Genomic DNA, 72,089 nt, shown 5'->3' on the forward strand with positions numbered 1-72,089 from the left:
AGAATCAAAGTAGAAATAAAGATCTGAAAACTTTTAATAAAAAGGTCGTAGGAAAAGACAATCAAAAACAAGTGCGAAAAGAAAGAAAAACCTAAACCAAACACAGAGAAACCTTAAAGAAAAAGCAGTGTTCAACCAATCGTCACGACACAACAATAAACAGTTTCCAAAACAAGGATGAGACAAGAAAAGTGGAAGAGGGGAAAACTACCAAAGGGCTAATAGCTGGAAATAAAAAAGATCTGATGAAACAGGGAAAGTCGGGTATGTCTAAAGTTGCCAAAACGGAAACCCCATCGATCCTTGGAGAAATGGAATCCAAGAAAAGGAAGCGTGTTAAGCCGAAACATTTGCAAGACTATGAAACAAACTAGTGAAAGCCATAAAGTACATGTCCTGCATATCAAGGTTGTATTCTACTATTGATGAACATTAACTAGTCTCAACTATCCTATACATATGTTCCTATTTTAAAGAGAATTCACAGTTACCAGTATTAAAATTTGTTTAACGTTATTGTTATTTGTTCATAAAACCAAAGCTACGTGATAAAATAAATACTATGTGATAAAACTAGTTTCCAAACAATAAAAACATTTCACAGATTGTAGGCAAAATTCTGCTTTACATATAATGGTGCGTCTCTATATCCTTTGCCCGAATGATGGTGACCATGCACCTCGTAAAGCTTTTCTGGCATACGCAAAATTTAAACTGGTGATTTTCCCATTTGCGTTAAACTTGTATTGGGAGAAAAGGCGTTCCACAGCACTACCATTCAGTCTATTTGGCATAAGATAATACCTTGGATATTTCTTTGTGAAGTAATAGGCCAGGCCTTTAAATCCAAGGTTGGTCCCATGTCTAAAAATATGTACTTGCTTTTAAAAGTCTGGTACTAATCGATGAAGGTACGTAACGTTAGAAACCATTATCTTTATGGCCGTGTCTATTTTGGCCTGTTTTCGGGGCGGAAATAGTCCATGGGCTATTTATGCCTGTTTTTCGGGCCTAATTAGCCGGCCCCTAGCGGCCCACTATTTTGGCCCGAAAAACAGGCTTAAATAGTGTAGGAGGGCGACGGAGCTATTTAGGCCTGTTTTTCATGCTAGGCCTAAATAGCTCTCTGGGACTCACAGCCTATTTAAGCCTGTTTTTCGGGCGGCGAAATTACCAGGCCAAAATAGACACGGCCGCGCGGACCCTCCTATTTACGCCTGTTTTTCGGGCGTCAAAATTATCAGGCCAAAATAGTAAGTTAACAAACGGCCAGCTATTTTCGCCTGTTTTTTGAGCGTAAAATTCCCTCAGGCCAAAATAGACATGGCCGCGCGGACCCTACTATTTACGCCTGTTTTTCGGGCGTCAAAATTATCAGGCCAAAATAGTAAGTTAACAAACGGCCAGCTATTTTCGCCTGTTTTTTGAGCGTAAAATTCCCTCAGGCCAAAATAGACATGGCCGCGCGGACCCTACTATTTACGCCTGTTTTTCGGGCGTCAAAATTATCAGGCCAAAATAGTAAGTTAACAAACGGCCAGCTATTTTCGCCTGTTTTTTGAGCGTAAAATTCCCTCAGGCCAAAATAGACATGGCCGCGCGGACCCTACTATTTACGCCTGTTTTTCGGGCGTCAAAATTATCAGGCCAAAATAGTAAGTTAACAAACGGCCAGCTATTTTCGCCTGTTTTTTGAGCGTAAAATTCCCTCAGGCCAAAATAGACATGGCCGCGCGGACCCTACTATTTACGCCTGTTTTTCGGGCGTCAAAATTATCAGGCCAAAATAGTAAGTTAACAAACGGCCAGCTATTTTCGCCTGTTTTTTGAGCGTAAAATTCCCTCAGGCCAAAATAGACATGGCCGCGCGGACTTTACTATTTAGGCCTGTTTTTCAGGCGTCAAAATTATTAGACCAAAAGAGTAAGTTAACAAACGGCCAGCTGTTTTCGCCGGTTTTTGTGATGCAAATTCCTTCAGGCCAAAATAGACACGACCGCTCCGGGGGGGGGGCGGGGGTGCGCCGGCCTAGATATTTGCATCAAGATGCATTCACACGATAAGATTTAATTCGTAGTTTTTATTAAATCCGTGTTTCTGAAAGAGAAAGATTGAGTATCAAGGTGCGTTCACACGGTAACATTTTCTACATAAGTTTTTTTTTTAATAAAACTGAGTGTGTAAAGTTGATCAAGTAAGATTATTTCAACGAGGCATACATATTTGAATCTACAAATTATCTATGTAAATGTGTTTGTTTGTATACTTTCTCTGTAAGAACTTACTCATACGCAGAGTCCGAGTGGGAAATTGATTCCCTCCCTGGTGGGAAAAAGCTACGAAAAGACCTAAGTTATAAATAAACTTCTAATACCACAATAAAACTTTAATGAACTAAAATATATTTGTTAAGATGAACATAAGGTCAGTTTTCTTCAGAAAGATGTAAAAAGATAAAAAAAAAAGAAAAAAAATTCACATTAATTGTTTGTTATTTTACAAGGTATGAACGATAGAGGACATTATTTTTTCATTCAGATTTTTGTGAATTAGATATCAATCGTGTCGGGTTCACATCTAAATTCACAAAACCATTTGCATTCCTTTTTGGGTCGTCTTTTGGAGGTTTTCACACACGTTTCGTGAAACCACTCCGAGCACTTATCACACTGGATCATGCGAGCTCCTGTGTATTCTTTTCTGCAAACGCAGTACACGAGTTTGTGTGAACTTTCGTATAACACCTTTGAAGAGGTGGGATCGTGTACACGAACACTAAACGGAGTTAAATGGTTTTTTTCCATGCAACTGTGCAAATGCTTTCTCATGGCGTCATCGGCCTTATGATATTCTACTGTTCCTGGCTCTATATTTAAACAGGCGTTCAAGGCATTTGCAATGGCATGAGTGCCGCACTCTACTTCGACCTGTTCGGTCACCTTAACATATTTCAAGTTCAATTTTTCAACGTTCGTATTCTTGAACTGTCCACTTAAAAGCGATACCAACTGTGGTAACCTTTGAATTCTGTGCGCCAAAGATTGATAAGTGAGGGAATCGTAAATTGATATGTTAGCTTCTTCTTCCCCGTAAAATCCGGCTGCGCAAAACAAATGGCTTCTGATATTGTAAATTTGAACAAAAAAACCTTCATTCTCTACATTGTTTTGAATAAAAGGGATGTCTTGCTTCCCGATGCCTGTACTAATTCTAAACAAAGAGTTCAGTCCTGCTGTTATATTTTTGAACTGTGTCTTTAAAATAAGTTGAGCAGCGTCTATTACTTCGCAAAAGATATAGGCTCTCGTAATAACACTTAGTTCATGTTCCTTGGTTAAAACTCTAGGTTTTGTAAGCCAAATTTCCGTTTCTTCTATTCTTTCAGTACTTTCCGGGTACACTTCATCTCCCACCTTAACAGGCGTTAAAGAATGTCGGTTACTTCTCGCCCTAATAGGGCTTGACTCAGTACCGCATAAATTCTGTTTCTTCGGTAGGCGTTTTCTGCGGAGTCCGATTACCGTTTGGAAAATGCCCTTGGGCCTACCTACAACGCTTAGTTTTAAAGGTTCCCTAATTTCTGGCAAAGAGCTCAATTTTGCCATTTTGATTGATTTTTCCATCGGTTCCGTTTCGTCAAAATCATCTTTCAAGTTCCTTCGCATTTCACTGTTCTGTTCTTGAGTTTTATTCTTTCGCTTTAATTTATTTCGATATTTTTTCAGACTTTCCTTGCCCTTTTCCCGATTCTTCTTTTCATCTTTTGCATCTTCTCCATTATCACTTTCATTTATTAGACCTTCCTTATCACTATCATCATTTCCCTTATCATTATCATCATCTCCCTTATCATTATCATCATCTCCCTTATCACTATCATCACCTCCCTTATCACAATCATCATCTCCCTTATCACAATCATCATCTCCCTTATCACAATCATCATCTCCCTTATCACAATCATCATCTCCCTTATCACAATCATCATCTCCCTTATCACAATCATCATCTCCCTTATCACAATCATCATCTCCCTTATCACTATCATCATCTCCCTTATCACTATCATCATCTCCCTTATCACTATCATCATCTCCCTTGTCTTCGCCCACATCTTCGATGACCTCATCGGGATCATATTCTTTATGATCAATGAAGAGTTTGAAATCTTTTCTTTCAGACCAAGTTTCAGTCATCTTCGTGATAATCCTCATTCGTCTTTGAAAGGTTTCTTGACCGCAGGAAGACAAAATGTTGCCTAGAGTCTGAAGAATGGGCATGGCTTCACTGTATTTTTCTTGTGATGTTTTGCTTTTGTTTGGTTTCGATGGATATTGACATTTAAAAATGGAACGTTTTTGGGCAACACTCGTGAATTTCAAGCCTTCAACCCATCTTGTTTTGGAAATCCTATTCGACAAAATTTCCTCCGAGAAAATAGCCTTTCCCAGTTGAATACGGGCGATAAAAATGTGAAAGCAGGGTATTTCTTGAGTGAGGAAGGTTGAACAAGTGCAAGTAATACCGTTGGATATAACTTGGGTTAGGTTATCAATTTTGATGACAATGGAATCGCTATTATCGACTGAAGTACATGTACTTTTGCTGGATCCCGCTTTCATGAGGTTTTCGACCACTTTTCCCGAATATACCGGGACAACTTTATCGAAAATTTCACGAGCTGCATCTTGGAAATTAGAGTTTTCAAAAGTGTAGCGATGGAATTCCTTTTTCGTTTTGGCTTGGAACTTTTCGTGGTCATTGATGTTTTCTACGTAGGTGCAAAGAACCTTTATATCGCGATAAAAGTCATCCAGGGCAGCGTTGCGCCTGCAGATGCCTTTGATTTTTTGGTTGTAAGATTCCAACCGATTATTCGTGGCTTCGCCTAAGTTGAAATGTTGCCTCCGGTAAGCTTGTACCCACATTTCTTTTATAGAAACCCAGTTTTCTTGCATATATTTTGCAAACTCTGGGAAACTCTCTAACACTTCGTCACCTAGCAGAGCTTCAACGTTGGTTTTGAAATCTTCTTCTTTATACGAATACGCCAATTTTTGAGCGTGAGCTTTCGCTGCCATGCTTGCGGCTTTTGTCATCCTCAGAGAGGTAATTTTTGATTTAATGGCTTTTAGCACGTGAAAAAGGCATATTTCTACATGCGCTTTAGGAAAAAGTTCTCGCAAAACAGAGATTTCAGCCAAATCCTTATCTACCATGATTGACCTGGTGCTATTCCAATTCGGATTATGGTTCTGAAATTCCTCAAAGAGCTTTTGCACAAACTCTTTTTTCCCATTTTTGGTTAGACATAGTGCAACTATTTCGCTTTGTAAATTTCCATCGACAGCCATTATTATATATAATGGCATTCCGCATCGATTTAAACAAAAGGTAGCGTCACACAAAAAGTGCTCCGGATACTTTTCAAAAATTTGCCTCATCCGACTGGTCTGCCAAAATACAAACTCTAAACGGTTCGTCGAAGGTTCGACGGATGCAACGACTATCTATGAAAAAGAAGGAAGAGTAATTTAACTTGACGTATGGTCATGTGCCTAAATTGGAACACTTTCAACTTAAAACAGTCATAACTTAAATGAATAACAGACCCGTAAATTTTTATTGCCTCAAGGCGTAATTAGTATTTCAATAAAGTTAGTGGTATCGTTGAAATTAAATTATTAACAATACTTTTCATTTTATAATTAAAACCTTGGTAGTCAGGAGGATAGCTGCCCTCTCTCAAGAAAGCATGAAACTTGGTGCTTGGTGTAATGTTTGTTTGAAGTATACAGGGTGTTTCTGATAAGCATGTCATAAATGAAAGGGTGTGTTCTCGGAGTGCAAAGAACATGGGGTCTATAAGATGTAGTTTCGGGAGTACTCTTATGCTATGACACTTTGATGAGGGTTCACACACATGGCATTTATGTGTAAGGGATTTTGAAATTTGAAAGAGATTTTGGGATCTTAAAGCCATTTTTGGAGGGATTTTAAGATTTAAGAGTTAATTTCCCTTATAGAATATATTTCTAGATTTTGGCTAGTGTCATACCCCTCGCACTTTGAACTACCTTTAGATTAGGCACACTTCTACCGTTAAAAATACACTTCTGCTTAATAACTTTCTAAGATTGGAGGCTATTGAAATTGTGTAAACAAGATGAGCAGGCTGGTATGTCTTACTCTACATGTGTGGAAATATCCTAGTTTTAGGGGCCAATGTTGAGGGGCAAAACATGGATAGTCGTTTTCAAGAGTGCCTTCACCATGATGGTAGACCCATTGATGTGCGTACCGAACGGATTTAACGTTGCATTTTAACGCCTAACGTCAATTCAATTCAGTTTTTTCTTACTAATAAGCAGTGGCGCCGCCAGGGGGTAGGCTGGGTAGGCTACAACCTACCCGTAAATTTCAGAGGGGCCCCTAAATTTGGTTCCCATAATATATAAATACCATTATTACAATATTTTGATCTAGGCCCTACAAGGCAATTTACTTTAGACAAAGTTTCACAAGGATGATGAACCTTTTGGCATCTGATTTTTACAATATTCTAAAAAATGGGAAGTGGGTTAACACTTTCGTGTTAAAAGTTTTTGACTACCCAGAAAAGTTATCTCGCTTTTTGATTTTTAGCCACATCGTATGATGTACATCTACGATGAGGCTCTTAGTTTGACCTGCCCTGTTATCGTATGATGTACATCTACGATGAGGCTCTTAGTTTGACCTGCCCTGTTATCATTTTCGTAATAGTAGTAGTGTAAAATTTTTGGTTCGTCATTGAAGGGACAGTGGATGAAAGAGGATTGTGGTGAGGTGGTATTTTTCGTTCTTTTTTAACATGCATAGGGATTGTAATAGTAAGTTTAAGCATTTCACTTAATTGTACAAATGAGGTTAATGATAGTGAATTGTGTTTTACGTTTTCTCGATATATCTAAGCGAAAGAAACGATTATTGGATTGCCTTAATATAATGGAAGGTGTTAAACTCTCCCTTTAAAATTTCTGTCACCCGTCGATAATAAGGATTTCACGCATTCAATCCCGCTCTTCTATTTAAACATTCAAGCAGTGGCGTCGCTAGGCCTTTTTGGGGGGTGGGGGGGGGGCTATAGATAAGTATATAGTATCTTCATATATTTAATATAGTGTATCACAATTTTAACATAAGTAAATTTATGAACGTAAGGATTACGGCCCAGGTAATTGTTTTTTAGGTCAGGGAAACGAGGGGCTAATCACTTGGATTTTCTTTACTTCAATTAAGGTTTAGGTGTGCGTTATTGTGGTGCTACTCACTCAAGTTTTCTGTTTGTGTCGCACTATTACAATTATAAAAGAAGGTAAACTATTAAATTATTGATGTACAGATTACGGGCAATCATTTTAGCACAGTTAAAGGGTGCTCAAGTTTCCTTTTAGTGTCGCACTATTATAATTATAACAGAAGAAAATGAATTGAAGTTAGAATTACTAGTAATCATTACATCACACATAAAGGTAGCGGGTCGAGGGGCTATTCACTAAATTTTTCTATTCGTTACGATGTGGCTAAAATTATGAGCCCAGCCCTTGGGTCACCTTGTTTGTTTCGCGCTCTTTACCTAACCTTCTCTCCCGTTCCTTCTAGTCCCATAAAACTTCGGAGTCAGACTCCTTTTTGTAAACCTAGTTCCCTTTTCCTCACCACATCGAGTGCACTGTGACCTCATAGGCGGCTTAACTGAAAATCCCCCTCTCTGTTCGACTCCGTGCTTTATTATTTTCGCAAACTATAGTTTATATAATACCATGTCTATTGTCTGATAATACTGAACTTTAATCTATTAAACTTCTCTATATGAATAATATGATAAAAATAGTTGTTAATTTAATATTATCGACGCTGTGCAACTAAATTTTTCTCTTCAAATTTTATAAGGGGCCCCCAAATCTTCGTTAGCCATCCTGTAAAAAAATCCCGGCGGCGCCACTACTAATAAGGTTGTTAAATTAGGTATATAGGAGTTGTCACTAAGTGACTTCCGAGCCAAAGATCTGTGGTATTGTAATGTTTGTAGGCGTCAAGCTTTTCCATATTAAACCCTTTGAACCATATCAATTTCTTAAAGCGACAGGTAGTTATTTACGCCCTGTTTATGCAATATTTGGGGCTGTCCACAAAGACCGTACATCTTCATCGGCCTAAACAGGAACCCCTTGAAATAAGCGAATTTACAAAAGCTTACCATTTCTGGGTCGTCTTTCTGATCTTTCTGCAACTCGTTGATGAGTTTTTGCGCAGAGTCGGCACCTATGTCGGCCTTCATTAACTGCTTCGCTTTGAAGTTTTGAAGGGATTTAGGAATTTCGTATCGGCCTGTTCTATGTCGCAGTTCTTCGAGAATCAACTTATTGTCACCCCGGACTTTTACAAAATCACGCACTTTTTCTTTATCTTCCAAATTCGCTTGTCGCAGTGCACGATTCGCTGGGTACTTTTCGTAAAGTTCGGGTCCAATTTCATGATTATGATTTAAATCAATTGAAGAAACATATAGAAATTGAAATTTCGCGTTAGCCGAATAAGTTATGTGAGCTGGGCAAGAATTCCTAAAAGTTGACGATTTTCTCTGCCCCTGGGCTTTTGATAAGTACTGGCCGTAGTGAACGCACACCATTTTCACTTTCGCATACTTAAGTTTTTCGGACAACTGAGTAAAACTGCCTTTCGCTCTGCTTGACGCAGTTTTATTGTGACTTTGCACAGTAGTAGCGTGTTCATACTTGCTTAGAATTGGCGAAAAGGTCTTTCTACAAAAGTCAAAGTGGTTTTTTTCGCAAGATTCCCAGTCTTCGAATTGTTGCTTTAATTTGATATCCATAGTTTCACAGTAAATATATCTGTTTACATTAATAAGAAATTCATTAGAAAAGTAGGGAGAAAGGGCAATTTATTTGAGAACTATTTAAAATGTCTATGAAAATGTATGTTTAAATTTGATGGTTGTGAAAATTTAGATATGATCCACGCAGTGTACAGGGTGTAGAACCGAAGAACTGTGACTTTTTTTCCGGATTTTGAGCTGAAAATATTCTAGTACATTTTGTCGTCCGGGCCACCATTTTCAAGTTTGCATTTCAGTACTTAACGAATGAGTCAATGACCCCTTAAATTAATTAACATTTAGTTTTACTTTAGTACTTAAATTTCAGGGGTGACCCATTAAACACTCTAATCCAAACTTGAAAATGGTGACCCGGATGACAAAATATCATTGAACCTTTTCAGTTCTTCGCTTCTACCACCAATTATAAACATCTTGTATTGATTGAAAAGTAAGTACTTACATTTATTTCAGTTAGCCAAGCAATTGCTATACCGTCTTCTTCATTTCACTTTAGGAACAATGATTTCTTTGGAAGAACTTTAGTTTAGGACTTGGGTCAGTTGACGCGACGCACATTTGAGCGCTAGCCACACCGAGCGCGAAGAAAGTTGGTTCAGAAAAACTATATATGAACTATATTCTACCGGCCCTTCTAGAGAATAACCCATTCTCTCTATATTTTATTATAGATGGCAGCTCTTGTCAGAATAGCAAATACTTTTCAAGCCGTTAAATTGTGTTCCCATGTCATGAACCACTTTTTCAAAACTTTCTCATGGATATTCTTAGAACTGATTTTATCTTGGCTCTCATCAACTATATAGTCCGTTCTCTCTCTGTGTGGACCGCATAGGCGGCGCGACAGAGAGGAACCTTTCTAATAAATGTAAATGCTGGTAACCCCTTTAAGCTGGTACCCAAAAATGGGCGCCAGTAAACCTGGACGTCAGAGTGTCCCCATAAATAACATTTTGACAATTGTTGGGAGATAATTGCTCCGGCGTGTGTGTGTTCGGCCCTGTAGGGTCGAGACACCAAAATTTCAAGAAAAGCCCTCCATACCTATAGGATGGGAACGTCTGGCCGGTACCCGAAACAATTTTACGCAAAACAGTAGCGTCGCTAGGGCTTGAAATTTGGGGGGGCTAAGTCTGGGCAAACTAGTTATTATAAGAACTTAATTAAAAAATTGCATAATGGGTTCATTGGATAATGTGTAGACCTTTAAAACTACGTAATTTTTCGTCAACGTGAAATTATTAGTATTTTAAAGATATACAGCTTTTTATTGATAAAAACGGAACCAATTATGAAGGATTTTCACTCGTCTTAAGTTTATTTTTAGTTTTGGTTAGGTTTTAGTCCACACTATTGGGACTCCCTTTGAAAGAACATGAAACATTTTTCTTGTGTCCATCTGTTCTTTTCTTCAAAATTGTACTGTTTGATATTGAAATTCATCTCTGCAGAGATGAAACTTAACGAATCTTTCATTATAATTTTTTATATATTGCTAAAGAATTTTAGGATGCTAACAGCAATTTTTGGTAGGGTTTACGGATTTTATTAGGGGGGGGGCTATATATATCATAGCGACGCCACTGACGGAAAAATGCCACTGGCCCATTATCTGACATAAATCCCATAGGCTTTAAAAATTAAAATACCAGGATAAATGTAATACATCATAGAAAATTATCAATTAGAATAGGCTTATTACTGCTGCCAGATAATCCCGTTGGGTGTGAAAGGGTAATTTTTACTCGCTCTTAAGAGTGGAATCCTCGTCATTTCACTGGTTAACCGAATGGTCTGGCTAAAGTATAGGCTCTCATTTGGGCCTACCTTACAGAGTAGTTTCAGAAGAGAGGGGAGTGGACAGTGTAGGTACGCTTTTGTAAGAAGGAATACTATAAGCGCCTCTTAGGCGGGATGATACTGAGCTTAGAAATACATAGGTGTGACGTTGCTCTACTTAGCACTGACACTACTCTATAACTGGGAGGTAAAACGCGAGAAAACATATTCTTCTATGGTTCATTATTCATGTTGAACACAGACATTTATACAGTTTATGTCGAGAGGCCAGTCACAGCGCTGTCGGTGTACACGACTGTAATGAGAGGATTACATGTAAACTTTAGAAGCCCTGCCCTTGACAGCGCTAACATGATTACGCCTAATCAGTGTACAAGGAATGAGAGAGTGATTACCTCTTCGGTTTAACAAAATAGGCCAGGGAAAAATTAAGGAAATTAAATATCGGGTTATAAATTTATTATAAAATTATTTATAAAAATAAAATTTAGTTTTAGAATGTTTGTTGTACAATCAGTTACGCTTAAAACTTTATCGACGGGACAGGTTTACGCAAAAACAGGTTCGTAGAGCTTAACACTTCGAAACATTAACAAATAATTATTATACTACTAAGGTTTTCCTTATTCTGAATAAAACAATATATTTTAGTTCAGTAAAGTTTTATTGTGGTATTAGAAGTTTATTTATAACTTAGGTCTTTTCGTAGCTTTTCCCACCAGGGAGGGAATCAATTTCCCACTCGGACTCTGCGTATGAGTAAGTTCTTACAGAGAAAGTATACAAACAAACACATTTACATAGATAATTTGTAGATTCAAATATGTATGCCTCGTTGAAATAATCTTACTTGATCAACTTTACACACTCAGTTTTATTAAAAAAAAAACTTATGTAGAAAATGTTACCGTGTGAACGCACCTTGATACTCAATCTTTCTCTTTCAGAAACACGGATTTAATAAAAACTACGAATTAAATCTTATCGTGTGAATGCATCTTGATGCAAATATCTAGGCCGGCGCACCCCCGCCCCCCCCCCGGAGCGGTCGTGTCTATTTTGGCCTGAAGGAATTTGCATCACAAAAACCGGCGAAAACAGCTGGCCGTTTGTTAACTTACTCTTTTGGTCTAATAATTTTGACGCCTGAAAAACAGGCCTAAATAGTAAAGTCCGCGCGGCCATGTCTATTTTGGCCTGAGGGAATTTTACGCTCAAAAAACAGGCGAAAATAGCTGGCCGTTTGTTAACTTACTATTTTGGCCTGATAATTTTGACGCCCGAAAAACAGGCGTAAATAGTAGGGTCCGCGCGGCCATGTCTATTTTGGCCTGAGGGAATTTTACGCTCAAAAAACAGGCGAAAATAGCTGGCCGTTTGTTAACTTACTATTTTGGCCTGATAATTTTGACGCCCGAAAAACAGGCGTAAATAGTAGGGTCCGCGCGGCCATGTCTATTTTGGCCTGAGGGAATTTTACGCTCAAAAAACAGGCGAAAATAGCTGGCCGTTTGTTAACTTACTATTTTGGCCTGATAATTTTGACGCCCGAAAAACAGGCGTAAATAGTAGGGTCCGCGCGGCCATGTCTATTTTGGCCTGAGGGAATTTTACGCTCAAAAAACAGGCGAAAATAGCTGGCCGTTTGTTAACTTACTATTTTGGCCTGATAATTTTGACGCCCGAAAAACAGGCGTAAATAGTAGGGTCCGCGCGGCCATGTCTATTTTGGCCTGAGGGAATTTTACGCTCAAAAAACAGGCGAAAATAGCTGGCCGTTTGTTAACTTACTATTTTGGCCTGATAATTTTGACGCCCGAAAAACAGGCGTAAATAGGAGGGTCCGCGCGGCCATGTCTATTTTGGCCTGAGGGAATTTTACGCTCAAAAAACAGGCGAAAATAGCTGGCCGTTTGTTAACTTACTATTTTGGCCTGATAATTTTGACGCCCGAAAAACAGGCGTAAATAGGAGGGTCCGCGCGGCCATGTCTATTTTGGCCTGGTAATTTCGCCGCCCGAAAAACAGGCTTAAATAGGCTGTGAGTCCCAGAGAGCTATTTAGGCCTAGCATGAAAAACAGGCCTAAATAGCTCCGTCGCCCTCCTACACTATTTAAGCCTGTTTTTCGGGCCAGAATAGTGGGCCGCTTAGGGGCCGGCTAATTAAGCCCGAAAAACAGGCATAAATAGCCCATGGACTATTTCCGCCCCGAAAACAGGCCAAAATAGACACTACGTATCTTTATACCTGCCACGACAGAAATTCCTTCCCAGGATACATACAGTTGAACTTAGCGTCCCTACCTTAAAATAATATTTGTAATGAAGGTTATCCCAAGCACCTATCAATCCGTCGTCTGACACGACAAACAGGACATAATTCAGCTTTATTGTTTAAATATAATTCAGGACTTGAGGGTCGAATTATGATAATAGGTTCTAAAATGTGCTGAGACAATTGTTTAAGGGTCTGAACTTTATTTTGGGTTTTTACAAAAACCCTAAACCAAACCTATCAAATCCACCCGCCGCTGGAAGACGCTGCTTCGTCTCTATAGTAAGCTGATGATCTACAAGGTGTAATCAGACTCAGTAAACGGTTGCTGCTAGTTTTTATACGTCCTGAATTATTTTAAAAATCCAAGATTTATTTTTAAACAAGAAAGCTGAATTATGTCCTGTTTGACGTGCAACACGCTAGGGGTTTGCACACAGAAAGGCTATTCTACCTTTAAGATCTAGTAACCACTGTTTGAAAAAGTCCAAGCCATCTTCAATATTTTTCATAACTGGGTCAGTCATGGAATATACCTTTGATTTGGATAACATTCCATTTTCAAACAACAAGTTACAAGCTTTTAAATAAGCATCACAATCAATGGGGGATCATTATTGTCAGGATTCGCATGTTCAAATAATTCCGCCAGTACATCATCTTGCTATTTTAAGACATTACGATGTCCAACCTAATATACCATTATTCAAAATTTACCTGCATAATTTTAGCTGGCTTGACGTTCAATTTCGTCCATGAATCACGAATTATGTACGATTGCAGCAGTTTTGGAACATACTGGGGAACATCTTCATCTCGCCTTTTGTCTTCTCTTTTTTTCATTTCAATAATAACATCCCATCCAAATGTAGTACCGTTGTTTTTAAACGATCTGCTTCCATTTTGTTTAGATGCGAAAAGGGCGTTGATTAAATTTTTAAGCTGTCAACAACGGAAATTACGATATAAAACAGTTCTACTTGACCTATGTTTAAGACAAAATAAATACCTGATGTGAAGGACACATAATCCAATATATGTTGTTGTTCAAGCGAAACGGATTCTTAAACCATGGCGTTACTTCGATATTAATATCTTGATTCACAGGGTTAATTTTAACACCATATGCTCATGAGAGATTTTGCGTAAGTTTCATGAGACTCAAATTTGAGCTCGCACCATTACACAAGAGGGCAGACACTTTGAAACCGACAGCGTGGAGACCACTGAGAACATCAAATAGGCAAGCGGATATGAAGTGGCTCTTTGTTGAGCTTTCAGACGCAAAATAAGGGCAGATAATATCATAGTCTGATGTTAGATCGCTCCACAAAAACTGCAACATATATCCAGCTTTAGGTAGTGTTTCTTCATCCGTCAGTTGTTCATATATGTCATCCAAGGTTCCAAGTTGATGCGCTGACATCGCCAAGCCGGTTATTTTGTGGGACTGCTATTCCAGGCTACTTTTGGTGCTACGTTGACTTCGTTAAATATTAATATTCCATCACACATTGGTTTTTTAAATCCTCTCGCCACTTGTTCCTTGGCGTAATCGTCATAGCATTCTTTTTGACGTCTTAGTCTTTCCATATTTACTCCAGGTTCTTCATAATTATGTTTCATGCTTGATTCCACAGTTTTCCAACTTGGAAGCTTCAATATTTTAAAATTCTGTAATGCCAAGTGCGCCGCTTTGCTTCGACATGCAATTGCTTGAGCAATACGAAATGTTATCGCACTCCACTGCGTTTGGCATTGCGTTAGACAATGGAGGAGTTTAGTGGAAGTGATGTTTAAATGTCCGAAAATTTTGAAAGAGCATTATAAGATTAATGTAAACTTGTTTAAGTCGTTAATTAGCTTTAATTTTTTTTGTTTCGAAAAATGCCGAAAATAAACACACTACGGTACCGCCACTATTTCGCAGGCTTTTTTGTTGAGAGAAAACGTTTTAATTACTTTGACTTGTAATATTTAAACGTATTTAAATGGTCTTGCGTTATTCTACTCAAATGAAGTCGTTATTTAGCTTTATTAATGGATTTTTGGATTTTACCGCCTAGTCTTTTGATTTGCCGAATTACTAGTCTATTTTACCGCCTAAGTCGAAAGCCAAGTCAATCTAGTCAAAGGGTGTTTTCTAGCAGACGACGCATAGTTGGAAAAGTACTATTGTGGAGGCAAACACTATTTTACCCCGAAATTATTTTTGCCGAACTTTTGCCGAATTACCCCAAATTCTAAAATAGTAGAAATCTCCCATGCGTCGTCTGCTAAAACATCCTAAATGACTTCTGGCTTCGCCTTCGGCTTTTCGGGGTAAATTAGTGACCGTTTCGGCACTTTTCGGCACAAAAGAGTTTGGGGTAAAATAGGGTTTTTTCGGCAAGGATTGAATTTTCAATTAAACATTGATATTAATGTGAATTATTTATTGAGTATCAATTTATAAGCTAAATCTACTCTGCCGAACCACAATCCAACGTTAATTTCACTTAATTAAGTTTAATTAACGTAAAATTCGACCAAAAAGGTACATTTTTGCGACAAAAATTAAAATAACTATTAATTAAACTACATAATTAAGATTAAAACTAAGCTATAAGCTGGTAAATCCCCTTTTTTCCCATTTAACACTGAAATTAATTTATATTATCTTTATAATAAATTAATATTCAGGAAATTCCAAAGTTTGGGGTAAAATAGGGTTTGTTCGGCAAAATATTATGGGCGTGAAATGAAAAAATATGCCGAGTCTTTGAAGAAGCGCGAAATTCAAAAGTTTGGGGTAAAATAGGGTTTTTTCGGCAAGGATTGAATTTTCAATTAAACATTGATATTAATGTGAATTATTTATTGAATCTCAATTTATAAGCTAAATCTACTCTGCCGAACCACAATCCAACGTTAATTTCACTTAATTAAGTTTAATTAACGTAAAATTCGACCAAAAACGTACATTTTTGGGACAAAAATTAAAATAACTTTTAATTAAACTACATAATTAAGATTAAAACTAAGCTATAAGCTGGTAAATCCCATTTTTTCCCATTTAAAACTGAAATTAATTTACATTGTCTTTATAATTCATCGATATTCAGGAAATTCCAAAAGTTTGGGGTAAAATAGGGTTTGTTCGGCAAGGATTGAATTTTCAATTAAACATTGATATTAATGTGAATTATTTATTGAATCTCAATTTATAAGCTAAATCTACTCTGCCGAACCACAATCCAACGTTAATTTCACTTAATTAAGTTTAATTAACGTAAAATCCGACCAAAAATGTACATTTTTGGGACAAAAATTAAAATAACTTTTAATTAAACTACATAATTAAGATTAAAACTAAGCTATAAGCTGGTAAATCCCATTTTTTCCCATTTAAAACTGAAATTAATTTACATTGTCTTTATAATTCATCGATATTCAGGAAATTCCAAAAGTTTGGGGTAAAATAGGGTTTGTTCGGCAAGGATTGAATTTTCAATTAAACATTGATATTAATGTGAATTATTTATTGAATCTCAATTTATAAGCTAAATCTACTCTGCCGAACCACAATCCAACGTTAATTTCACTTAATTAAGTTTAATTAACGTAAAATTCGACCAAAAATGTACATTTTTGGGACAAAAATTAAAATAACTTTTAATTAAACTACATAATTAAGATTAAAACTAAGCTATAAGCTGGTAAATCCCCTTTTTTCCCATTTAACACTGAAATTAATTTACATTGTCTTTATAATTCATCGATATTCAGGAAATTCCAAAGTTTGGGGTAAAATAGGGTTTGTTCGGCAAGGATTGAATTTTCAATTAAACATTGATATTAATGTGAATTATTTATTGAATCTCAATTTATAAGCTAAATCTACTCTGCCGAACCACAATCCAACGTTAATTTCACTTAATTAAGTTTAATTAACGTAAAATCCGACCAAAAACGTACATTTTTGGGACAAAAATTAAAATAACTTTTAATTAAACTACATAATTAAGATTAAAACTAAGCTATAAGCTGGTAAATCCCCTTTTTTCCCATTTAACACTGAAATTAATTTACATTGTCTTTATAATTCATCGATATTCAGGAAATTCCAAAGTTTGGGGTAAAATAGGGTTTGTTCGGCAAGGATTGAATTTTCAATTAAACATTGATATTAATGTGAATTATTTATTGAATCTCAATTTATAAGCTAAATCTACTCTGCCGAACCACAATCCAACGTTAATTTCACTTAATTAAGTTTAATTAACGTAAAATCCGACCAAAAACGTACATTTTTGGGACAAAAATTAAAATAACTTTTAATTAAACTACATAATTAAGATTAAAACTAAGCTATAAGCTGGTAAATCCCCTTTTTTCCCATTTAAAACTGAAATTAATTTACATTGTCTTTATAATTCATCGATATTCAGGAAATTCCAAAAGTTTGGGGTAAAATAGGGTTTGTTCGGCAAAATATTATGGGCGTGAAATTAAAAAATATGCCGAGTCTTTGAAGAAGCGCGAAATTCAAAAGTTTGGGGTAAAATAGGGTTTTTTCGGCAAGGATTGAATTTTCAATTAAACATTGATATTAATGTGAATTATTTATTGAGTATCAATTTATAAGCTAAATCTACTCTGCCGAACCACAATACAACGTTAATTTCAACCTAATTAAGTATAATTACCGTGAAATTAGACCAAAAGTATTTAATTTTCGGACAATAATTAAAATAACTTTAAATTAAGCTATTTAAGATGAAAACTACTAAAGCGATTGGACAAGTCACATTTCCCTATTTGCCCCGCCCGTGTGTGTTGGTTTCTCTTTATGTAATTTAAGATATGGTCTGAAACTGTACCAATTTGCACTTTCTGGCCTTCTGTGGGTTTGAAGTATACTCTTTTTTTCTCGAAGGATTGTGTTTAAAATGCAGTTGTTTTTAAGGAATGCCAAGTTGCCAACAAAACTCTTTTCTGTATATTATGATTTATATTTACATAACTGACGTTTAACGGAGGGCACTTAAAGTAAATTACCATGTTTAACAGATGTTAGGGGCAAATTACCCTATATACTAATGGGGTTAAGTGGTCTGAGCTTTAGCAAACAAGGTGTCGCTCGCGTTAGGAGATGGTTTTTGAATTAGTGATACACTCCCTTTAATAATAATGATTCAAATGTTCAAAGAGGAAAATCATTTTTATACTTATCAAAATTACTAACTTAGAAGAGTAGTACCCTTTTGTGTCGTTCTTAAATGTCAGGGTTTTCTCGAGACATTAAAGCTATACTCGGCTGTGGTTTAGAATAAAGAAATACCGCTAAATGCTCCAATAAACGAGGGTTTGGAGTTTACTGGCCCTCGAAGCTTAGCAAAAGCTAGTTTTAGATCCTACCTCACGGAGTGATTGACTCCTGACTTTGGCTGGGTAAAATTTGTGTCTAGAAGATCAGGTAGGATGTTAGGGTTGCCACAACAGCCGACATTTGATTTAAATATTTTCAGGGAATTCATGAAAACATACTACATTCTAACAAAATTTACTCTCCTACGTGCCCCTGAATGCTTGTGTTGTTAGCAGTGGTCGAGTAGTTTCTTGAATGGTAGTGATGATCCACATGTTTTCCTAGAAAAACTGATTAGATATTTATTAAATTTGAATATGTTATTATCCGGTTTCGCCTTGCTTGAGGCTCATCAGTACTGGGTAGGACTATCTTCTTAAATGCAACTAACTTCTGAATGTGGGTTCTAGCCTAAACTTCATTCGCTTGATCGTGGCACAAGTATCCTTCACAATTAGCCGACTCGCATATAAAATATATGGGGAATTTGTCTATATGGTTTAGGAAGAGAGTCCACCAGTAGACCGGTTTAACCTTTTTAAACCCTAGTATTTTTTAATTTTTTATGAAATATTTTTAAAAACTGTATGAAAAGCGTATATTGTGTAATAAAGTTATATTTCTATAGCAAAATAAAAATTATATATAAACTTTATATAAATTAAAAAAAATAAGTTTGGCGTCGCATTTCAGCGACAAAATTAATAATCAATGGATGAAAGACAAATATTCGAATATAGAATAAAGAATGTTGTTATAAAATATGATGATATAGCCTTTAAATTAATCAAAGCAATATACTAATTTGGTTTACAAAGTATAGTAATTATATATAAACTTATGAACATAGTGTTGTATGAAAATATTTTAGCGTTGTTGAGAAATATTTGAAAATCAGTCTTTAGCTGTTCGACACTTTTTGCAAACATAATAGGTGTGAAAACTTTTGTATATTACGCCTTCGCATTTGAAATGAAACCAACCACGGCAAACAGTGCAGTGAATTTGTTGGTCAAGTCTGGATTTCTTACAAGTTCTCGAACCTTTACCACAAATTGTGTAATTTATTTTGGTATTTTTAAACCATGTACTGGTAATATTTTCAGTAGCTTTGAGTTTTGGTTTTATAGTGAAGCTGTTAAGTTTTTTAACGTCATCAAAAGAAAATTGTGGGAGCCGCGTGTTTTTTCTGAATTTCATTCCATCTTTATAAAGATAGGTTCGCTTATGAGCTTTTGAAAGAGCATACAACCATTTTCGCCCTTCGTTACTCCCGAATTCAGTTTTGCTTGATTTCTCCGCCTTAAGGATAGCATAAAGGTAATGGAGGGTATGTAGCCCACAATCAAAATTGTTAGGCTGTGTTTTACAATCGTTGCTTTTAAATATGCGCCATTGGTTTAGGTCAAATCTCAGCTTAGCTACTATATGAGCCATCCATGCAATTGCTAATAAGGCTCGGTAATGATTTATATCAACTTCGAAATCTAGTCTTTTGGAATCTAAAACATATATTGCTTTTTCTTTGAAATTGATAAGGCCCAAAAAGCAATGAACCTTTTCCATTCCTGGTTCTCTGATCATTGTAACGGATATAATATCTTTATTTGCAGCTTCATGCAACTGCAAAAATCCCATAACCCTCTCCAGGAGATAATTTTCATTATTAGCGTTGAACTGAAGAACACCTCTGTAGGTGTTTTCGTACATATGCGTTGGGAATGGTAAAACAAACTTTACCATATTAGGCTCGTAACTTTGTTTAATTCTATTAATCAAGACTTCGGCAATTCTATTTAAAAGATATGTGCAAATAAATTGTCCAGGCCGCAGAGTTTCATGGTTAGGGTCTTCTCTAAAGAGTTTTTCATTGATTTTGGCAAAAGGGAATGTCTCAATTTTGTAATTCCATTCTTTAAGCACTTCATCAATAATTAAATCGTTTTTATTTTGCAATCGACCTTTGCAGGCTGCATCATTCTTTAAGGTAGGCGGTGCTTCATTAATGGTTTCAACAATATTTTCCTTAAATTCTAAATTTTCATCTTCTTGTCTACTCTTTTTGGAACTAGGCCCATCGCTTTGTGGCGATTCAGTTTTGCTTCGAAATAGCTCAGTGGTAGACGTTCTTTTTAGGTTTATATCGGAGTTAAATTCTTTACAAGTTTTGATTTCATCAATTGCGGATAAAAATTCGGAGTTCTTGGGAGGACCTGAAGTGTATGGTTTGACATACGCGTGGTCTTGGAGTGGCAGGTAATGGTTTTCAGGAGTCCTCTGATCAAAATTTATCCAACCTACCATTTGATTTTGTGTATTTTTCCGAGTAAGTCTAATTATGGATTTATTAATTACGGCTTCAATTTTGGGAATTATATCAGGTTTAACTGTTTTCTCGTCAGCAATACTTTCCTCGGTGTCTTGTGCAGATGATCCATTTACAATCTTATAGAGCCATTTTCTACCAAGTTCGCTTTCTATTATTTTAGCTTTTTCTCCTTTTAGAAAGAAGTACAACGATAACTGAGTTAGCAATCCGCAATCGTAGCCATTTGTTTGCTTAATGTTATCATCCGGAATAATAAATTGCCAATCTGTTAGACAAATATTTGGATCTTCACTAGCTCCCAGACTGTACGATGCAATCAACATTAAGGTTTGGAAAGGTTTTAGCAGTTCCTTGCTTGATGTGTTTAACGAATCCAAAATATGTATTTCTTTAGCTTTTATGAAAATCAGACCGAGCATCCAATGGTCATCTACACCAGGGTTTCGTGGAATCAAAACAGCTAAAACCTCTTTCTTTGCAGCTTCACTACCAATCAGAAATTGAAGGAGATATTGCAAATTATAATCATCATTTCTGTAGAAAGCTCGAATATAATGATCGCTGCTAATACCTAGTACAAGATCTTTCATATCCAACTTACAAATTAATGTAAGCATAGAATCGTTCAATATATAATTCGAGATATATTCCTCAGGCAACAAAGTGGAATATTTTGCATTTCTTCCTATTTCTACCAAATTTATTTCTCTGGAAACAACTTTGTCTATGTTATAAAAATCCTTTTCTTGAAGTGCAACGGATTTAGGTTCTCTATCAATTTCCTCCATACATTTTAGCACTTCTGATTTTAGGGGAGTGGAAGTCAAAATTTTCCCACTATTTAAATGTGTTAAGACTAGAGAGTCTGAAGCCAAGTGAATTGGATCGTCATTTGTTTCTTGGAAAGAAAGGTTTTTAGTTTCGAAACCTGATATTTTACTTACAGAAGTAAACGTATCTTCATTCTTGTCTTCCACCCGGGAAGTCTGCATATCTTTTTGGAATGATGGAATCAACTGTACTTTATGAGAGGTGTCTTGAACAGATTGAGCAACCCAGCTTCCTTTTTTTCTTTTTTTGCTTAGATCACTGAGTTGAAGGACTCTATGTTGTTTAAATATTTTCGGAGGATCTTCTTTACATAGCATTTCCGCTGCAGAAATGTGAAAACAACGGGTCTTTCGTTTTCGATAACTGCCGCAACTGCAAGGCTGATCTTTGTCTTGCAAGTTTACTATATTTATCCTTTCAGGGTCATATGGGTCTGCCACGTAGTAGGCGTTGGTACTTTGACACCAATGAACCATGTCATTTTTCAAGCATTGTCGAGCAATAGTTTTGAATGAAGCAGCAACTCTAGGCCTCTTAACTGCCTTTGCTTTATAACAAGGATATATTCCCTGAATTACACAACTGATAATGTCTTTTTCAGAATTTAATTTTTTCAATTTGAAAATTTCAAGTATTTTGGGATTAACGTTTTTTTTTAACAAATAGCGACCGTCTTCCTTAGAATAAGCCAGGTTAAATTCTTGTAAAGTCTTAAGCTGTTTTAAACTAAAAATCAAGATGACCTGGTCATAATCTAGTTTTCCTTTCTCAATCTCATGTTTCAAATTGTCATTGAATCTTTCAGATGTTTTGTTATATGGCTTTTCGTATTGAAATGCATTGTATTTCTTAAATTGAGCAGCGATAGCGTGATTTCTCAATGCATCGTCGATTACAGAATAAGGAAATGTGCTGCCATCAAATGTCCAACCTGATCTAAATTGATCACGCATTTGATCAAATCTTTCTAGCGTTTCGCAGGCAATAAGTTCGTCTATTTGGCGAATAATTGATCGGTCAGTTAATCCTTTTCCTATTAGATTATGAGTTAAGTCATCACGAATTTGATCCGGAGAATATAAGAACCAATTTCCCTTGTTGCTATTCTCTTCAACGATTGCCTCAAAATAATTATCTCTATAATCACCAACAACAGGTACTTCTCCCAAATATTTGTCAAGTTGTAAATCTCTACAAACAAACTCTTGCCAGAAATATTTAATAGTTTTAAGCGACCTGTTTTGATGTAGTAAATAATACACATCAAAATAAGGGTCATTCTCTAATTCAGTGTTTCTCATAGATACCACAGTAACATACATTGCACTGATGTTAATTGTTTCTAATGTAAGGCACTGATTGGTCGTGCTTTTGGGGCCCGCAGCTTTAAGGAGTCTTTTACCCAGTTCAACGGATTGATGAAGGCTAAATATTATTTGAAGTTCTTTTTCAAATTTAATTTTTTTAATGTCTTTAGTAAAGACTGTATTTTTGAAAGCCATAGCGGCGTAGAGTGAGCTTTGACAAATTCTGAGTTTTAGATGGTCTTTTTGAGTGTTCTCAGATACATGGTCCGTAATAGAAGACTGCTTCGAGTTACTCGTTTCTTCATGGCCTATCTTTTCAGCCGTGATAAATTGTTCATTTTCTGAGCTATCAATTGTTCCCTCTTTTGGGTCAGAATTAATTTTGTTAAGTTCCTTACAATCTCCTTTTTGTGTGCTCTCTTGTTTTTGCGCCTTGGGTTTTATCTTTTTCTTTAAATTGTCAAACCATAATTTTTCATTTCCTCTATAGAAAAATAGATAAAGGTCCTGGCCACTACTTGTAACTAAAGTGAGAACTAGTCTCTGAAAATCTTTGGAATATGCAGATTTTCCAGTTTTCACATAGAAATAACGCTTATGTATAGAAAACGTTTCATTCTGCCCTTTCTTTTTACTCTTATTTGTTTTATTTCTCCAATTTATTTCATCATCTTTCAAAACCATTACATCGCTTCTCTTTTCCTCATTATAGACTAAATAAATGTCACCACCTTTAATACCTTCATTAGGTAGCCGTTTAATAACCCTTCCTTTAAATGTGCCATCTCCAACAGAAGTCAAAATTTTAAGGGCATAAATCACATTAACATTGGAAACTCCAGTTTGAAAGGGCAATGGATTATCTCTGGTTATCTGTGTTTCCTCACTAGGGAGATCACTATCCGTGTGTGATAACATATTCTCATCACTCGAATCCATTTGGAGATGTATTTTGAGATAAAAGGGTAAATATTTAATCCCTTAACTGACAATATAATCAAGAGAGATGCAATCAAAAACGTTACTCTTGAAGCAAGAATAGTAAATATATATGGACATTTTTCCAAGAAAAGCAAATATATACACACAATGTCGGCAAAGTACCGAAAGATAATATATTATTTCTAAAAGGTATTGATAGATACCATATAATTTCAAAAAGGTATTGATAGGTACCATATTATTTCTAAAAGGCATTAATAACGTACCATATTATTTCCCCTAATTAGCAACAGATATAGCATGTTATTTCGCAAAATGTAGCGATTGGCATATTGTTTTGCCAAGTGGCGACAGGTACCATATTGTTTTGCCAAGTGGCGCCAGGTACCATATATTATAGTGCCAAAGTGGCGAGAGGTACCATATATTATAGTGCCAAAGTGGCGACAGGTACCATATATTATAGTGCCAAAGTGGCGACCGGTACCATATATTATAGTGCCAAAGTGGCGACAGGTACCGTATATTATAGTGCCAAAGTGGCGCCAGGTACCATATATTATAGTGCCAAAGTGGCGCCAGGTACCATATATTATAGTGCCAAAGTGGCGACAGGTACCATATATTATAGTGCCAAAGTGGCGACAGGTACCATATATTATAGTGCCAAAGTGGCGACAGGTACCATATATTATAGTGCCAAAGTGGCGACAGATACCGTATATTATAGTGCCAAAGTGGCGACAGATACCATATATTATTTCACGAAAGTAGCGACAGGTATCATATATAAATTCAGAAATATTGCGATAATATATTTAAGAAATATAGCAATAATATCATAAAAATTCGCCAAACAGCGATAATTTGGAAAATTTGCGAGGGAAAATACTGTATTCACTTGGCTGAGCTCTTAGTAAAATCCTCCCGTAACAAACAAATGGGCACCAAACAAATAGCAAGCTATTTTTTACAGCTATCTGCGTAGGCCTTGGCAATAAATAGTACTCGTAAATACTTCACAAAACTTTATTTTAATGTCAAACGCAATTTACCAGTAATAAAAACTATCTTACGTTCTTTATTGAAAGATCCTTAAATATTGTATTGGATAGCATTCGATAACTGTTAAGTCAAATTATCAAATATTGTGCAAGGAGAGTCAGGAGCCCGAAATTCAGAACTAAAGAACAGGGATGCCAGATTGAAAACCTTCAACCCGCCAAAATCAAATTGAATACAAGCCCAAAAGACCGGCAATCTATATTACGAAAAGAAGCCCAAAAACTGACTAAGATCTAAACAATCCACCCCAAAAACAAGCCAAAAATTGATCGTGAAAATTGGAATTAGTTTTTCTTTTACAAATTTCAATGAATATTACATACTTACACCGTTTTTAAAACCCAAAACAAAATGAAACCACTTAACCATAAATTGACGAATTATAAGCTGCTCAAATGGTTTGACAGTACCATTTGTCAGTTTTTTGGGCATTTTATGATTTTCACCTTTTGGCGGTATTTTAAGTACAGAAAGCCAAATAAAAAAGCAGACAAGCCCTTTATTTACCGCCAATATTTTAGAGAAGAAGCCCAATTGGCGGCTTTCCAGCCCAATATGGCATCCCTGCTAAAGAAAAAACACAGTTAGTACATGGATTTAGTATAGAAGCTTACGCTTCATGGATATATCACTAACCTTAAAACACGCACTACATTTATTTATTTCTTTGAATGCAATAGTCCACTAAGTCTACAATATGACGTATACGTGAACACCGTAAGTCTGTACATAAGTCAATTGACAGAATGACAATGTAGTAATAAAGTGAAGCGAGAACGATATTATTAATAAAGTCATATTAAAAAATAACAATAATAATACAAAACAAAACAAAAAAATTAAGAGAGAAACTAGTATCAGTTTATTAGGAATGCCCTGCACATTAATGCAATATTTTAAAAATCATTAAAGGATGAAGGTTTACAGAAATTTAAGCCTTATAATTTACAACGAAAATTGTCTAATAGTTTATAACGAAATTGGGATTTATTAGATAAAATGACGACATCATTGGGCAAGGAATTCCAGTCATCGATGACAGCACACGCAGTGTGTTTGTCGGAAAGTAGTGAGCACCCTAGGTTTGACTAATTTTTGTGAGTGACCACGGGTTCTTCTATTGTTATGGCGGGTGAAAATAAAGAAAAGTCTAAATCTAGGTTGTTATGAATAATATCAAAAACTAAGCGTTGGTTGTTAATTTTGTGTCGTCTAGTGAGTAGTGATAGGGTCAATATTGAGTAAGGAGACGTCGGGGAGGGAGTCTTGATTAGGCGTTTGCCTGCAGCAGATCAGTTGAGAAGTGGGGGGACCAAATGAGCGAGCAATAATCAATTATAGGAAGGACCAACATTCAGAGAAGAAGAGGGCGGTAAGTAGCTCGCACGCCGAAAAAAATAAAACCTTTACCTCAATTTCTTCGTCATCAGCGAGCTAATACCACCACGCACGGGAATTTTAAGACATAAACGGGGTTAAAATTGAATTGCCTTACCGTAGGCTACAGTGATATATCCATGAAGCGTAAGCTTCTATACTAAATCCATGCATGTACATGGCAGTGATACATATATTTAGTACCGACTTTAGCTAGAATGAGAATATCCTTCAACCATCTTGGCGGTTACATATTGAAATAATCATTCATAACCTCGAAAATCTTTCATAATAAATATGAAAATACAGTCTGATTGCTTAAATTTGCTTTCTATTTTTTTAAAAAAAGCCACATCTATTGTTAAAAAAATCCTCCCATAACCCCCCCCCCGGCAAACGAACCCCAGCTCCAGATTAGCAGGCGCGGACCTAAAAATAATAGGAAAATGATTGGTCATTCATTTTGTAATCAGGGCCGTCGAGAGAGAGAGGGGCAATTCTGTCAGTTTTCCCGGGGCTGTCTTGATGGGGCCCCGCGATTTCGTCATTTTCCACGGGGCCCGCAAACTCTCTCGACGGCTCTGAACATAATATTAAAGAAGTACTAACAAATATTTGTCAAAAAAAGTCTTTATTATTAAATTCAAGGATAGGCAAAATTAATTAATAAATTTTTAAGTTAAATTGTGATTAAGCGTAAACTTAGATAATATGAAAACCAGAACCTTCAGAATGCACATGGAATGCGCAGCGAATATCAATAGAATAAATTCGTTAATTGTTTGTTATCAATGCTATTTTTACCCGAACCTATGCAAAGGACGACCTAAATTTATTGCTTTTATTCCTTTAAGAACTAAAAGAAAATGATATGGACTCATTATTTTTGTTAGAGTAAGTTAATTTGAATGTTCCAAACAATAAAACTCGCCAAAGAAATGACGCAACATTGGAACGTAAAGTGACCTCAAAGGCGGTCAGGAGCAGAATGATGAAAAGTTACAAGAAATTTGGCTCTTATGTAGATATTTTTTACAAGGTACCCTCGCATTTAAATTTTCCCCCCCACCCCAACCCATAGTAAAAATAGACTTGCAGGTCACATTCATGTATTGTGACATAACAAACATCATTATTTATAAAACACCACTATTTACCTGTTTACGATTAGTCCCTTAGGCTTAGATTGGAAAACCATAGCGATCAAAGGAAAGAAGTCTCATGACATTGCATTTAAAAATTTAAAATACATTCTTCGACTTTTTCAGTCCATACAGATCAAAAAAATTCGTTTTAAAGGTTTCCTAAAGTTGCTTTCCGTGAATGCGTACCACGTTGCATATCCTCCCTGCGGACAAAAGTTTACTTTCTCCTAGCAAAACGACTGAGCTTTGGCAATAGTATCAGTTTCGAGGCAAATAAAACGACGTTTCCCTCAGCAACAGTCTCTAGGACAAATTTGTAAGTTCTTCATAAGAAAAACTCTCTTGTTCAAACTTGTTAGCTAAATGGTATAGCCATTGACGACCTTGGAAGCTATCTAAATTCATATGCCAGTCACATATGTTCTTATTTTTCAAAAAATGAAATGCATATGCGACTGTAAACAAACCACAGTCATAATAGTTTGACGAAGGTTGACGTGGGATTCCATGGTTGATATAATCAATTTTAAAATTATCTTCAGATACTTTTGTGTTGAAGTGTGAATTCGCTAATGCTATTAGCTTTGGCGTGGGATTTTTTAACACATTCGATGATGTTTCCATAGAATAAAAAATCGTTATTTGACCATTACTTCGTATGACACCTAGAAGCCAATGGTCCGAAGAGCCAACATTACGTGGAATAGCCAGGATCAAATGGCGGTCACTTCCACCTAAAAATGCACAGTTACTTTTTTGAAAAAAGCCTTTTACTTGCCGTTGGATTTGCCCTTCGTCTTCAATAAACATATACTGGTAAATGGTAATGGGTACTACCAAAAACACGGCGTTCATTTCTAAGTGCTTGACAAGAGTAATCAGTGCTTTGTCCAAAATGCAAAATTCAATAAGCTCTCTGGGTCTAAGGCTTCTATAACGAAGGTCACTTTGAATTTCTCTCTCACAAGATTCATCACATTTGAAATTATCAAAATCTAACTCTTCTTCTAAGGTACCTCCTGAACGTGAAAGGTCTTGTTTTTTGGTCTCATTCATTTTACTTGCTATACGTCTACTTTTGACTGTATTATCTTGATTTTTTTCTCTGTTCCTTAACTCCCTAGTTTGAATTTCTGAAGGGCTTATTAAAAATAATAGCCATTTTCGATGCAGAGTCAAATTAAGGGCTCCGCCTTCTTCTGGGACTATACAACATATGCAATAATACACATACAATACGCAATACAATCCAAAATCTGACGACTTTTTGGTTTTGGGGAAACCGCAATAACATTTTTCAATCCATTTTCTACGCTTGAAATTAAAAGCAGCATTTGAAAGGAAACTAAGAATTTTAAACTCCTCCTTGAAGTCACGAACCGTGAATTTATCCTGTGAAGGATCCAAAATTGTTATAGATCTTGATTTGCAGCCTGCTACACCAAGCATTATGTGATTTTCCAATTTCATAGAGGGAATTAAAAAAAACAGGAAACCGTTTTTGGGCTTTATATTCTCTCGAACCGTGAGAGATACGATACGCATTAATGTAGGGTCACTTTCTACAAGAGTATAATCATGAGTTTTTGAAAGACTGTATAATTCAGTTGAGTTCGCCTCATAAATTACTGATTCAATGGCTTTCTCTAATAGAGGTATAGAAATGGGTATTTCTGGACTTAGAGATTCAAAGGTTTTTTCCTTGATCTTTTTTTCATACCCTTCGTCATCACGAGGGAATGTACTGGGCCCCCAATGAGGTTCCACCTCTTCATCAACTTCTTCGTCATTCCTCAAATCAGTATCGGCCTCGTTTTCGTATTTATTGCTGTCTTTATCACCTTCTCTAGCATTTCTCGAATCAGAATTGGCCTCGTTTTCGGATATGTCACAGTTTGAAACAATCCTTTTTCTTGCTGGTTCTCTCGTTTTATTTATGGCTGGTGAGATTTCATTAACTGCATCTGCCTCATCTGATATCATTCGAGACACTTCATTAAGATCTTCATCATCTTCAACAAAAGCCTTGTTATTGGTATCTAGTTCATTTTCGGATGAATCAAAGTCTAATGAAAGTCTTTTTTGCGCGGACTTCAAACCTATTTCAATATCTTTATCACCATCTATACTTTCGCTTGTCACTACCTTCTTGGTGGGGTGAATGTCAAATTTAGAAGTTTCCAACGTTCCTGTAGTGACTTTAGCATCATATGATAAACTAACTTTATCTTCATCAGACGTAAGTAGAGTCTCATTTTTGCTTTTGGCATTTATGGAATCAGGGGCATCTAAAATCGTATAATCTACTAGGTTTGAAAAGTTTCCTTTGAGGCCTCTCTTTCCTGTTGATGATACCTTGTAGCTATCAAAGAGTGAAAACGCCGGTTTTTTGGCACTTGGAGTACTTCTCTCACATAACATTTTTACAGCTAAAAGGTGAGAACACTGTCCTTTGGCATATCTACAAGAGCATTCTCTTTTAGAGTCTCTCGCGTTTACAACATAGACACGGCTTTTGTGAAAAGGGTTTCTGACTTTATAAACTTGTAAGTGAGGGCAGAGCTCAATTAGTCCATTTTCAATAATCATTTCGGCTAATGTTGTAAATGATAGTCTGTATTCATATTTGGAATGCAAGAGACGATTATTCGGTTCTTGAACAGAATATAATCCAGACTTGACTGCTTGGACTATATCAATAATTGGAACTAAATCAACTTCTAAATGCAGGTCTAGAACTTCAGCCTCTAAATTTTCTTTTAAATAATAATTTCCATGATTTTTATAGGCTCGATTAAATTCAAACAAATAATGTTGCTGGAAAAGGGTGAAAATTAATACAGCTTCGTCAAAATCAACTTCGGTATTGTTAGTTTTGTCTTTCAACTGCTTATGAAAGGATTCACTGAGATTATTAGTTGGAGTTTTTTCGTGAAATGCAGAAAAACGCAGGTATTTTGCCGCAATAGCATGATTTATGAGATCTTCCTTCAAATGTTTATCAAAATACTCTAGAAATTTCCCTGACCATTTTCTATGAAATTCATCATATAGTTCATCAAATAAATCTCGAGTTTCGCACTTGAGTAACTCCTGTAAGTGGAAATTACAAGCTGGTATATCATCATCCACATCCTTAAAACGGCGAAACCAATAGATAATGTTATCCTTAATATGATTGTGGCAATACAATAAATTTTGACCAGCTGTAGGGCAACTTCTTTTTATAGCCTCAACGATTCCCCTCTCACGATCTGTTACTATTGGAGCATTTCCTCCAAGGTCATCGAAGTTGAGTTCTAAAACTAATTCTGCCCAAAATTTGTTGTGAACAGACCCAAATTTGTTTTGATGTAGTAAATACAACACTGGAAAAAGGGGGTCATTTTCTATTTCTGTGTTTCTCATGACGACGGTAGTGATGTAAAAATTCCCAAGGTTAAATGTAGTATCACAAGTGATGCATTGCTCAATAGTTTCATCATTAAAACACTGCCTTAAAAGACGCCGTGCCAATTTTATCGCTTCAGGGTCACCAAAAACTATGGAGAGATCAATTTCTAAATCAATTTCTCTAATAATATTTTCATATTTTCCTTCTTTCAACATTATTACACCATGAACAGAATCCATGCTTATTTTTTGTTTCTTTTTTATCAAATACTTTGCATTTTCAGCTTGTTTGGTATTTCTTGGCATTGCTCGCGGCTCTACTTCAAGAATATTGGGTTGATTTTCATCTAATTCACATTCTTTTAACTGCTTATTAACATCTGTTACTATTTCATGATACACATCCTTAGGAGCAGTAGCCTTCGTTGTTAAAGTTTTCACACAAGTTAACGTTGAACGATTTGTTGGAAACCAATGGCGTTTTGTGTTTTTCTTTGTATTTCCATGGGGTCTATCAACCCACAATTTTTCATTCCCTTTGTAATGTACCAAAACAGGATATGGACCCTTATCCACATCAAGGGTATAGACGTGCTTTTGGAATTTATTACAGCCTTTAGCAGAATTATTAGTCCTTACATAGAAAGTCCGTTTAATAATAGATGGTTGCTTTTTGTTTGATGCAGTTGCCTTTAACTGCCAACGCATCCCATCATTGAAAAGGTCTTTCACTTTCATTACATCACTTGTCGATAAAATAAAAATATCACCTCCTTTTATCCCCTTCTTTGGACAGAATTTTAGAACATTTTGATCAAAAGTGCTATCTTCCACAGAATTTAAAACCTTAATCACGTGTTTCATGTTCAGAGTTTGGTGAACATTACTTTTAAAAGCCAAAGACTTCTTGCATTCAGCTTCAACAAATTCGTTACATTTCATTTCATTGCAAGGTATGTCACATTTGTCAGTGCCTTTTGGAGGCTCTTTGTTGGCCCGATACTTATGAAATTGCAAATGATGGACACGCTTATCCCTATCACAATCATCAGTACAATCACTACTGCCAACATTATCTGATGGGACATAATTGTCTTCGCTATCTTCAACAGACAAATCCTCGATAGTACTCATTGTTAAACGTTTGCCAAAATTTTATCAACTATCACTATTCATATTTTTAGAGTTTTGTATTAATACAAGAGGATTACAATCATCTCTCTCAAATTGTCGTTGAAACAGTGGTGTCTTATTTTTACATTATAAGCCAACAAAGTGGCTTCTAGCTCTCTAAAAATGTCACCGAAATAGTCGCATCCTATTCTGAGCCAAGTGGCTTTTCTCAAACTATCACTGAAATAGTGGACTCTTTTAATGTTATGAGCCAAGTGGCTTTGAGCTCTTAGAAATTGTCATTGAAACAGTGGCCTCTTAGAGTAATATTATAAGCCAAGTGCCTTTGAACTCTGTGAAATTATCACTGAAATAAGTGGCCTCTTAGATTAATGTTATGAGCCAAGTGGCTTTGAGCTCTTAGAAATTGTCACTAAAACAGTGGCCTCTTAGAGTAATGTTATGAGCCAAGTGGCTTTGAGCTCTTAGAAATTGTCACTAAAACAGTGGCCTCTTAGAGTAATATTTAAAGTCAAGTGGCTTTGAACTCTGTGAAATTGTCACTGAAATAAGTGGCCTCTTTGATTAATGTTATGAGCCAAGTGGCTTTGAGCTCTGTGAAATTGTCACTAAAAGTAGCATCCTATTAAAATCCAAGTGCCTTTTAACTACATGAAATGTAGAAATGTCACTAAAAGAGTGGCACTCTATTATAAGCCAAGTGGCTTTCAGCTCTATATTTAAGTCACTACTGTGGCTATTATTATATGGCAAGTGCATGGGTTCAGGCCAAATGGCCTGATTTTTTCTTATATTAGTAATACTAACAAAACTAACTTAACTACATTACTACACACAAAAGGGCAAAGGCTTAAAGTTGCCAATCTGCCATAAGTACTATTAGATTTAGATTTATGCTTTTAGCAATTAATATATTTCAGAACCTCATATTAATTTCACAAAATGATGCAAATCGAAAAGTAATATAGATAAAATGTGATATTACCATTAACTTTAAAAGTTACAATGCACTATAAAGCGGTACAGTACTATACGAACCAAACACGTTCTTTCTATGATACCATGGATAAAGAATGCGCGTGAGGAAAATCTTTTCACTCTACAGGATAGGCAACTCCCTATCTCGGACGACAACTTATTCTGTATATACTTTGTTACAACATTGGTTGTCAGCACGCGTAAAGCTAAGTCTCTATGTAACGTAGGTTTGTACGTGCTGTCAAGAGACGAAAAACTTCAGGATCTTCAGGATTTAAAATTTCCACGAGTTTTTTAGCTCGAGTGCACGGACCTCTAGGCCTTAAGTGTAGTAGGATGTAGGAAATTTCACATGTATTTGAAAACAGCCTTTTTGTTAACAGAATTCTCGTTGCACGTTCCGTGTCTCGCGCCACGTCGCGCGCCTAATAGGCGATTTTAAAAATGACGTTTCACAGGTGCGCGCGCAGAAATTAGGGAGGGAAAAATGCCTTCCATCTCTGCTTTTTCCCCCGGCTACATATTTTGTATAGGGGACTTTTTGAAAAGGCCTATTTTATCAAATCTTGTGATAAATTTCATTCAACACGGAACGTGCCACGAGAATTTTGTTAACAGAAAGGCAGGGCGTTACGCGATTGGTCGGCAGTCCTTGTTTAAAATTATCCTTAAAATCTGAACCTAATTTGAATTTTAAAATCATTCGGAAGTATTTCCTGAATGCTTCACTATGAAGGCTGGTCTTATAATTTGTAGAAAAATCGATAAAAAATCACTTCATTTTCCACTTCACCCTCCCTTTAAGATTGGTAAATGAAATATTTAAACGATCCTTTGAGAAAAAATTTATTTTGACACTAAACATATTTAAAAAAAACACTAAAAAAAAGGTAAATGGATTTAATAATTTTTAAATAGTTTTAAAAGAAAAGGTTTTAAGGGTTTAATATATATTTTTTTTTAATTTAATTTTTTTATTTTTATTATTATTATTTTTTTTTATTTATTTATAAGATTATGTGTAGTAATATCCACGTCCTCCTCTTCGACCCCGGCCGTACGGCCTAGGCCAGCTCTCTCCCCGCCAGTATGGGCCTTTGTTTCCATAGCGCCGCCCACGCCCCCGGGTTCGGCTGGGTCCAGCGGAGCCTGCGTCCTCCGCATGTTCCTAATGGATAAAGTAAAAAGGTTATATAAAAATTAGTAATGATTTTGTGCCCATTTCATTCTACCTTTTAAATGAAGTCAACGACAGAGTAAATTCAAAAATTACAGTGGAACTTACATATTTGTCGGGCCCTTCGATTTTCTCTAGCGCTTCTAAGCCTTTCGAAGCTTTATCCTGCTCATCCAGCAATTGCTGGCCAAAGAGATTATTTGTGCGTAATATTGTTTTATTTTTCATCAGTTCTTTGGTTCTTGGGAACCCGTCAAATATATTGTCTCTTCGCCGTTCCTCCAAACCTTCCATTTGAGCCAAAACCTTTTCTTGACAATCCTCTATCGAGGCCTTTATTCTCTCCTGAAAATAAAAAAAATTTTAATAATAATTAATGACATTTTAAGAAAATGACTTATAAACGTATAGCGCCTTAGACGTTTCGAAATTGCAATTTTAATTTAAAGGGATAGTTGCAGCTTATTGCTAGGACCGTTTATTTAGATTTTAGTTACAGTTAACATTACCAAATCATTCTGCTTCTTGGCATCGTTTAGTTCCGTGAGAACATTACACAGAACATGTTCTGTTTGGAAGTATATCGCTTCCTTCTGTTTAATTCCGGAAGAGTACCGCTTGGATTGCTTTATGAAGTCATCGACTTCCGGGACGAACGTGTTTTCCTCAAAATGGGTCTATTGAAATAAAATTGCGAGTTTTACTATCCGAATATCGTATACCCAGATGAAATAAAGAAATTTTGAAGAATAGCTTTTCATGAAGATTAAAGCTATTCTTCACTATATTAGAAAGAGTACTGGAGTTAAGGGTCCGTCGAGTTTTAGAGTTATCTTTAATCGATCTGATAGACTACTCACAAGTTGATTCATTATAAATTTGGAAATTTACTAGATTGAAGAAAAGACACCACAACTAAACTATATCAAAAACGAAGTGAGCTCTAGCCTGCTCTTGAGAAAAGGATCATTCTGAGAGAGGGAATCAGTATAGCCCGAGGGATTGACTATAACCCAAGGGATTGAGCATAGCACGAGGGGTCGGTCATTCGAAGAAAAAGAAGTTAATCTTGAAATCAATGCAATTTTTATAAATTTCTCTATATTTTGTAATTTATTCGTGGATTTCCATAAACTTTTATATATTTTTGATTTTCTTGTTGTATTTCTTTATTTATGCGGTAATTACGAAATAAATTTGGATTTCGATAAAAATCCTTTTTTATTTTTTAACAGTAACATCTTTTCCCCAATAGATACGTAATTCAATATGCAATTTCGCATTTAACAAGTTACTTTCGATCTTCAACAAATTATAATTTTTTTATGGGATTATTAAACATAAGATGGTTTTTGTATTTTGCCAAAAATACGATGTAATTTTTTACTTCTCACAGGATGTTTAGAAATGACCGACCCCTTGGTATAAAACCCTTCATCCCTGCATGATGAGAAATGGGGGAAGGAAGTTTAAATTATACAGGGTGTTCCGAAAAGGATGGTAAGTACAGTGAGTTCTTCCGCCATTTCGAGTCGAAAATGTTCTATGACATTTTGCACAAAGGAACACCTTTTACAAGTTATGAACGCAGTGTTTTATTGATGAGCCGTTAAATTTAAGTAAGAAACGGCAAGACAACGCAAATTCAATTGTATAGGTTTTGAATTACGCTTGATTTATATAAAATCAATCCTAAAACCCGCGCGCTCTTAAAACAAAGTGAACATTTTTTAAACACGGACTGTTCAAAATCTATACAGTTTCGTTCAATAAGCATTATTTTTGGATTTCCTACATAAATGTAATGTAACTTCAAAAAGGTGTAACTTGTGAGAAAATTTCATGGAACAGTTTCAGCTTAATATCGACCAAAGAACCCAATGCACTTCGCTAATAGATAATTGAGTCCAGTCTGTAGTAGCGCTTAAAATAAGCGACCCTCTCCCAGTAAATGCTTACGGCTATTTCTGTTTTATATCATGTACCAGCGGACGGCTACATAGTGTTAACCTACTCTCATGCCTATAAGCGCAGCATTCAATGGGTACACAATGATTCCTATTAGCCATATGCATTCTTGGTAATAAATTTATAGGGATCGAAGGAGAGATATGGTTTGAAATATCCTCTAGCTCTGTCTAGTAATAAACTTAGGGTTGGTGACTTTAGGATCGCTTGGAAACCCCTTTGTGCTAAAAGTAGAAAAAAAAAACAATTAGCATGGCACCGAAAGACCTGGGAACGTATCTTAGAATTGAATTCTTGTCGCAACATAAAAGAGCGCTTATCAGCCCTAGACAATATACAGTGTGTAAAAATCAGAGACCCCAGATTTTGGAAAAACAAGGTGAACCCCATATTGAAATTAGTCTTATTTATTTTTCAACACTCTTGGACATTCAAGTAAAAAAATTTTCGAGCATTTATTCCAAAAATCCAGACTACTTCTGGGCAGTCTGATCATTAAAACACAAAAGAACGTAAACGGACCAGGACAGTGCGAAATAATGATGATCATCTACGATGTGGGTCTTAGTTTGACCTGCCCTGTTGTTGTTGGCATTGGCGTAATGTAAGAAGTAGTCTGGATTTTTGGAATAAATGCTCGAAAAAATGCCAAAATTAATCGTGATTCTTTTTCAAATTTTTACTTGAATGTCCAAGAGTGTTGAAAAATAAATAAGACTAATTTCAATATGGTGTTCACCTTGTTTTTCCCAAAATATGGGGTCTCTGATTTTTACGCACTGTATATTGTCTAGGGCTGATAAGCGCTCTTTTATGTTGCGGCAAGAATTCAATTCTAAGATACGTTCCCAGGTCTTTCGGTGCCATGCTAATTGTTTTTTTTTTCTACTTTTAGCACAAAGGGGTTTCCAAGCGATCCTAAAGTCACCAACCCTAAGTTTATTACTAGACAGAGCTAGAGGATATTTCAAACCATATCTCTCCTTCGATCCCTATAAATTTATTACCAAGAATGCATATGGCTAATAGGAATCATTGTGTACCCATTGAATGCTGCGCTTATAGGCATGAGAGTAGGTTAACACTATGTAGCCGTCCGCTGGTACATGATATAAAACAGAAATAGCCGTAAGCATTTACTGGGAGAGGGTCGCTTATTTTAAGCGCTACTACAGACTGGACTCAATTATCTATTAGCGAAGTGCATTGGGTTCTTTGGTCGATATTAAGCTGAAACTGTTCCATGAAATTTTCTCACAAGTTACACCTTTTTGAAGTTACATTACATTTATGTAGGAAATCCAAAAATAATGCTTATTGAACGAAACTGTATAGATTTTGAACAGTCCGTGTTTAAAAAATGTTCACTTTGTTTTAAGAGCGCGCGGGTTTTAGGATTGATTTTATATAAATCAAGCGTAATTCAAAACCTATACAATTGAATTTGCGTTGTCTTGCCGTTTCTTACTTAAATTTAACGGCTCATCAATAAAACACTGCGTTCATAACTTGTAAAAGGTGTTCCTTTGTGCAAAATGTCATAGAACATTTTCGACTCGAAATGGCGGAAGAACTCACTGTACTTACCATCCTTTTCGGAACACCCTGTATAATTTAAACTTCCTTCCCCCATTTCTCATCATGCAGGGATGAAGGGTTTTATACCAAGGGGTCGGTCATTTCTAAACATCCTGTGAGAAGTAAAAAATTACATCGTATTTTTGGCAAAATACAAAAACCATCTTATGTTTAATAATCCCATAAAAAAATTATAATTTGTTGAAGATCGAAAGTAACTTGTTAAATGCGAAATTGCATATTGAATTACGTATCTATTGGGGAAAAGATGTTACTGTTAAAAAATAAAAAAGGATTTTTATCGAAATCCAAATTTATTTCGTAATTACCGCATAAATAAAGAAATACAACAAGAAAATCAAAAATATATAAAAGTTTATGGAAATCCACGAATAAATTACAAAATATAGAGAAATTTATAAAAATTGCATTGATTTCAAGATTAACTTCTTTTTCTTCGAATGACCGACCCCTCGTGCTATGCTCAATCCCTTGGGTTATAGTCAATCCCTCGGGCTATACTGATTCCCTCTCTCAGAATGATCCTTTTCTCAAGAGCAGGCTAGAGCTCACTTCGTTTTTGATATAGTTTAGTTGTGGTGTCTTTTCTTCAATCTAGTAAATTTCCAAATTTATAATGAATCAACTTGTGAGTAGTCTATCAGATCGATTAAAGATAACTCTAAAACTCGACGGACCCTTAACTCCAGTACTCTTTCTAATATAGTGAAGAATAGCTTTAATCTTCATGAAAAGCTATTCTTCAAAATTTCTTTATTTCATCTGGGTATACGATATTCGGATAGTAAAACTCGCAATTTTATTTCAATAGACCCATTTTGAGGAAAACACGTTCGTCCCGGAAGTCGATGACTTCATAAAGCAATCCAAGCGGTACTCTTCCGGAATTAAACAGAAGGAAGCGATATACTTCCAAACAGAACATGTTCTGTGTAATGTTCTCACGGAACTAAACGATGCCAAGAAGCAGAATGATTTGGTAATGTTAACTGTAACTAAAATCTAAATAAACGGTCCTAGCAATAAGCTGCAACTATCCCTTTAAATTAAAATTGCAATTTCGAAACGTCTAAGGCGCTATACGTTTATAAGTCATTTTCTTAAAATGTCATTAATTATTATTAAAATTTTTTTTATTTTCAGGAGAGAATAAAGGCCTCGATAGAGGATTGTCAAGAAAAGGTTTTGGCTCAAATGGAAGGTTTGGAGGAACGGCGAAGAGACAATATATTTGACGGGTTCCCAAGAACCAAAGAACTGATGAAAAATAAAACAATATTACGCACAAATAATCTCTTTGGCCAGCAATTGCTGGATGAGCAGGATAAAGCTTCGAAAGGCTTAGAAGCGCTAGAGAAAATCGAAGGGCCCGACAAATATGTAAGTTCCACTGTAATTTTTGAATTTACTCTGTCGTTGACTTCATTTAAAAGGTAGAATGAAATGGGCACAAAATCATTACTAATTTTTATATAACCTTTTTACTTTATCCATTAGGAACATGCGGAGGACGCAGGCTCCGCTGGACCCAGCCGAACCCGGGGGCGTGGGCGGCGCTATGGAAACAAAGGCCCATACTGGCGGGGAGAGAGCTGGCCTAGGCCGTACGGCCGGGGTCGAAGAGGAGGACGTGGATATTACTACACATAATCTTATAAATAAATAAAAAAAAATAATAATAATAAAAATAAAAAAATTAAATTAAAAAAAAATATATATTAAACCCTTAAAACCTTTTCTTTTAAAACTATTTAAAAATTATTAAATCCATTTACCTTTTTTTTAGTGTTTTTTTTAAATATGTTTAGTGTCAAAATAAATTTTTTCTCAAAGGATCGTTTAAATATTTCATTTACCAATCTTAAATGACGCGACTAATGAAGTCTTCGGTCCAAATTAGTGAAAATCCCGAAAAATTAATAACTAATATAGTAAAGTAAAGCTTTGGAGCCATACTTCGATATGGATTTAAATTATTTACACTTAAGGAAAGGCTGTCGAAGGTTGTACTGTAGTTAAAATAATTATATAAAAGTTTAGTCATAGGCTTATATGAAAGACTAGCAGTAAAAAGCCCCGGTGTTGCAAGTTGGGAAATTTTTTAGCACGCTATTTCAAAAGATGGCGGGAAGGTAAGCCTCAGAGTCCATAAAGCTCGTTGGTATGACATAGCTAAGAAAACTCGCTAATATTTTTAATCCTGAAAATCTTTATTTTTTTGGTTCTTTTGTCAGCACGCACAAAGGTACGTTACATAGAGACATAGCTTTGCGCGTGCTGACAACCGATGCTGTAACAGAGTATATACAGAATAAGCTGTCCTCGGAAATAGGGAGTTGCCTATCCTGTACCGTGAAAACTACTATAAACAAAATTAATTCTTTATCCATGGACGTAATGTATAATTTTTTTTTTTTTGGTGAAATTGGTTGAAAAGCAGGAACGTTTTTTTCACATTTTTCGGTCGCCATTTTAAATTATGGCGGGAAATCGAATACGAAAAGCCATAAAACTTATTTGACGTCCAGTTGGAAAGTGCTTTTTTCGTTCAAGTGAAAACCTTGGTCGAAATTTACGTTAATTATACTTAATTAAGTTGAAATCAACGTTGGATTGTGGTTCGGCAGAGTAGATTTAGCTTATAAATTGAGATTCAATAAATAATTTCCATAAATGTCCAAGTTTAACTGAATGTTCAATTCTTGCCGAACAATCCCCACTTTACCCCCAAACTTTCGAATTTCGCGCTTCTTCAAAGGCTCGGCATATTTTTTCATTATAATATTCTGCCGAACCATCCCTATTTTACCCAAACTTTTGAATTTCCTGAATATTAATGTATTATAGAGATAATATAATTTAATTTCAGTGTTAAATGGGTAAAAAGGGGATTGAGCAGCTTAAAGCTTAGTTTTAATCTTAAATATGTAGTTTAATTAAAAGTTATTTTAATTTTTGTCTCAAAAATGTACATTTTTGGTCGAATTTTACGTTAATTAAACTTAATTAAGTGAAATTAACGTTGGATTGTGGTTCGGCAGAGTAGATTTAGCTTATAAATTGAGATTCAATAAATAATTCACATTAATATCAATGTTTAATTGAAAATTCAATCCTTGCCGAAAAAACCCTATTTTACCCCAAACTTTTGGAATTTCCTGAATATCGATGAATTATAAAGACAATGTAAATTAATTTCAGTGTTAAATGGGAAAAAAGGGGATTTACCAGCTTATAGCTTAGTTTTAATCTTAATTATGTAGTTTCATTAAAAGTTATTTTAATTTTTGTCCCAAAAATGTACGTTTTTGGTCGAATTTTACGTTAATTAAACTTAATTAAGTGAAATTAACGTTGGATTGTGGTTCGGCAGAGTAGATTTAGCTTATAAATTGAGATTCAATAAATAATTCACATTAATATCAATGTTTAATTGAAAATTCAATCCTTGCCGAAAAAACCCTATTTTACCCCAAACTTTTGAATTTCGCGCTTCTTCAAAGACTCGGCATATTTTTTCATTTCACGCCCATAATATTTTGCCGAACAAACCCTATTTTACCCCAAACTTTGGAATTTCCTGAATATTAATTTATTATAAAGATAATATAAATTAATTTCAGTGTTAAATGGGAAAAAAGGGGATTTACCAGCTTATAGCTTAGTTTTAATCTTAATTATGTAGTTTAATTAATAGTTATTTTAATTTTTGTCGCAAAAATGTACGTTTTTGGTCGAATTTTACGTTAATTAAACTTAATTAAGTGAAATTAACGTTGGATTGTGGTTCGGCAGAGTAGATTTAGCTTATAAATTGACATTCAATAAACAGTTCACATTAATGTCAATGTTTAGTTGAGTTTTTGATCTTTGCCGAAACATTTATTATTTTAATAGTCGTTGGGGCGAGAGAGGGTAGATTAGTTAAGCTTATTTAGTTTCTGAAATGGATTTGAATTTTTGCTTGATTTAATTGCGACTTTTAGTGTGGGGGCCGTATTTTATATTTTACCCCACTCTTTTGTGCCGAAAAGTGCCGAAACGGTCACTAATTTACCCCGAAAAGCCGAAGGCGAAGCCAGAAGTCATTTAGGATGTTTTAGCAGACGACGCATGGGAGATTGCTACTATTTTAGAATTCGGGGTAATTCGGCAAAAGTTCGGCAAAAATAATTTCGGGGTAAAATAGTGTTCCCCTATTGTGGATTCGGCAATTTTCGGCAGATTCCAAGTTGGCGGTAATTTAGGGATTGCGGACGGCGGGAACCCCCAGCTTCAGAGCCTCCAACGTCTAGTTTGGCTTAAGCTCTCATTTCTTTAACTGAAGGTTCACAGTTTAGAATAATGTTAAAAATAGTGATGCTTGTTGATCCTTAGGATAGCGAAGCGAAGGTATGTTTTAGAAAAAGAACTGCTACTTGAAGAACTTATCTTTAATTTATTTTAAAATATTTCAAAATTTCAGAAGCTCCGCAGCCGTTGCTATGTCTTTTATAATGGTATTCAGGATAGTGTTGCTATGTTTGTGCGAGTAATAAAACGTAAAGCGTACCTACAGAATAGAGATGGGCCGATACCTATACTTGACTAAACTGCTATATTTGAATTGGTTTAAACTAGTATTGGCCCATCTGTACCGATATTTGGCTAAACCAATATATTGGTATTGGTTTAAATTAAACTAACAGATTAAGGTTCAAGCTACACTTATCTTTCACCCAGACTTCATTTTCCAATTTAATATTTAAAATTATTTAAATTATCAATAGAAAGCATTTTTTCCCAAAAAGAAAAGGCGGAAAATTTAAAAGTTTGTGGCAATAAATGTTCCGCTAGGATCAAACGCACAGAAGAATTTCTTGTTCAACTTATGTAATAAACTAAACTAACTCTAGTAAGAGAGCTTAATAACTATAATTAACGTGAAATTAATCCAAAATAATATTTTTTTGGGTGAACCTTGACAAGAACGACGGAAAAATCGTCATGGAATTTAAACATTCGCTAAAACATTTCCAAATCTCATACCAGGATACAATTAAATTTAATATTTTATTGCAACTCGTATTATAAAGTAAATCAACACTAGATGAACAGTTAAATTAAACTTTATGAAGTATAGTTAGGGTAAAATTAACTTTGGAAAAGGTGTAATATTATATCGGAACTAAATAAAGGTAAATATAAATATTTTTGGAAAAAGGTTATATTATTGTTTGGGAAGTAAATAAAGATAAAAATCATCATTCGCTCTTCTGATTCTGGAAGCCTCTAGTGTTTCAGATTATTTTGATATTGTATTTATTACAAACTTTTTATTTCCTCTATGACCTGGGCTTGTGACAATGCAGTAGGGGTTTTTGTATTCTTTCCTAGGATGAGCCAATAAAGGCTGGGAGATTTTGTCTCGAGAGAGAGAGGGGGGATTTTGACCGGGCCAGGCTCCTTGTCTTGGGGGTACTTAGTACAAATATACCCTGGCTTATACCCCTGTGAAAACCTGCCGCACAGGAACTCCGTTTGCTTCGTAAAAAACCTGCATTGGGGACCGTCCATAAACTACGTCACGCAAAAAATGGCATTTTCTAACGCCCCCGTCCCCCCAGATCACGCTTTGTCACGTTTTCTAAGACCCCTCCCCTGAAAACCACGTCACATTTCTTTAACCCCCCCCAACCGACTATGATTTGTCTTAATTTACCAATTTAATTTGATAAATTTAAAAAGAGATTCTTTCTTCTTTTCCACACAGAACTTTTTTTCTCGACTTGAAAGTCAAAGTTCATTTCCGTTTTAAGCTTTTACAAATATCGTTTGCCTCTGATTGAGCTTCAGAACTTTATTGTTTGGATGTGCTTTTTTATAACCTTCCAAAATATTTCCATAAAGCTTAGTTAAAGGGGCACACTTAACAGTCCTTATGCGTACGTGTAGCTAGTTCTGCTATGAACAGGTCTTTTTATTTTGAATGCGCTTTTTAAATTGGCTACACGTACGAGTAAGTATGTGAAATGCTTACAGTTTCTACTATTTAAGCGATGATGGAATAAAAATTTTGTTAAATTATTGTAGAGGTCGATCTCACGGTGGATTTTGAAACGTTGTGTTTTTTCTTTTATAACAAAAGGGTCAATCGACCTCTTACTGACTTCGTAATAAAATTAATTTTAAATGTGACGTCACGCATCGAAGGACCCCTCCCTCCCCCCTCGTCACGGACCGTCACAAACTTACAAACCCCTTCCCCCCTATAAGAGTGTGACGTAGTTTATGGACGGTCCCTATCACATATTTTACAAAAACAAAGAATTAAGCATAGATAAATCATGATTAAGAAACTGAAAAAGGTTGGGCAAAAGTATTATTATACCAGTTGCAATTGCTAAAAAACAAAGATTTAGTGGAGAGATAGTTTTAAACTATAATTAATTGTCATGGAGGTCCAAGAAGAAAAACAAAACTTCCTCAAAGTGATCCTCTTCTTTTTCAATGATATTCTGTAGCTTCTTAGTTTTGAAGCTATGTTTTAACATTTGTCAACTTTTCTTGAAGATCCTATCATTTCTTATTTTGAGGATAGACTTCATATTTTAATCGATTAATCTTTTAAATGCCTCGCCCAACAAGTAAGGATAACATTTAAAAATGGCCAATGGCTCGAAAATGATATTTTCAGCTGGGCATCACTCCAAGGGTTTTCGTGACATCTGCCCCTCTGCACGTTTACAAAACTTAGAAAATTCAAGAGGTCTAGGATTTATAACCTATTACTCCCTAAAAGGCAAGTTAATTAAAGTTTCAGGACACTTGGGCCATTAGATCCAAAGATATTGCGCATTAAGTACTTAATTTACAATTATGACATTGTAAATTAGTTTTTATTAAAATAATTATCCACTCTAAAAGCTTAAATCCTTTTTAATATATTAGAATACATTGTAACACACCTCTAGTTAAAATTTCACGACATTTGGGCCAGTAGATCCGAAGATCAATTCAGTCTTAGCACTGAACCCATCATTTTGATTTTGAAAATAATTTTTTTTTTAAAAAACTATCCGCTCTAGAAGCTTGAATCTTTTTTAAAATAATAAAACTCGTTGAACCACACGTCTCAGAAAAATTTCAGGTCATTTCGACCAATAGAAGAGAGGATATGGCCAAACAACTGACCTCCTCCCATAGAACTTAATGTTAATTTTTCGGCGAGTTCAATTTTTTTTAAAAAGTCGCGCTTATACATGTAAACTGAATTCTTTGAACGGGCTTCTATAGCGCGAGCAGCTTGCGTCGTGACGCGCGTGATCGAGTGGGCTATAACCCCAGACCCCTTCCGTGACCTACCAAGTAAACCTCTTTTCCTTCCCTGCTTAAACACATCCTTGCCGCGGACCTATAGAACCAATTTTTTTATTGAAACTAAGTAATCTATATCTATATAAATCAAAGTCCTGACTGACTGACAGACTGACTGATAATCAACGCCCAGCCCAAACCGCTTGCCCTAGAAGGCTGAAAATTTGCAGGAACGTCACTCATAAGTAGTAGGCGCGTACTAAGAAAGATTTTTCCAATCCGCCGCCATCTTGAAAAATGGCGCCCAGAAATGTAAAACATATTACGCAATTAAGTACGCGCGTTTCAACCGATTTCACAAATATTTAGTACACTGGTTTGCTTTAGCCTTAAGACGGGCTGAATGGTCTTTCGGGTTCGATTTTCCGCCATCTTTTAAAATGGCGCCCAGAAATGTAAGAAAATATTCTCTATGCAATAAAGTCCGCGCGTTTCAACCGATTTCACAAATATTTGGTACAATGGTTTCCTTTAACCTACAGACTGGCTGAATGGTATTTTGGGTTCGATTTGTTGCCATCTTTTTAAATGGCGGCCAAAAACTTAAAAACCCTTCTTTATGGAATAATGTCCGCGTGAAAAGTAATAAAAAATATCCCGACGGGCTGACGGACTGTGCCGAGTGCCTTCGCTCCTTGGGTGCTACAAAAATATTAGTCATCAGTAAAATCTACACATTCTTTATATCATTTTAGATGGAAGTTCTTATTACACGCGAGCGACACCGCGGGTAACGGCTAGTAGCAAAATAAAATTCCGCACCCTCATGGAGCCTCCGTTCCCCACTAATAGAATATACTTATTTACAGCTCTGCTAACGTCCTTTGGTTTTTAAGCTACTGTTGAACCCCCGTAGATGCATTCTGTTGCGCAACTTTGTGAAACTTGACTCGAATCTCGAGACGGCAGTTCATTTCATTCCTTTGTTTCTTTGTTCGCTTTGTTCTAACGACGCTCGTTAAGCTGGTTTTCATTTGGTGGAAATTTTTAAAATTTAACGAAAATGCCGTCAAGATATCGAAAGAGGAGGCGCTCTAATCCTAGAGAAAGGAGGCGATTTAATTCTAGAGAGATGAGGCGAGAACATTCTAGAGATAGGAGACGTGATAATTCCAGAGATAGGAGACGTGATAATTCCAGAGAAAGGAGTACTCGGAGAGCCGGGAGAGGTGATGATGATGGAAATACATACAATAGTGAGGAATACAATAGTGAGTTCATTGAAAATTTCGTTGGGCCTTTGCATTGAGATCGTGTGACTGTTGGGGTTGGGCTTGGGCCGCATGCACGTGGGTCGCCAAACCTACAAAAGTGATTATCCGTAGGATTAAGCTTATTTATTTTAATTAAAGTTATCTTTCGAATGCCCTACTTCGCATTAATTGATACCGACTTATTCTAAAATATTTTTTATGTAAATCCAGATCTCTGGGGTATACTGCCACGTATTTTCTCTAACGATAGATAGTTTTCACACGTGGAGGACTCATACCATTTACAGCAGGAAGCCGGGCTATCTGTAGGAAAAAAGCAGACGGGTTGTTGTCCGCCAGATAGCCCGGCCTCCCGATGTAAATGGTATGAATCCTCCACGTGCGAAAACTACCTATAGTATTTGTTTGCTTCAGTGTCAGTAATATCCGTTGTGGTTTGCTTTAAACTGGGGTTTAGACCCATAAAAATACCGTATCGCTAGCGACAAAGAATGAGTGGCCAACTTTTACGCTAAAATGAAAATAAAAGGGCGCTAATAGTGTAAATATGACAATGAACAAGATAATAATCGATTATTTGTTTCGCTAATAAGCAAGAGGGTTTCAGATTCGATCCCCTTACGCCATTTGTTAAATTAGTGATTCTCTTTGGTCTTACCTGGTTAATCCTTTTTATACAATTCTATTTGAGTTTTACATCCCTGCAGTGCTATGATGCATTTGGTTACGTATGGCAGAGGGGCAACACATCACTAATACATCTACTTAATAAATGAGCCACAGTATTAGTACGTATATCCCTTAGTAGAAAAATTGGAGACTTAGGGCATATGTTAGTTTTAACTGACACTACAACAATATTGGTTAAAACGAAGTTTCACAGAACCACATGACATTTTGGAGTTGAATTTATGATGCAGAGAAGGTGCTTTGTTATTTTAAAGTTCGTCATGTAATCTGTTTGTGGAAGAAGAGTGACGTTTAGACTAAATAAGTTTGAACTTTAACGCCTAAGTTCGTCTCAAAATGTTTAGTTACGTAATTCTGCTTAGTGATGTATCGGTTTAAAAGGGCTCAAGTTTGTTATATTTTAAATGTATCACTTAAAATAAGCCTGTGACCACTTAATAAGAGAGTAAGGCCTACTGTCGGCTTTTGTGTCACTATTTTCAAAAATAGTCATACATTGATTTAAAAATATGGGCCTAAAAAGTTACAAGGAGTAATGATTATGGAAATAAATAGTAGGAACTAGGCCTGTGCGAGTCCAGTTTTTTGGGGTTCGAGTCGAGTCTCGAGTCCTTAAAAAAGTCCTTATAGAATCTCGAGTCGAGTCTTTTAATTGGTATCGAGTCCTCGAGTCCTTAAGTCAGCTTAAGAACTAGGTTTCAAGTCCAGTGTCGAGTCCTGATAAATTATATCAAGTCCCACTCGAGTCCAATTAAATTAATTCTATTAATACTAACTTTAATTTAATTTATTTAGTTTAATTTTCCATAATTTTACAAGAATTAAAATAAATTAATATCTAATAAGGATAAATTTTACCAGGAATATTCCTGATTTTGCTCGCAAAGCATAAATCTCACGACGAAAATGACGAGCAGTAACAATAATTTTAACTTTTGGTTCTAGTTTGCTTAACTCCTTTATCTGAAGTCAAATTTTTTTCCAATCACCTGTCTATTCTAAACTTTAAATCGATTAAACTCCACTAGATGCGGCGCTCTACTTAAAATTCCGGGTCAGAGTAAATATTTCTGGACTTGATTAGGCGTCAAGTCTCGGTTCGAGTCCTCCTCGGGCCCAATAGTGAAGATTTTTAAGGACTCGAAATAATTTTCAAGTCCTAAAATTTTGATTTTCGAGTCTCGAGTCGAGTACTCGACTCGGGACTCGATCGAGTACTCGCCTTCATTCGAGTACTCGCACAGGCCTGGTAGGAACTGTGAACATGTTCATTTAAAGCTATTCCAATTTTGTTTTTGAAACTTTTAATTACTACATAGTTTACACGCAAGGAGGATTCATACCATTTGCACAAGGAGACCAGGCAACTTAAGTGTGTAAAATCGTCTGCCTTGTGTTAATGTCAGGAATCCTACATGCCTGTAAACTATGTATATACTTTCAAGGAGTAACGTTGGATATATTTTTGAAAAGATGGTTTGCTCGCATGGAGTATTCATATGATTTGCACAGTGAAGCCTGGCTAACTAGAGGACAAAAGCCGGTCTGCTATTGTCCTCCAGGGAGCCCGACCTTCAAGTTTAAAATGTTTTAAATCCTCCATGTCTGTAAACGACCTATACTAATAATTTAATTTCTATGAATTTTTGTAGGAAATGTTTCCAAAAAAAATGAACAAAATTAAATGGAAAGCGCAAGTAAGAATTATTGTCTCTTTTTCTTCATATAGCAGCATGTATAAAATTTAATATAACGAAGCGTAATTTGCCTTTGCAAGCTTCTTAGTTTGATGGGCATGGGACCATGAAACATTGAAATTATTTACTCTCATTGAAAAATGTCAGATTTTGTGTAGATATTGGAGATGTCAGAGTCGTGGGTTTTAAACACATGGTTAGTAAGAAATCTACTGTTATCATTGAATCTAATTTTTAGTATTTAGAGATGAAGGGCTGATACCGTGTGACTTTTTCACTAAAAAGTAAAACCCCACGACCCCGATCCCAACCTTGATTTTTATGTTTTTTTTCCGTGAAAGTCACTTATACGGAAAGTACTTACTATTTATCGCTATTGATTTTTCATTTTTTTGGTATTATTTGTTTTCTCAACAACAACGTAATATATTTCTATCACTAAGCTGAAGGACGGTTTTAACGCAAAAATAGTGACATCACATTTGATCAAACCCTAAAAATAGTGAACCCAACTATGCTCTATAATTCTTTTTTTTTTAAGTTTTCATTTCGTAATAATTAGATTGAAACGAATTGTTTGTTTTTCCATTCGGATTCGAGATTCTAAAAGAACTTTATTCATGTAAAGAACAATTATGAAAACCTGTTTCATGTCTGAAAAAAATTGTATTCGTCAAGGACATTTCTTTTTTTTGTCACTTTAGGCTTGCTTTTTTATAAATTATAAATTTGAGCGTTTGAGTTGACGTGAGCCCTGCATACCATTTGGCTTATCTGGGGACTGTTACTAAAATAGGGTGTGTCAGAGAATTCGCCTTAGACAAGCATGGTAAATAGTTGGGTGTGTGAAAGTAAATAGTGTTAACAACTAATTTTTATGCGTTACCATGAAAATGTTATGAAACAACAGAGAAATTGTACATATTTGAGCAAGAGCTAAACAATGATATTGACTTGCTTGCATTCATTTTTGATTATTTAGGTGACATTCCAAATTTCCTTGGGTTTGTGGTGGTGGGAGACTACGTATCCCTTGGATTGCTCAAGTGTCTGGGCTATAAAGAAAGTAAATAGTTTTGAGTAGAAAACCATTTCATTATTTGAAAATGCATGAGTAAGCTGTAGTTCAAGGGGGTAATACCGTAACAATCGTCCGTTAGCATTCTGGAAATAAATAAAAAAAAATAAAAGTAACATTTTGCATAATGTTTGCCTATATGCTGAAGGAAACGACACAGTTATGATGTCTCGTTGTTGCTTTAGTAATAGCATTGCATGATAAGCACGATATTGGGCCTTGAAGCACAGCCTCTTGCTATCGCGGTATTTTTTTCCCCTTCAGAACACCTTTCGTTTTTCTGAAATGTTCAATGGCATTCCAAATGTTAGAAAGTGGTATAAGTGCGGGTTACCACGAACTTATAAACAAAATGAAGTCGATATTCTTGTTCTGCAACTTCAAATTAATGTTTTAGCTATTTAAAAATTATGAAAACGTTAACCCTGGGCTTACTTTACATTCCTTTTTTTTTAATTGTCTTGAACACGAATATATACTTATTTGAACTTTTACAAGCGCCGGGTAATCTGAACTTGTTCCTAGAAAATTTAAAAGTAAATCGATGGTGCAACAAGCACAATTTAGATAGTTTTGAGAGAGCAGTGCTTAGAGCTTTCAGGCTTATAATTGGTTCGTGTCATTCGCAAGGTAAAATTATTGTGTAGATAATTAACCAGCATGTTAATGACCACTAAGAAGCCCCACTAGTTTTTATCATTGTAAAATTAAAGTTGGAAACTTAATAACTAACAAGTTATAAAGGTTAATATGGAAAATTTTTAAATATAATTTTTATTTATGAAGCTGTACACACCAACCGTGCTGGAATTATTGCAAATCAAATAATTGGATACGCCAGAAAACACTCGAAATTGGAAGAGTTGTCAAGAGTGATTGGCCAAATACCCGGAAAAAGAATAATTCTCTCTGTCGGGAACATAGAGTTAGAAAAGGTAGACATTGTTCCAAGTGTTGCTAATGAAACTTAAATATATATACAATAGAATGTGGAAATTTTTACAGTACGCTCGAACAAATAAATCCTCAATCATAACCAACCTGAAAATGTATTGCCTTCCGCTCCTCACAAAACTTCAACACAGAGAAGTTATTCTACTCATGCCTTTACCATCTACTGGTCAAAATGTCTTAATAAATTTCATAAAACAGACTGTAGAGGGTTTTCCCTGTAAGTAGGAAGCGCTTCGATAAGAATCCAATTTATGGGTGCTTGGTCAAGAGTTTCATTTGTGTGTGCTAATATAATTGAATTGGTTCTTGTTTTAATTTTAGCATTGACATCGAAATCGCCTTTCTCATTGAACACCGTACACTACACTAACTTCAAGCATGTTATATTAACCATTCCAAACATTTCTTTAGAAACGGTGATCCGGATTATAACGAGCTGCCAAAAATAATAATGAAATTTTTATCGAATCGTATAAAGCCAATCGTAAAAATAAACGAATATTCGAAAAAAGAAAAAACTACCGTCAACCAATTGAAGGCGGGACTAGAAAAAAATAACATACAAGACATAGACGAAGGTAATTGAAGAGATAAATTTTTAAGCAAAGAAATACTTTGAGAGTAAAGTTGAAATTTTGGCAGCATATTCGCCAAAAATTCACTCATTTATAAAGGCAGTATCTATAATTTCATGTTTTATTGATAAAATAGACAAACTTCTTTCCGATGAACCAAGTGGTTCTTGTGTCGTAAAAAAAGAAACAATTTCCAAGGAGTCTACTTCCAGTGAACCTTTGTCACTTTCTAAAACTCAACATGAAATAGAATTTAAAGGAGAGCAGCATACAAACTGGATAAGGAGAGTAGTGCTAAATCTAAACCCAAGGTTCAAGAAGAAAGGATACCCCAAAATGGTTGACAATGTAAGATTATTTTTATTTATTATTATAATATTTTGTGAGAATTAAGTAATTCCAAACTTAATTTCTTAGGAAAGAACATCAATGCATGTTAAATTCACTGAATATCGGAAAAATCCGAAAAGAAAGATTTTGATTAAAAAGGAAAAAAATAAAATTAACTTTTACATTTAATTGAAATTAAAAAAAATTAATTAAAATTTAAAAAATTAATTGAATTTGAAAAAAAATAATGGAAATTTAAAAAAATTTATTGAAATTAAAAAAAGTAATTGAAATTTAAAAAAGTAATTGAAATTTAAAAAAGTAATTGAAATTTAAAAAAGTAATTGAAATTTAAAAAAAGTAATTGAAATTTAAAAAAAGTAATTGAAATTTTAAAAAAGGTATTGAAATTTAAAAAAAAAGTAATTGAAATTTAAAAAATTAATTGAGATTTAAAAAATTCAGTGGTAACTTCAAATAAGTTACGTGGTGATAAGATCATTTTACGGCTAACCACAGTGGCGCCGCTAGAGGGTAGGCTACAGCCTACCCGTAAATTTCAGAGGGGCCCCGAAATTAGGTTCTCATAATATTAAAATACCATTAATACAATATTTCGATCTAGGCTTGCAAGGCAATCTACTTTAGACAAAGTTTCACAAGGATGATCAACCTTTTGGCATCTGATTTTTACAATATTCTATAAAATGGAAAATGGGTTAACACTTTCGTGTTATAAGTTTTTGACTAGCCAGAAAAGCAATCTCGATTTTTGATTTTTAGCCAATCTACGATAAGGCTCTTAGTTTGACCTGCCGGGGCCTGCCCAGTTGTCATTCTCGTAGAAGTAGTAGTGTAAAATGTTTGGTTCGTCATTGATGGGACAGTGAATGAAAGACGATTGTGGTGAGGTTATATTTTTCGTTCCTCTTTTACATGGATGGGGATTGTAATAGTAAGTTTAAGCATTTCACTTAATTGTACAAGTGGGGTTAATGATTGTCAATTTTGTTTACGTTTTCTCCATAAATCTAAAGCGAAAGAAACCTTGGATTGCGTTAATATAATGGAAGGTGTTAAACTCTCCCTCAAAATTTCTGTCACCCGTCGACAATAAGGATTTAACGCATTCAATCCCGCTCCTCTATTTAAACATTCAAGGAAATCGAGGTTAACTTTAAATGCAAAAGCAAGTATGGTATATTTTTTGAATGGTCTTAAGGTGGTGTTTATCACGATCCCAGAATTAACTTGTATTTCTCCAGAAAGCAAAAATAATTTTAAAAGCAAAAGGAAGTATATAGTATTACAATTTAATCATAAGTAAATTTATGAACGTAGGGATTACGGCCCAGGTATTTTTTTTAGGTCAGGGAAACGAGGGCTAATCCCTTGGATTTTCTGTTCTTTAAATAAGGTTTAGGTATGCGTTATTGTGGGGCTACTCATTGAAATTTTCTGTTTGTGTCTCATTTTTACAATTTTAAAAGAATTAAATTTTTGATGTACAGATTACGGGCAATCATTTTAGCACAGGGACCAATCAGTCTATTTTTTTGTACTCCAATTAAGGGTTTACTTATGCGTTACGACTAATCATTTTTGCACTGTTAAAGGTTGCGTAAGTTTCCTATTTGTTTAGCACTATTATAATTATAACAGAAGAAAATTAATTGAAGTCAGGATTACTAGAAATCATTATATCACACTTAAAGGTAGCGCATCGAGGGGCTATTCACTGAAATTTTCTATTTGTTTCGATGTGGCTAAAATTATGAGCCGAGCCCTTGGGTCATCTTGTTTGTTTCCCGCTCTTTGCCCAATCTTCTTCTCTCCCGTTCCTTCTTGTCCCACAAAACTTCGAGGTCAGACTTCTTTAGGTAAACCGATATCTCTTTTCCTCACCACATCGACAGTGCACAGTGACCTCATAGGGGGCTTAACTGAAAATCGCCCTCTCTCTCCGACTCCGTGTTTTTATTTTTTTCACAAACTATAGAGTATGAAATAATGTCTGATAGTACTGAACTTTAATATATTACATTCTCTATATAAACAATATGATAAAAATAGTTGTTAATTTAATATTATCGACACTGGGCAACTAAATTTTTCTCTTGAAATTTTATAAGGGGCTTCCCAAATCTTCCTTAGCCTATCTGTAAAAAATCCTGGCGGCGCCATTGGTCGGAATGAATCATCACAGAAATTCTCACTCTCCTTTTCGCTTGGCTAATAAAAAGAGGGATCTTGACAATGTTTGGTTGAAGTTTCGGTACTAACATTGGTAAAATTACTTGCTGATGCTATTGGTGAAAAATCATTGATGAACGGGCATTTGCTTGTGATTTAACACACTAGGCTTGAATTGGCAATAACAGTTTCAATATGTGGGTCTGATTCAGTGGGATTTGATGAAGGAAGTGCGTAAGAATGTTCTATTTAAAGTTTTCTTGAGTAATATATTTCCAGGGTTATACTTTCTTTAATTTTATTCTCACTATATGAATCTGAGCCTTAATTGATCAACTAGCAATTTGAAATTAAATTCTTGAATATCAACTTGGGATTATTTATCTTGAACTGAAGGAGTTTTATCTACCATAAATTTATTGTTACAAGTTTGAGTAGCGACACTGGCTGTAAAAGGTTGTTCAACGATTTCTTCTTCAAAGTTTTTGGTTTGATTGTCTATATTAATTGACTCTCAAATCGTAGACGTAGAACTCTAAATGCATGGCTCTGAAGGGAGGACTGGTTTGTTTTCAAAGTCAACGTTGGCGGAGGTTTGGAAATCAAAAATTGTTGGATAAGAACCGTGAATAAGATCGACTTTTGCTACGTTTTTTAAGTATTATTTAGCTCTTAGATCAATTTTGAAGCATTTTTCATTAAAGTGTGCCTGACAAACCTAATATGGCCGGTTCTTCTTTGAGCAAAGGCTTAGTTATTTTTTCATGAAACTTTTGAATATCATTTCGAGCGTACTTTACGCATAGCATTACAAAATCGGGATATTTAATTATATTTGGAACACCAAATAACCTCATGGATTCGCCAATTTGATTCTGGCATCCTTTAATTTTTAATTTGCATGGTTACGAACAGCCAATTGCCAAACAAGAAGGAGAACATGAAGTATATGTATATATTTTAACCTAGCTTCCGTAAGCAGCCGACTCCTGTAAAAGTAGTGGTGGACTAAGAGCGGCTAGGGAGCCAATGACAATACAAGGGCCGGCATACGTCACAAAATTTAGAATTTACTAAAAACGGAGAAAAAATGGCACCTTTTATAAATTAATCAAAAATGTCTTGATTAGAATCAAGACCTAAAAAGTATCGATAAGACTGAGGTTATCACTTGTCTGAAGGATCAGATATTAATTTTTCTTTTTAATTGAAACTTAAATGCATGCTTAAGAAAAAACAACGTTCCATTACCGTTTTCCGTTGAAATAAATTATTTTACAGGTAATCAATTTCAAAAATTTACTTATCTCGGCTTTTCGACCACAATTCCATTCCCCGCAAACATTTTATCATTACATTAATTACTTTTGTGAGAGTACGTGTATGGTTTTGCGTTTTAAAAGGTTCCTAAAGACGTTACATCCCCATTCGTGACCGGCACGCTTCGCAGTAGAACATTTTAATTATTCTAAAACCGATGGCACCAAAATCAATAGGGACAGTAAGATTTTTACTTGCGGTTTTGAAAAATGATGTAATATCAAGTGTACTTTAGTCAACCGTCGTATTGTTCTTTCTCATAGTTCAGGGCATGATCAGTGTTACTGCCCAATTTCTCTATCGAGTTTCTAACAATGGCTAGAGACTATTTGATATGTCACGGCACAACGTTATATACATTTGTAAATTCTAAGTAGCACAAAAGGAAAAATAATCCATTTTTTATATTTTGGTTTGAAATAAATAAACTCATGATAGTACTTATAACGAACAGAAATTCAATGGAATGGCACCGGTAATGAGCAGCAAAAAGAGAGGAAAGTTTGCTTCAAGTTAGCAGAGGGACATGGTAGTGAAAATGGTAATCTAGAATTTTGTTCGTTCAAACCTTAATATATCATGAAAAATTCAAGTGAGGAGGCGACACTACCAAGAAAGATTGATTTTGGCAGATAACAGCGAAAAAATTATGTTCTACACACACTGGGAATATGGGAGTTTCAAGGCCGCTGGTCGCACATGATGAAATTTCAACTCCAGTTTACATCGATTCTCCCTGGTCGTGCTAGTAGCAGGTTAAGCTATAGTTTGCTCAGGTCCTGTTAGTCTCGAAAGGGTTATATAGTCCTTGTTACTATTAAAAGGTTGTTGTCATGGCTAAACAGACCGCTATTACAGTTTTTTATTGTTTTATAGGTTATTTTGACACGTTATCTCCCAAAAGTAATTAATGTAATGATAAAATGTTTTCGGGGAATGGAATTGTGGTCGAAAAGCCGAGATAAGTAAATTTTTGAAATTGATTACCAGTAAAATAATTTATTTCAACGGAAAACGGTAATGGAACGTTGTTTTTTCTTAAGCATGCATTTAAGTTTCAATTAAAAAGAAAAATTAATATCTGATCCTTCAGACAAGTGATAACCTCAGTCTTATCGATACTTTTTAGGTCTTGATTCTAATCAAGACATTTTTGATTAATATCTGTTCCTTCAGTCTTCATTTTAATTAAGAATGTTAAGAAACTGTTTTACATTTTCAAAATCTGCACTAAGCAGAAACAAATATAAAGGGGACCATAACTTTAGGTCAATCAGACATTTATTTATAATGATACTTAAAAAAAAACGTAAATCAACAAAAGTTTGTATTCTTATTGTACTTAACATAATACAATTTTTTACAATCATTTATTGAAACGCGAGGTGCCCCCCTAAAAATTCCAGAAATAGGACCAAACTGAAAATTATACAAAATTTATAAAAAACTTCACAAAGACGATCCGAGATTGTCAATTTCAAACTTGTTTGTAGCATAAACTAACGTATTTTTGATATGAAGCTTAAAACCTTAAACAAAATATAGTCAGAGCTACCCTAAAAGTTCACAAAGATGATCCCAGATTGTTAATACGCCTAAAAAGTGCCAACTTCAAAATATGTAGCCGGGGAAAAGAGAGTGTGATCGAGTGGTTGTATGCTAGTGGTTGGAAGTCTCGGGGGTTGGGACAGGGATAAGGGAGTTGAGATGGATTGAAAATGATGATGGGCGACCTGCGGCACCGTATCCCTCCCAATTTACCTCGCGCACGCCCCTACCCTTCGGTAGGCGATTGCTAAGTGCTGCCGCTTAGCGCCATTTTATTTGTATGAGAACTAGCTTCTATTTTGAAGATAGAGGGAGCGCCTTTTACTATTTCGTCCAGTACGACCCTACCTACCCACTGAGGATGCTGGGAGGACTATGGTGCCGTAGGTGGGGGTACACAGGCAACGCTATAGGTATGGGGGTTTCCAGTCCATTCCTCTCTCCTTCAAGGTTGGGAGTCCAGGCATAGCCGACTCCATCACGCACTCGACAACGCAAAGCAACTCGCGCCAGCGTGGGAAATAAGGCGGTGACAACAGGCAAATGACCTGTTTAAAAATTGCCTGGTCCAGTTCAAAAATTAAATCGGAGGGGGGGGGGTCAGTGGTCCACGAGACTACTAAGAAAGTTCAAGGGTAACCAGACTCCACACATTAAAATTCTAATATTTTAATTATCCGCTTCTTTAGTTTAGCAGACGACGTGCTCTGGTGAATGGTCACGGACCAGTTTTTTTATTCCAAGTCAGGAAAGTCGCTGGCCTAATGTCCAGTTTAAATAATGCTTATTTGGTCACGGGCCAGAAAACTCTCGTAAACGCGACGCGAATGACGAAAACTACGTATTTTCCGACTGAGGAGAGGCGAAATAGCCCGGCCTCCTTTTACGTTCCCCTCCCTTGCATTTTGAAAGGGGGACTGGGACTATGGCGCGCGAATACTTAGGCAACTTATACCTTCTCCCTAGTGAACTAGATATCGCTTCTTGGTAAAACTTCATATAACTAAAACCATGAGTTTATAACATATGTTCCATAACAAGGTTCATACAACTTTTGGAAAACAAATTTCCATGAGATTTCCGGGCTTTTTCCCCATATACTTCCCTGAGTTTTCAAGGTTTTTCCCGTATATGGACTATCCTATGGAGCAAATGTTAACGAAGGAGGGAAGGGGCAAATAGGACTATTACATAATCAAAGGATATCCCGTATCTCTAATATAACCAGAGTTACGAGCTTCCAAAATTTAGTGTAATGTTAATCCTAAGGAGGCAAAGTACCTACAAGCACCCGGGGCTAGCACCCAGAGGCACCCGGGGCAAGTACCCACAAGTACCTACAAGCACCCACAAGTACCTACAAACACCCACCCACAAGTACCTACAAGCACCCGCAAGTACCTACAAACACCCACCCACATGTACCTACAAGCACCCACAAGTACACGGGGCAAGCACCCACAAGTACCCGGGGCAAGTACCCACAAGCACCTTCAAGTACCCACAAGCACCTTCAAGCACCCACAAGTACCCGGGGCAAGTACCCACAAGCACCTTCAAGCACCCACAAGTACCTACAAGCACCCACAAGTACCTACAAGCACCCACAAGTACCTACAAGCACCCACAAGTACCTACAAGCACCCACAAGTACCTACAAGCGCCCACAAGTACCTACAAGCACACACAAGTACCTACAAGCACACACAAATACCCACAAGTACCTATAAGCACACACAAGTACCCACAAGTACCTACAAGCACCCACAATTACCTACAAGCACCCACAAGTACCTACAAGCACCCACAAGTACCTACAAGTACCCACAAGCACCCACAAGTAACCACAAGTACCTAGAAGCACCCACAAGCACCTACAAGTACCCATAAGTACCTACACGCACCCACAAGTATCCGGGGCAAGTACCCACAAGTACCTACAAGCACCCACAAGTACCTACAAGCAACTACAAGTACCTACAAGCACCCACAAGTACCCACAAGTACCTACAAGTACCCAGAAGTACCTACAAGTACCCAAAAGTACCTACAAGTACCCACAAGTACCTACAATCACCCACAAGTACCTACAAGTACCCACAAGTAACTACAAGTACCCACAAGTACCTACAAGTACCCACAAGTAACTACAAGTACCCACAAGTACCTACAAGTACCCACAAGTACCTACAAGCAACCACAAGTACCTACAACAACCCACAAGTACCTACAGGTACCCACAAGTACCCATTAGTACCTACAAGTACCCATAAGTACCTACAAGTACCCACAAGTACCTACAAGTACCCACAAGTACCTACAAGCACCCACAAGTACCCACAATAACCTACAGGTACCCACAAGTACCCACAAAAACCCACAAGTACCTACAAGTACCCACAAGCACCTACAAGTACTCACAAGCACCTACAAGTACCTACAAGTACCCACAAGTACCTACAAGTACCCACAAGTACCTACAAGTACCCACAAGTACCCACAAGTACCCACAAGTACCCACAAGTACCTACAAGTACCCACAAGTACCTACAATTACCCACAAGTACCCACAAGTACCTACAAGTACTCAGAAGTACCTACAAGTACCCAAAAGTACCTACAAGTACCCACAAGTACCTACAATCATCCCGAAGTACCTACAAGTACCCACAAGTACCTACAAGTACCCACAAATTCCTACAAGCACCCACAAGTACCCACAAGTACCTACAAGCACCCACAAGTACCCACAAGTACCTACATGTACCCATAAGTACCTACAAGCACCCACAAGTACCCACAAGTACCCACAATCACCCACAAGCACCCAAAAGCACCCACAAGCACCTACAAGTACCCACAAGCACCTACAAGTATCCACAAAAACCCACAAGCACCCACTAGCACCTACATGAGCCCACAAGTACCCACAAGCACCCACAAGTACCCACAAACTCCTACAAGCACCCACAAGCACCCACAAGTACCTACAAGCACCCACAAGTACCTACAAGCACCCACAAGTACCTACAAGCACCCACAAGTACCCACAATAACCTACAGGCACCCACAAGTACCCACAAAAACCCACAAGTGCCTACAAGCACCCACAAGAACCCACAAGTACCCACAAGTACCTACAAGTACCCACAAGTACCCACAAGTACCTACAAGTACCCACAAGTACCCACAAGTACCTACAAGTACCCACAAGTACCCACAAGTACCCACAAGTACCTACAATTACCCACAAGTACCCACAAGTACCCACAAGTACCTACAAGTACTCAGAAGTACCTACAAGTACCTAAAAGTAGCTACAAGTACCCACAAGTACCTACAATCATCCCGAAGTACCTACAAGTACCCACAAATTCCTACAAGCACCCACAAGTACCCACAAGTACCTACAAGCACCCACAAGTACCCACAAGTACCTACATGTACCCATAAGTACCTACAAGCACCCACAAGTACCCACAAGTACCCACAATCACCCACAAGCACCCAAAAGCACCCACAAGCACCTACAAGTACGCACAAGCACCTACAAGTATCCACAAAAACCCACAAGCACCCACAAGTACCCACAAGCACCCACTAGCACCTACATGAGCCCACAAGTACCCACAAGCACCTACAAGCACCCACAAGTACCCACAAATTCCTACAAGCACCCACAAGCACCCACAAGTACCTACAAGTACCCACAAGTACCTACATGTACCCATAAGTACCTACAAGCACCCACAAGTACCCACAATCACCCACAAGCACCCACAAGCACCCACAAGCACCCAAAAGCACCCACAAGCACCTACAAGTATCCACAAAAACCCACAAGCACCCACAAGTACCCACAAGCACACACTAGCACCTACATGAGCCCACAAGTACCCACAAGCACCCACAAGCACCCACTAGCACCTACATGAACCCACAAGTACCCACAAGCACCCACAAGCACCCAAAAGCACCCACAAGCACCTACAAGCACCCGGGCTAAGCACCTACAAGAGCTCAAAGGCCATGTTTTTCTTGCTTAATATCCCTCTAACGGCGTGAATCACGACAAAAACGCCGTATGTCCAATATAAAAAATTAGGGCTAAAATGCGTGTCTCTAACAGTGGTAAAATGCCGTAGTTCCAATACCCAAAACAACGTAAGTCAAAGTATGTGTTAATAATGATAAAAATCAATACTTAAACTTAATTGAACTTAGTGAAACTAAAAAGGCGCTACATTGAACTTTTCTTTTTCATTTCAGATGGTTCCCAAACGTAACGAATGAATAGTTTTCTTTATGCACTATCCCAATTAAGGTCATTTTTCAAAAAAATCTCATGTTATCTCTATGGAAGAATATTGTATCTTTCACCAAATGTCTGATTAATTTTATAGATTTTAAAACCACCCTTAACAACTTCTTTCTTTATTAATCAAAACGCGTCTTGGATTTAACCAAGACCTAAAAAGTATCGATAAGAAGAAGGTTAATCACTTGACTGAATGCGCAGATATTGAAACTTTTTTTAATAAAACTTACATGTTTAAGAAAGTAATGTTCCATCACCCTATTCCATTGAATAAACTTACTTTACTGGTAGTAAATTTTTTCCCTCTCAATAATTTGAAAAATTTACTTATCTCGGGTTTTCGAGCACAATTCCATTCCCCGAAAACATTTTATAACTGCATTTATTATCACTTTTAAGAGAGTACGTGTATGACATTGTGTCGTTAATAAGTTGCTAACATATCCTCCCGTTCATGCCCTGTACGCTCCATAGTGAAACATTTTGTTAATTTTAGTGCAAATTTCAACAATGGCAGCACATTCAATAGGGACGTTATGATTTTTACTCTTGGTTAAACTGAATTGTGTAATAGATCACTTCGACATATCTGAGAGGGAAAGACACGGGGGTAAAACTTTGCCTTCCATCTCGCTCGATGGAAAGATCATAAATGGAGCAGAGACGGCGAGGGGTCAACCTCCTGTATGTCCCGATACTGAGGATTGACATCTCTTTTTTTTACGTAGAAAGGGTCTATAGCAGTTGTACGACAGACAATGGTAATAATAATAATAATTAAGGCTTTATTTACTGGAACAATCACTAAGAAACATTCTATTTACACGGTTCTATGCCATGGCGTTTCTATGGTGCGCAAGCAGTAGGGGCGTGCATGATATTCGTAATTTTTGGATTTTCTTTGTTGTAATTATTAACTTAAGCGCGGTCGTAGCCTGAAAATTCTGACTTGGTTATTTTGCAAAATAGCCTGCGTTCACCGAGTCGCGTGATCTACGACGCTATGGCTCGACTCTGCTACTTAGTCTGTATATTTTCAGGAACAAGGATAATGTATTAACGGTTTTTAAAGGAATATGGGTTTTTTAACTTGTCGCTGCGAATCTTCCTATAGTAAGTGTAGTATTTCTAGTATCCCCAGAGACTTCTGGTAGCATTTGGTAGAAAAGTTTTCAAGGCGAGGAATGCTCACAAAAACAATTACTATTTGCTGACGAATACCTTAAAAAGTAATTCACACAGAATTCTCGAGCAGCTTAACGCGTAATTGAGTGGGCTATTGCCTTGTTGACGAGGCCAGGCATGAGAATAGCACAAGGCGACAAGGCGTACTTCTATCAAGGGGGGTATACAACTATACATCCTCCTTCTTCGTATCTGGCGCAGCAGAGGCCAAAGCAGACTACCCTAAATGGTTTTGTCATTGTTACGTGTACTCGTGTAAGTATTTTCCACACGAAAACTCTTAAAAGTGATAATAAATGTAGTTATAAAATGTTTTCGGGGAATGGAATTGTGCTCGAAAACCCGAGATAAGTAAATTTTTAAAATTATTGAGAGGGAAAAAATTTACTACCAGTAAAGTAAGTTTATTCAATGGAATAGGGTGATGGAACATTACTTTCTTAAACATGTAAGTTTTATTAAAAAAAAGTTTCAATATCTGCGCATTCAGTCAAGTGATTAACCTTGTTCTTATCGATACTTTTTAGGTCTTGGTTAAATCCAAGACGCGTTTTGATTAATATCTGTTACTTCAGTCTTAATATTAATTAAAATTGTTTAGAAACCTTAGGAGAGAAAACGTTTCAGCGCGTTGTACTTTCATTAGTTAAAGCTTTTGAACTGACCAAGCATCTATTACATAACTTCAATCCTCACTGCTTGAGCTGTAATCGCTAATCTAGCTTAATTAGCTGTAATCGTTAATCTAGCTCAATTACCTGTAATCGTTAATCTAGCTTAATTACCTGTAATCGTTAATCTAGCTTAATTACCTGTAATCGTTAATCTAGCTTAATTACCTGTAATCGTTAATCTAGCTTAATTACCTGTAATCGTTAATCTAGCTTAATTACCTGTAATCATTAATCTAGCTTAATTACCTGTAATCATTAATCTAGCTTAATTACCTGTAATCGTTAATATAGTTTAGTCACGAAAAATCATTCAGTTTTTGCAACGAAAGAGAATAAAATCAGATAAAAGTCCTTGGTAAAACAGCGTAAGTGCAAGAGTGGCTTTCTTCTCGGCTTTATCCACGGTTAAACGCCGTAAGTCCAACAGTATGACAGATAGGGTGAAACAACGTAAGTCAAAGCATGATTAAAAAACATGAAATTTAGCACTTAAACTTAATTTTTCTCAAAAAGCTTAAAAATAAAAATGGTCCTAGAAAAAGGTTTATATTTTGATATAAAACCGTTCCCAAATGTAACAAACGAATATTTCATTTCAAAAGGGTGGCCACAAAATTTGAGAAAAACTCCATGTTATTTCTATGAGAAAATTTAACTTTTTCACCAAAAACACTGACTAATTTTATGTAAATGAAAACCACCCTTAGCAACTTTATTTTTTATAAAATAAACTAATGGGTGGATCTTTTTGAAATTTTAACCACATATTGAGGGCCCGAATTGTAGTTTTTCGAAACAATTAATACAATACAAAAAGACTACATCCAAACAAAAACCCTCCTTATACATTAAGAGCAGTATGAAGTCTTATCTAAGAGATCTACCGCTCTCCTAGAATATAACCAGAGTTACGAGCTTCCAAAACTTGGTGGAATGTTAATCCTATGGAGGAGGCAAAGTACCTACAAGCACCTAAAAGTACCTACAAGTACCCACAAGTACCTACAAGCACCCACAAGTACCTACAAGCACCCACAAGTACCTACAAGTAACCACAAGTACCTACAAGTACCCACAAGTACCCACAAGTACCCACAAGTACCCACAAGTACCTACAAGCACCCACAAGTACCCACAAGTACCTACATGTACCCATAAGTACCTAAAAGCACCCACAAGTACCCACAAGTACCCACAATCACCCACAAGCACCCAAAAGCACCCACAAGCACCTACAAGTACCCACAAGCACCTACAAGTATCCACAAAAACCCACAAGCACCCACAAGTACCCACAAGCACCCACTAGCACCTACATGAGCCCACAAGTACCCACAAGCACCCACAAGTACCCACAAATTCCTACAAGCACCCACAAGCACCCACAAGTACCTACAAGCACCCACAAGTACCCACAAGTACCTACAAGTACCCACAAGTACCTACAAGCACCCACAAGTACCTACAAGCACCCACAAGTACCCACAATAACCTACAGGCACCCACAAGTACCCACAAAAACCCAAAAGTGCCTACAAGCACCCACAAGAACCCACAAGTACCCACAAGCACCTACAAGTACCCACAAGCACCTACAAGTACCCACAAGTACCTACAAGTACCCACAAGTACCTACAAGTACCCACAAGTACCCACAAGTACCCACAAGTACCTACAAGTACCCACAAGTACCCACAAGTACCTACAATTATCCACAAGTACCCACAAGTACCCACAAGTACCTACAAGTACTCAGAAGTACCTACAAGTACCTAAAAGTAGCTACAAGTACCCACAAGTACCTACAATCATCCCGAAGTACCTACAAGTACCCACAAATTCCTACAAGCACCCACAAGTACCCACAAGTACCTACAAGCACCCACAAGTACCTACAAGCACCCACAAGTACCCACAAGTACCTACATGTACCCATAAGTACCCACAAGTACCCACAATCACCCACAAGCACCCAAAAGCACCCACAAGCACCTACAAGTACGCACAAGCACCTACAAGTATCCACAAAAACCCACAAGCACCCACAAGTACCCACAAGCACCCACTAGCACCTACATGAGCCCACAAGTACCCACAAGCACCTACAAGCACCCACAAGTACCCACAAATTCCTACAAGCACCCACAAGCACCCACAAGTACCTACAAGTACCCACAAGTACCTACATGTACCCATAAGTACCTACAAGCACCCACAAGTACCCACAATCACCCACAAGCACCCACAAGCACCCAAAAGCACCCACAAGCACCTACAAGTATCCACAAAAACCCACAAGCACCCACAAGTACCCACAAGCACCCACTAGCACCTACATGAGCCCACAAGTACCCACAAGCACCCACAAGCACCCACTAGCACCTACATGAACCCACAAGTACCCACAAGCACCCACAAGCACCCAAAAGCACCCACAAGCACCTACAAGCACCCGGGCTAAGCACCTACAAGAGCTCAAAGGCCATGTTTTTCTTGCTTAATATGCCTCTAACGGCGTGAATAACGACAAAAACGCCGTATGTCCAATATAAAAAATTAGGGCTAAAATGCGTGTCTCTAACAGTGGTAAAATGCCGTAGTTCCAATACCCAAAACAACGTAAGTCAAAGTATGTGTTAATAATGATAAAAATCAATACTTAAACTTAATTGAACTTAGTGAAACTAAAAAGGCGCTACATTGAACTTTTCTTTTTCATTTCAGATGGTTCCCAAACGTAACGAATGAATAGTTTTCTTTATGCACTATCCCAATTAAGGTCATTTTTCAAAAAAATCTCATGTTATCTCTATGGAAGAATATTGTATCTTTCACCAAATGTCTGATTAATTTTATAGATTTTAAAACCACCCTTAACAACTTCTTTCTTTATTAATCAAAACGCGTCTTGGATTTAACCAAGACCTAAAAAGTATCGATAAGAAGAAGGTTAATCACTTGACTGAATGCGCAGATATTGAAACTTTTTTTAATAAAACTTACATGTTTAAGAAAGTAATGTTCCATCACCCTATTCCATTGAATAAACTTACTTTACTGGTAGTAAATTTTTTCCCTCTCAATAATTTGAAAAATTTACTTATCTCGGGTTTTCGAGCACAATTCCATTCCCCGAAAACATTTTATAACTGCATTTATTATCACTTTTAAGAGAGTACGTGTATGACATTGTGTCGTTAATAAGTTGCTAACATATCCTCCCGTTCATGCCCTGTACGCTCCATAGTGAAACATTTTGTTAATTTTAGTGCAAATTTCAACAATGGCAGCACATTCAATAGGGACGTTATGATTTTTACTCTTGGTTAAACTGAATTGTGTAATAGATCACTTCGACATATCTGAGAGGGAAAGACACGGGGGTAAAACTTTGCCTTCCATCTCGCTCGATGGAAAGATCATAAATGGAGCAGAGACGGCGAGGGGTCCACCTCCTGTATGTCCCGATACTGAGGATTGACATCTCTTTTTTTACGTAGAAAGGGTCTATAGCAGTTGTACGACAGACAATGGTAATAATAATAATAATTAAGGCTTTATTTACTGGAACAATCACTAAGAAACATTCTATTTACACGGTTCTATGCCATGGCGTTTCTATGGTGCGCAAGCAGTAGGGGCGTGCATGATATTCGTAATTTTTGGATTTTCTTTGTTGTAATTATTAACTTAAGCGCGGTCGTAGCCTGAAAATTCTGACTTGGTTATTTTGCAAAATAGCCTGCGTTCACCGAGTCGCGTGATCTACGACGCTATGGCTCGACTCTGCTACTTAGTCTGTATATTTTCAGGAACAAGGATAATGTATTAACGGTTTTTAAAGGAATATGGGTTTTTTAACTTGTCGCTGCGAATCTTCCTATAGTAAGTGTAGTATTTCTAGTATCCCCAGAGACTTCTGGTAGCATTTGGTAGAAAAGTTTTCAAGGCGAGGAATGCTCACAAAAACAATTACTATTTGCTGACGAATACCTTAAAAAGTAATTCACACAGAATTCTCGAGCAGCTTAACGCGTAATTGAGTGGGCTATTGCCTTGTTGACGAGGCCAGGCATGAGAATAGCACAAGGCGACAAGGCGTACTTCTATCAAGGGGGGTATACAACTATACATCCTCCTTCTTCGTATCTGGCGCAGCAGAGGCCAAAGCAGACTACCCTAAATGGTTTTGTCATTGTTACGTGTACTCGTGTAAGTATTTTCCACACGAAAACTCTTAAAAGTGATAATAAATGTAGTTATAAAATGTTTTCGGGGAATGGAATTGTGCTCGAAAACCCGAGATAAGTAAATTTTTAAAATTATTGAGAGGGAAAAAATTTACTACCAGTAAAGTAAGTTTATTCAATGGAATAGGGTGATGGAACATTACTTTCTTAAACATGTAAGTTTTATTAAAAAAAGTTTCAATATCTGCGCATTCAGTCAAGTGATTAACCTTGTTCTTATCGATACTTTTTAGGTCTTGGTTAAATCCAAGACGCGTTTTGATTAATATCTGTTACTTCAGTCTTAATATTAATTAAAATTGTTTAGAAACCTTAGGAGAGAAAACGTTTCAGCGCGTTGTACTTTCATTAGTTAAAGCTTTTGAACTGACCAAGCATCTATTACATAACTTCAATCCTCACTGCTTGAGCTGTAATCGCTAATCTAGCTTAATTAGCTGTAATCGTTAATCTAGCTCAATTACCTGTAATCGTTAATCTAGCTTAATTACCTGTAATCGTTAATCTAGCTTAATTACCTGTAATCGTTAATCTAGCTTAATTACCTGTAATCGTTAATCTAGCTTAATTACCTGTAATCGTTAATCTAGCTTAATTACCTGTAATCGTTAATCTAGCTTAATTACCTGTAATCATTAATCTAGCTTAATTACCTGTAATCGTTAATATAGTTTAGTCACGAAAAATCATTCAGTTTTTGCAACGAAAGAGAATAAAATCAGATAAAAGTCCTTGGTAAAACAGCGTAAGTGCAAGAGTGGCTTTCTTCTCGGCTTTATCCACGGTTAAACGCCGTAAGTCCAACAGTATGACAGATAGGGTGAAACAACGTAAGTCAAAGCATGATTAAAAAACATGAAATTTAGCACTTAAACTTAATTTTTCTCAAAAAGCTTAAAAATAAAAATGGTCCTAGAAAAAGGTTTATATTTTGATATAAAACCGTTCCCAAATGTAACAAACGAATATTTCATTTCAAAAGGGTGGCCACAAAATTTGAGAAAAACTCCATGTTATTTCTATGAGAAAATTTAACTTTTTCACCAAAAACACTGACTAATTTTATGTAAATGAAAACCACCCTTAGCAACTTTATTTTTTATAAAATAAACTAATGGGTGGAGCTTTTTGAAATTTTAACCACATATTGAGGGCCCGAATTGTAGTTTTTCGAAACAATTAATACATCCAAACAAAAACCCTCCTTATACATTAAGAGCAGTATGAAGTCTTATCTAAGAGATCTACCGCTCTCCTAGAATATAACCAGAGTTACGAGCTTCCAAAACTTGGTGTAATGTTAATCCTATGGAGGAGGCAAAGTACCTACAAGCACCTAAAAGTACCTACAAGTACCCACAAGTACCTACAAGCACCCACAAGTACCTACAAGCACCCACAAGTACCTACAAGTAACCACAAGTACCTACAAGTACCCACAAGTACCTACAAGTACCCACAAGCACCCACAACTACCTACAAGCACCCAGAAGTACCCACAAGTACCTACAAGCACCCACAAGTACCTACAAGTACCTACAAGCACCCACAAGTACCCACAAGCACCTACAAGTACCCACAAGCACCTACAAGTACCCACAAGCACCTACAAGTACCCACAAGCACCTACAAGTACCTATAAGTACCCACAAGTAACCACAAGCAACTACTAGTACCCACAAGCACCCACAAGCACCCACAAGCACCTACAAGTACCTACAATTACCCACAAGTACCTACAAGCACCCAGAAGTACCCACAAGTACCTACAAGCACCCACAAGTACCTACAAGCACCTACAAGTACCCACAAGTACCTACAAGCACCCACAAGTACCTACAAGCACCCACAAGTACCTACAAGCACCCACAAGTACCTACAAGTACCCACAAGTACCTACAAGTACCCACAAGTACCTACAAGTACCCACAAGTACCTTAAAGTAACCACAAGTACCTACAAGCACCCACAAGTACCCGCAAGTACCTACAAGTAACCGCAAGTACCTTAAAGTACCCACAAGCACCCACATGTACCTACAAGTACCCACAAGTAACCACAAGTATATACAAGTACCCACAAGTACCCACAAGTACCTACAAGCACCCACAAGTACCTACAAACACCCACAAGTACCTACAAGCACCCACAAGTACCTACAAACACCCACAAGTACCTACTAGAACCCACAAGTACCTACTAGCACCCACAAGTACCTACTAGCACCCACAAGTACCTACAAGTACCCACAAGTACCTACAAGCACTCACAAGCACTCACAAGCACCTACAAGTACCCAAAAGTATCCACAAGCACCCACAAGCACCTAGAAGAACCCACAAACACCTACAAGTATCCACAAGCACCCACAAGCACCTAACAGCACCCGGGCAAAGCACCTACAAGAGCTCAAACGCCATGTTTTTCTTGCTTAATTACCAGTCGTAGGTAATCAGGTTAACTTAATATATATGTGTGGGGTACTTTTCCAAGTTAACTTGTTAGCTAACACAAGCTTAGGTTCTCTTGTTTTTTTACCACTACGAAAATTGGACCAAAGAGGCTTAACCGTGCTAACATCATAAACTGACTATTATCCATCCTAAAATATCGCAGAATGGAATGGTTTTGAAAATATGAAATTAAACATACTTAAACTTAAATCTAATTAATGAAAATTGGAAAGCGGAAAATCTAAATACCAGGCTTTCGTTTAAAACCATTTTCAAGTCAAACAAACGAATAGTTATTGCATTACGGCTACCACAAAATGGTCATCTGTAAAATATTTTCCCATGTTATTTCTATGGGAAAATTTCGAGGTTTTCGTCAAAATGTCTGATTATTTTTATGGAAATGAAAACCACCCTTAGCAACTTTATTTTTTATAAAATAAACTATTAAATGTATCTCTTTGAAATTTTACCCACATATTCAGGGTCCGAATTGTAGTTCTGTGGAATTTTTTAAAAACAGTTAATACGATTCAAAAAAAGTTATAACCAATCAAAAAACCATCCTTATACATTAAAGTCAGTATGAAGTCTTATCTAAGAGAGCTATCGCTCTCCTAGAATAATTCTTTCTTTCTTTGAAATTTTAACCACAAAATTAGGGCCCAAATTTTGTTCACTGGCAATATTTCAAAGCAGCAAACACAATACGAAAAAAGTTACGGCCAATCAAAGAACCCTCCTTTAGCATTGGAGGCAGTATCAATTCTTATCTAAGAGAGAGACCGCTCTCCTAGAATAATATATTTTCCCACAAATACATTTAGTAATTGTTTATTTTGCCACAAATACATTTAGTAATTATTTATTTTGCCACAAATACATTTAGTAATTATTTATTTTGCCACAAATACATTTAGTAATTATTTATTTTGCCACAAATACATTTAGTAATTGTTTATTTTCCCACAAATACATTTAGTAATTATTTAATTTCCCACAAATACATTTAGTAATTATTTATTTTGCCACAAATACATTTAGTTATTATTTATTTTGCCACAAATACATTTAGTTATTATTTATTTTCCCACAAATACATTTAGTTATTATTTATTTTCCCACAAATACATTTAGTTATTATTTATTTTCCCACAAATACATTTAGAAATTGTTTATTTTCCTGCAAATACATTTAGTAATTATTTATTTCCATTTATTTCTCAGAATTCATCAATAAATATCTATGAAGTAATTTAAATATCTCGTGAACAAATTCATACGCGTATATTCGATTTAAGAGTCATCGCGGTTTTACAAAAATATTAGAATTCCAATATTCCAAGTAATTAAGTAGTATATACTATTAACTTTGGATTCCCTAATTGGAACGCACTATCACTAGGTCATGCTATTTTTTACAAATTTTGAAAAAGACTGCTTTCATTCGCCGACAGAAGAGTTTGTTTACGGTTACAATTATTGTAAGAACTTCTATTTTTTTTCACTTAGTGCCAGTGGCGTCGCTAGGCCTTTTTTTGGGAGGGCTATAGCCCCCCAAATTCCAAACTTAGCCCCCCCCACAAAATAATCCGTAAACTCTACCAAAAAATTGCTGTTAGCAACCTAAAATTCTGTTGCAATATAGAAAAAATTAAAATGATAGATTCGTCAAGTTTCATCTCTGCAGAGATGAATTTCAATATCAAACAGTACAATTTTGAACAAAAGAGCAGATGGAGACAAGTAAAATGTTACATGTTCTTTCGAAGGGAGTCCCAATAGTGTGGACTAAAAGCTAACCAAAACTAAAAATGAACTTAAGACGAGTGAAAATCCTTCATAATCGGTTCCGTAGTTTTTATAAAAGGTTGTATATCTTTAAAGGGTATGGGAATTTACAATATCATATCATATCATATTGTAGCACGAAAATGGTATTATATTACACTTTCAAGTCTCTTCTTTCAAAATATCAAGTTTTTAATATAACTGAACCAAAGTTTCTATTTATAAAATCCATTGGAAAATCACGAAAACTCAGTTTCGATTTATAAATCTTTTTGTCTTGTCGAGCTTGTTCGGCTGTTTTATGACATCACTATGACGTTCAGGAAAAAAGCGCCGTAATCCTATACGCGCGAGGTATACGCGTCTCGAGCTCTGTCCATGCTTCTCCCCTGTCTAAACTCTGGGTCTGATAGCGGAGAGCGTGGCACCATCTCGCGTGTGTGACGTCAAAAACAAGAAAACGTTTTAGCTTTTCTTTAAAAGTGGATTCTAAATAATTTCATATGAAGCATTTTCAAATGCATATTGCCAAATAACTAAAAATCGGAGAATTAAAAGCTTGATATTTTTGAATTCACAGTAATTAATTCTATCTTTTGCTATATAAATCAGAGGTTTTTCAAACGAAGCTTCTCATACCCTTTAAAATACGAATAATTTCACGTTGACACAAATTTACCGATAGTGTTAAAGGTCTACACATTTTCCAATGAACCCATTATGCAATTATTAAGTTCTTATAATAACTAGTTTGCTCAGATTAAGCCCCCCCCCCCAAATTTCAAACCCTAGCGACGCTACTGCTTAGTGCTTTGGTCAGTTGAGTATTTGTCGATGATTGCGTTAGGTATTTACTCGTCATTATAGTTACGCTAGCTTATGGTCATTGC

General features: G+C 36.2%; 3 protein-coding genes and 1 long non-coding RNA gene across 4 annotated transcripts; 2 read left to right on the forward strand and 2 right to left on the reverse strand.

Moving 5' to 3' along the window:
* Positions 1-28,070: 28,070 nt before the first annotated feature.
* On the reverse strand, positions 28,071-29,969 carry LOC149663545 (uncharacterized). Its single transcript, XM_089842104.1, has 2 exons — positions 28,341-29,969; positions 28,071-28,255 (listed from the first exon to the last, which is right to left on the reverse strand). Exons 1-2 carry the CDS (start codon positions 29,911-29,913, stop codon positions 28,203-28,205), a joined length of 1,626 nt encoding a protein of 541 aa, XP_089698230.1. The 5' UTR covers positions 29,914-29,969; the 3' UTR covers positions 28,071-28,202.
* A 3,690-nt stretch (positions 29,970-33,659) lies between these two features.
* Positions 33,660-34,346, reverse strand: LOC149663546 (uncharacterized). The gene is made up of 2 exons (XM_089842105.1): positions 34,115-34,346; positions 33,660-33,997 (listed from the first exon to the last, which is right to left on the reverse strand). The coding sequence occupies exons 1-2, from the start codon at positions 34,298-34,300 to the stop codon at positions 33,845-33,847; spliced, it is 339 nt and encodes a 112-aa protein (XP_089698231.1). The 5' UTR covers positions 34,301-34,346; the 3' UTR covers positions 33,660-33,844.
* A 4,375-nt stretch (positions 34,347-38,721) lies between these two features.
* Positions 38,722-39,408, forward strand: LOC149663547 (uncharacterized). Its single transcript, XM_089842107.1, has 2 exons — positions 38,722-38,953; positions 39,071-39,408. Exons 1-2 carry the CDS (start codon positions 38,768-38,770, stop codon positions 39,221-39,223), a joined length of 339 nt encoding a protein of 112 aa, XP_089698233.1. The 5' UTR covers positions 38,722-38,767; the 3' UTR covers positions 39,224-39,408.
* A 14,026-nt stretch (positions 39,409-53,434) lies between these two features.
* Positions 53,435-54,363, forward strand: LOC149663548 (uncharacterized). Its single transcript, XR_016368425.1, has 3 exons — positions 53,435-53,754; positions 53,829-54,116; positions 54,186-54,363. It is a non-coding gene; the product is annotated as an uncharacterized LOC149663548 (long non-coding RNA).
* The last annotated feature ends 17,726 nt before the right edge of the window (positions 54,364-72,089 follow it).

This window comes from Phalangium opilio, unplaced genomic scaffold, assembly GCF_054372755.1.
Source record: "Phalangium opilio isolate 3A_F unplaced genomic scaffold, DU_Popi_V2 ptg000061l_1, whole genome shotgun sequence".
Taxonomy (NCBI): Eukaryota; Metazoa; Arthropoda; class Arachnida; order Opiliones; family Phalangiidae; genus Phalangium; species Phalangium opilio.

Bases quoted from the DNA above. Each gene is read 5' to 3' on its own strand.
- LOC149663547 (XM_089842107.1), top strand. From the start codon at position 38,768: ATGGAAGGTTTGGAGGAACGGCGAAGAGACAATATATTTGACGGGTTC. The intron at 38,954-39,070 runs GTAAGTTCCACT...TTTATCCATTAG, and splicing joins TCGAAGGGCCCGACAAATAT to GAACATGCGGAGGACGCAGG.
- LOC149663545 (XM_089842104.1), bottom strand. From the start codon at position 29,913: ATGATTATTGAAAATGGACTAATTGAGCTCTGCCCTCACTTACAAGTT. The intron at 28,256-28,340 runs GTACCTTAGAAG...CCTTCGTTATAG, and splicing joins AGACCTTTCACGTTCAGGAG to AAGCCTTAGACCCAGAGAGC.
- LOC149663546 (XM_089842105.1), bottom strand. From the start codon at position 34,300: ATGGAAGGTTTGGAGGAACGGCGAAGAGACAATATATTTGACGGGTTC. The intron at 33,998-34,114 runs GTAAGTTCCACT...TTTATCCATTAG, and splicing joins TCGAAGGGCCCGACAAATAT to GAACATGCGGAGGACGCAGG.